Source organism: Simochromis diagramma, unplaced genomic scaffold, assembly GCF_900408965.1.
Source record: "Simochromis diagramma unplaced genomic scaffold, fSimDia1.1 OVJJ01000361.1, whole genome shotgun sequence".
NCBI lineage: Eukaryota > Metazoa > Chordata > Actinopteri > Cichliformes > Cichlidae > Simochromis > Simochromis diagramma.
In genome coordinates, this window is record NW_024386860.1 from 11,385,182 (window position 1) to 11,451,056 (window position 65,875).

The window sequence follows — 65,875 nt, forward strand, 5'->3', positions numbered from 1 at the left end:
AGATGGGAAATTTTCAACTTCAAGTTAAATGCAAAGGGCAACATGTCAAAAGTGGCAAAAGCTGGAGATCTTTTATCGAAAAACTGAGGCTACTTCCAAAAGGGAGTCAGTCATCACAAACTCCAACTTTAAAGCATCCTACTTTACAGCATTAAAAGAGATATTTACAGTGTGACATACACACAACAAAGAGTTTGGGTCTCTATGGGTAGTCTCCTTTCTCTTAACAGCTCTGAGTGGGGTGATTTTTAAAATTGGATTTACAACTCATCCACCTGGATACCTGGGTTGGGTTTCCATGGCTGAGCATCTGCATCCAATCTTTAAAACCCCAAGCACAATGCAAAGTGTCGTGGACTTGAGGACTGGAGAAAAGTTCTCTTGAGTGACGACTCTTCTCCATCTGGCAATGCAATGGGTGAGTCTGGGTTTGGCAGCTGCCAGGAGAACTGTTCTGTTTGACTGTATTGTGCCAAGAGTAAAGTTTGGTGGAGGGGAGATTATGGTGTGGGGTTGTTTTTTAGGACTCTTGATTCTTCAGCATTCGCTGATACGCTTTCACAAACATATGAACTTGAGGGTCATCTCAGGTCAGGAGAGCAAATGATGCTTCAAAAAGATTGAGGGTATAGCATCTGTTTGGTACTTGAACTTAACCATTTTGGGACAGAGTATCTGGAAAAAATCTGTTAATTGGCTGCTAGCACTCGAGAGATACTTGTAATTAACAACATCTCAAATGTCATTCATCAGTTCATGATAAGATTTACTGCCTAGAAGGAGCTAAAAAGCACAGTTGAATGGATTTTGAAGTTGACCAGGAATCTGCTGGACTTAAAAGAAGGTAATTACTGGAAACTTCTATTACTTTTTCTCTGCGCTGACTGCTTAAGGTGACCGTTGCTCTGCAGGAGCATCTTAAGGGAGCAGGAACAGCCATTATTTGCTTCAGTCAGCAGAAAAGGTTTGTAAGCGAAATGAGTGCACTGACATCTGACAGGCTTGGGAAAAAAGGAGAAAAAAAAAGTTGGATCTGCATCTGATCAGAGTTGGAATAAGGCAGCAAGGACTGATAGTACTAAACATCCTATCATTATCTCTAGGGAACAGCATGTGCTCTATTTGACACTAATCAGCTGGGTTATGCATAAAGAAATCATCCTCTCTCAAAATTGTGCAGAATCTGCAGGAGCTATTAGGTTACATATATCAGCTCTGCAGGAAATAAAAATAAGATGAAACATATCAAACTCTGAAGTCTACAGATGCCAAAGATAAAAGTTAGTCAAGCAGAAAATGGCAGATTTTCCAGAAATAAAAACTCCTGAACAACGATAAAGTTTTTACTGATTTGGAGTGATGTGGTGACATGGGACAATGCTATGGTGTTATCTTTACATGCATGGAACATGGGACAGTCACTTTGCAAATAGACTAGATAAAGATTCACGAAATAGTGTTTCAGATCAGTAGTATTTAAACATTTGCAGGTGTGTGCACCACTAAAGAAAAAAAAAAAAGCCCATGTGTTAAAACTTATGAAAAAGATGTTTTGTCTTTTGGTTATAGTTTGGACTGGGAATGAAAATAGCATAACAATTCTACATGGCAGCTGATTGTTTTATATCTTATTGTGTGTCATACAAAGTAATTTCTTTTTATCTTTCCCTATGTTATTACTTACTCTAACATGGTTATCATAAAACTCAAAAATGTTGTTCGAAGACTGAGTGATTTTTTTTTCCTTTCCAGCCCATGCTGTGAAAATGTAAGAATAACCAAGTTAGGAATATCATCTGTATAAAATCTATTAAAGAAAAAAAATGTAGTTATTTTCAGTTCAGCAACTATTCAGTGGCTTTGAGAAGCAATAGTAAGGACATCAGGTAAAGTAAAGACTTGTCAGATCAAAAGAAGAAGACAATCAATTCTTTTATCCTTGAACAGAATAAAAATGAAAAAACAAATACAACAACATAGACAAGAAAAAGCCTTTAAACAGTTTGATTTGAACTAAGTAAAAGTTGATTTATGTTTACAATTCCAGACGTGTATGTTCTTTTTTCTTTGAATGATGTATTTAAGAAAGGATCACCTGAATACTGAGGAGGTCGAGACAGAAAGTGAGAAGCAATAAATGGAAAACATGTAGATATAATAAGAACAAAGTGCATGCAAATATCTGAACGTTACACTGCACTTTGTAGTCACATTAATAAGATACACCCAACAGCCACTTTGGCTGATGTGAAATAAGTTAAAGGCAAATGTCTTATCAACATTAGACAACTCGGGCATCAAGCATCAGAATGAGGAAGAAATATGATTTGAACGTGACATGAATGTTAGTGCCAGATGTGCTGGTCTAAGTATTTCAGAAACTTTGTGTCTTCTGGGATTTCCCCACACAACCATCTCTGGGATTTGCAGATAATGGTCCACAGAAGAGAAGATATCTGATGAATGGCAGTTCTTTGGGCTGAAATGAATTGTTGATGCCTGATGTCAGATGACAATGACCAGACTCAATATAACTGAGATATGCCGAAGAGCATCTCTGAGTGCACAGCACATCAAACACTAAAGCAGCAGATGACATCATTGCTCTTGTCCAGTCATCTTTCTGGTCAGCCTCTTCGAGCCAATCAGCATCCACTCTGCATATTTTAAATCACACTGTGCATCTTTTACTCTACCTTGCAGCCTCTTTCCCATCTCTGCCTCACCCAAGTCCATCCAAGCCTTCATGTCATCTCTACCAAGTAGACTCAAATTTGCAGTAACTTTGTGGCGCTAGCAAAAGGTGGTCAAACTCGGTAGTATCAAGGTCAAATTAATCATAAACTTTGAAGCAAATTTAATAAATTTATTTAAAATGATCTAGATGCATTACTTTTGGTATGGTACTAAAATCCATGCCTTCTGTAGCTTCCCTTTACTCCTGCCTCAAGGGATGAGTTCAAAAAAGTAAGTAAGTAAAATTTATTTATATAGCACATTTCACAGATAAAAATCACAAAGTGCTTTACAATAAGATCAGACATACAAGTTAAAATTAATTAAAAGCCCGTTTGTATAAAAATGTCTTCAGCTGCTTTTTAAAGGAGTCAGTAGAGTCTAGACAGCGTAAAGACAACGGCAGAGAGTTCCACAGCCTAGGTGCCAGTGCCTGAAAAGCCCGATCCCCACGTGTTTTAAACCTAGTACGTGGGACCACCAGTAGCCTCTGACTTTTTTCCAAGATCTTTGACACCAATGGTAATTTTGATATTGGCCTGTAACTGCTTGGAAGAGATGGGTCCAAATTTGGTTTCTTTAATATTGGTTCAAAAATAGCTTGTTTAAAATAGCTGGGAACTGAGCCAGTATAAAGAGAATGTTACAGTTTGTCAGGATATTTCAGTTCAAATACTAGTGATACAGCAGTACTACAGTGATATTACTGGGTTGTTTAGCTTTGGTAAGGAATAAATCTAAATTTTAATTTATTTGGTAAAATATATTGTTTGCTAAAAAATGCTAGTAGTGCATAAAATTCAGGTATAAACAGATTACAATGGTTATTGTACTGCATACTGCAATGTTGTGTTGGATGTAAGGGTGAAGCAATGGATTCTGGCTCCATCTATGTTAGCTTCCTTTTATTTAAATATCTGTAATTTTGTCTTTGCAGAGACCTCCAACAATCAACTCATGAGCAGTAATTGTAGCATCATGGCAACATGTAAACATCCAGCAACCTTTAATCTATTTATTTGTATCCATAGACCCAAAGGTCCAATATATCCACATGAACAACAGCTGCAGCACCGTCTAAGAGCAAGTTATAAATACAGAATTTGACAGGCATTTTGTGAACTAGTCATGATTCTGGATCTATTCATTGAGTAAAAATTAAAGTGCTTCCAATCTCAGCAACATTTCTCTTTTTTTCTCTTGAACAGTGCACAGCCTCCATCTGGGTGCCCACTCACTGAAAGGAACAGAGGGAAAGAGCTCTGTGCTCACTCACTGGGGGAAAGCTTGATGAAGTATAGATTTTTCAGCAGGTGCTTTAGAAAAATAGAAATTGCTAAAAGGGTAAAAAAAAAACACAAAAAAAACAAAACCCATCAACAAATAATGTCAAAGAGCCACAAAGTTTGTAAGCCAACCAAGCTCCACAAATTCCAAAATAACATAAACAGACAATCTGAAAAACCCCTTATAATGTCTGAATCTAATTATGTTTTTCAGCTTTGGATTCATGTTTTGTGATTCAGTTTTTGCTTCCTCCTCTTAGTCTTTTAATCTTTTGCTCCTTTTATCTTACCGTTATTCCATTGTTGAGCTTTAGTTTTACAATCCTATGTTTTTGTTCACATATTTGTTTTTAAAATGTATTCTTAGTAGTACTTCTAGTTCCCTCTGTGTTTCTCTGTGAGTCTTATCTTTCTGTTACAGCGTGTTCCTGTTTGTTAGTCGTACCTATTGTTGGTCTTGTCTTCGTGTTTAGAATTTTGTTATTTGGGCTACGTTCACACTGCAGGTCTTAATGCTCAATTCCAATTTTTTGATCAAATCCGATTTTTTTGTCTGCTTGTTCACACTACAAATAAATGCGACAGCAAACGCGCTCTAGTGTGAACGCTCAAAGCGGCCCGCATGCGCAAAAGAAGACGTCACACACGACGCGCTCTGTTTAGACCCAGAGCAAACAGTATTGTTTGACTGCTGGCCCTTAATATAAAGACTTTGGATTTTACGTTTCCCAATTTTTGCTTTAAGTTATTTTGTTATTTACATAATAATGTAAATTAATTAATAATGTAAATTAATAATGTAATTATTTACATAATAATGTAAATAACCTAATAATGATCCTTATTGCTGTTTTAGAGAGGAGCGGTGCTTCAAAGGATAGTTTCCGATTTCTGTCAGAATCTGCAGATTATACAATACAAATAAAATGTTCACGTTGTCTTCCCAACATACTTTCACTAACATTTACACTGGATGGCCAGGAAGTGTTCACGATGTCTTCTCGAGCGCTTCTCCGGCGCTGATAATTGGCATATCTGTCTTGTGTCTGTGACGTAAAAGACGGGTTTAATGCGACATGACCATTCAAACAGCAGTCGCTTTCTAAAACATCGGATATGTATCCGATTCAGTTCCACATACGAAAGTGACCCAGATCGGATTTGAAAATATCGGATTTGTGCCGTTCACACTGTCATACCATTATCGGATATGGGTCGCATAGGGTCCAAAAAAATCGGATTTGATGCACTTTTGCCTGCAGTGTGAACGTAGCCTTAGTTACCTGTTTATCAGTCCTGCCATAATTGTTTTCACCTGTGTTAATTATGTTCAGCTGTGTCTCATCCCCCAGCTGTCTCCAGTAGCCTGTCAGCCCTGTTTGTAAGTAGTGCCTTCCTTTGTCATTTATCAATGCATCTTTTATTATTCCCTCATTGTACTTGTAGTCTGTATTTAAGTCTTCTCCAACACTTTTACTACAGTCAGAAGTATACCTACACAGCTAACAAATAGTTAGTCAAATATTTGGTGACAGTAGCATCTTTTTTTCCCCAGGCTTTTTATGAACAAAAAGCCAACAGATAAAGTATATGACTTAAAATTGTGTTAACCTGATTTAATGAATGCTTAATTATTGGCATCCGTAGCTAACTAATCGTAAACAGTATCGGGTGTTACTGTGTTACTGTAATCAAATTACAAGATAATTACTGTTGTTATTACTTGCAATACGCAAATTCAAAAATCTGCATGGTGGGTTTAACGGAGACGGTTTTCAAAAACATTCAACATAATTTCACCAAACACGGTAAGTTTAACCGTGGTATAAGTAAAGTCCTGCAGTTTATGTAGTGCACGTATGGCCTAACATTAGCCTTACGATTTGGGCTATTAAATTTAGGTTTAAAAATCATGAAAGTTACAATAAATTATAGAGGTTATCTTGCTGTGTAAGAATCCCAAGCATTAATCCCTGACAGAGTGTGTTCTCATTTATATAAATTCTATGTAAGGGAATCAGGGCGAACTTCTGGGTTTGCATACAAAAATGCTGTGTCTGTAGTACTCTGTAATTGTAAACATTGTGAGCAGGTCAGCATATTCATTGTTCAGTTCATTGTTTTCTGTGCATGACATTTGGCAACTTTGTAGATTTTTGATTAAAGAGTTTTTATATTAATATTCAAATTGAAAATCCCTTGGCTTCATAGTGTGGTGGTTTACACATTTGAATAATAATAATGTGTCAGGAAGGCCATCTGGTGTAAAAATCTGTCAAATCAAATATGCTGAGATACCTGCTGTGGTGAACCGTTGTGAATAAGGGAGCAGCTGAAAGTAGCTTCTTTTCTGATAAAATCCAAAACACTGACCTGAAAAACCCATGGCTATCACTTGTAGGTCAATTTGTGGAGGTTAGGAGAGCCAGCAGTCTGTGGATATGCTCAAGAACAGATGGGAGACTTTTACCTTTACTTTTTGATGTTGTGCGCCATTATTTGGCATCATGTTTTCCTTGTTCGGCTCACATCAGCTACCAGGCTGATTTGTCACATCCATGCAGGGACCACAAATGGCTGAATTGTGGACACCTAACATTCAAGGTCGCACTTTTGCTTCCACCTGATGAGTCGCCACCTTCAGCCTCCCATATTACCTCTCTGCAGAGCCATACTGGTGTTTTTGTTGTTGTTGACAATGAGAGGAATGCATTAGTTAACATTAAAGGCAGTGTGGTCACTAATGACTGACACGGCTGCACAAAGAAGCAAAATGTAGCAGCATAGCAGAATGCCTAAAGCTTTTACAACAGCGGTGATGTGTCTGTAGGCAGAGCATAAAGTCTGAGAAGAGAAAAATCTGAAGACTGCCTGAGACTATCTCAGTTTGTTCAGTGGCTGCCTTTTGAATAATTCCCATCAATAAACTAAAGGGTAATGTATTTTCTTCAGTTGTTTACCAGGTCAACACATTAGCATTTAGATTTGCACCACTACATGTAAGTACATTGTCTTCTGTGTCTTTTTGGCAACTTAACAACAAGGCTTGTATTTTGTCTGTGAAACATTTTAAAAATAGTGCCATATGGAAGGATATTAAAGGGTGGCAGTAGTATGCTGTTGTACAACGCCTGTGAAATTCTTTGTGTAATGAATATGCATGTGAGAGTAACTATTTGTAAAATACATAAAATGAAGAACTTTCTTCTTAGACTGCTGCTGCTGTGATCCAGACCTGATTAAGCAGAAGAACATTGATGGTTGGATAAAAAACCATCAGAGAATCTGAAGATTGTGTGAAAGTAATTCATCCATCCATGCACTTAATGACAAACCACACTTCTGCCCAACCAAAAGTACCTTGGAAGAGGGAAGGTTTAGTGATGACGCTTATTACTGCCACTGAAATAAAAATGTCAAGCAGTGTGTTATAACTCCATGACATGATGCTGCAAGTTTCTAATTGGCGGATTAGTTGTAAAACTTATTTAAATAACTTATTTAAAAACAATGTATTCTTTCATTTCAGAAAAAGTAAAGCATACAGTTAAATACAACAAACAGGTTATTTCATAAATCATATTCAACATTATTTTTTTCTCTTTAAACAATTTCACATATTTATTTCTGAACCAATTTGTAACTTTTTATCTTCATCCTGCAGAGAATAATTCATTTTCTCTGACCTGTAGACAACATAAATACAGGTTGTTCTTGCTCTAGTGAGCGAAATATCCTAATTGTTCCTCGTACAAGATTAATGACTAGGTGGGACAGAGCCTTTCAGTCTGTGGCATCAAGACTTAAGAAGTTTTTGTTTAACCTTTTTTTGAGACTTTTTCTTTCACGGCAGATTGTTCTGCCCGAGGTTGCATTCCTGTTAAAAGGGAATTTTCCTTCCCACTGTCACCAAAGCGACTGCTCATATAGGGGGTCATCTAAATGTTTGGATTTTCTTGGTTTTCTAATTTATTATAAGGTCTTTACCTTATAATATATATCACCTTGAGACAACTTTTTTTGTAAACAAAATTTATTTGAATTGATCGACTGATTGTCTGTTAAAAGTGCTTCACATAGTTTAATAATTAAACATTCCTGACTTACCAATTCATTCTGTAAAATTATAGTGACTAAAGTGAATGTGTCAAGGTTCTGGGAAATGTAATATATCTTTCAAATAGATATTAATTTGTTTTGTTTTAATCCTTTTAGTTTTAAAATCATTCATTTCATTTAGCAAGCTGATTCAATGAGTGAGTTCTAGTAATAGTGAAATGTATAAAATGATCAATGATGGCAAAATAAATTTCTTATGTAAAAGTAAGGTTTTGCAGGCCTGTTTAGTAAACCTTGTTTTAATGCAACCTTTTTTACAATTTAAAATAAACTGTCCTGAACTTATTTCCTGATACATTAAGTGCAATTCCAGGAATAGTTGAAAAAATTCTGACAGCCCATTTTAAAACATTTGCTTCCTTCTGTCCTGTCTTTCTTTTCTTCTGTGACTTAAATGTATTATTCGTAATTGTGACAAATTAAATCTGCTTTCTGGGTATGTTATGTTCTTGTTGATAAGTAGCTTACCAAGCAGAAATTTTAATTGGACTCCTTGAAACCTTCAACAGATAGCCAAGCAAGGATTGCAGTGGGTTTAGCAAAGAGACTTTGACACAGGCATCAAAATAATTGGTTAGATAAGGCGCTGCTTTCTACATGCCTTTGATTCTGCAGCATCTCTGACACACACAATTATTTTCACATTCTTTGTATTATTCACAACATTTCCACATAAAAACCATGGTGTTCCAACAAGTGTTCATTATACATTAAGTTTAATACTGGTTTATGTGCTACATGCACTGAGTTGACAACAACAGAAGTAACAGCTGTGCAAATACGGTGTATAAAAGCACATTGACAAGAACCACAATTTACATTGTTGTTGTTTCACACATTTGTTATTTCTTATAATTTCAACTATTGTGCATTTCTCCGACCCTTAAAAGTCCGACTATATAAAAGATACCCACGATACTTTAACCATGTTTTAGTACTACATGTATATAGAGTATGTACTTGGGGAATATACTTTTTATTGTGTAAGTTGTTAAGCTGTAACCTGACTGATTACTGATGAAACCACTGATTTAAGCAAAAAATGCAGATTATGACAAGAATGTGCATGTATTAGTTCTGTGATGCAGATATAATGCAGTATAAATCTTGTTATATTTGATTCTAATCAATTTATGACTCTATGGAAAAGTAACCTTTAATGTGTCCATTTTAAAGTTTCAGTCTTTATAATTAAAGTCTTAAGAAAATATGAAAAAATTTAAAATATTTTATCATCTATCTAGTGGAAGATGCTGTGAAGGATTTGTAGATTAATGAAAAAAAAACAACCTTAAAAACAAAATATTGTTGCATTTCTGAAAACAGTAAAACACATTTATTTTTACTTCCCTTTTTCAAACACAACAAAAAGGTTATTTCAGAAAATGTTGTCTAGAAGTGCAGCATTCTCCAGGATTTTTAAAAAAAATATTTCAGATGTTTTATTCTGAACCAATTTCATGTTGTAAACGTTGTTTCATTCTGTATAGAACAATTCATTTTCTCCCAACTGTAGACCAACCAACAACAGAAAGGTGACAATTATAAAAGGAGCACAGGATTATATACATGCACACACAAAGCACTGAGCAGGGGAGGTAAATCAAACCAAAAAACACATGAGAAAAAGTAACCTTCACAGTAAAACCTGGAAATAACCAAAATATATCTATATTGTTTCTGACTCATTAAGAAAATTTAAAAGACACAAACATCCAAAACAGCACCACTGATAGTGCAGAATGATCAGATATCAAATAATAAACTTAAATTATTAACTTTAGTATTTTACTCTTATATAATTTATGTTCTTTATAGATTTTTATTAATCATTTAATGACCTTTTTTTTTTTTTTAAATCATCATCATCTGACATGTATCCAATTAGAGTAGGTGGCACTCATAGGGATCATTTTGTGCTATGACCAAAACATCCCTTTTTCATATGAGAGCAGACATAAGCTGAAGCAGAAAGGCCAACTTAACAGTGAAAGCTGATGACCACCGTTGTGATATCTGTTATCTGCAGCTGGTGTTTTAGGTTTTTTTGAGCCAGCTAATGCAAAGAAAGTCTGTGCTGTGTTGTACCACCCGATTATGGACTCCATATTTCGAAGCATGCTGTGTTAGAAGATTAGTAAGGTGAGAAAGGTGACAGATTTTTTTTGTTGTCAGTATAGTTGCCATAATTGATCCATCTTGCGAGTGTTTGATGTGATGCAGCACTAATATGAAAATAATAAAATCAGTATCATGCAAAAGTTTCTAACATGCTAAGCAAACACTTTGCAGAAGCTGCTGTTCACCCTGTCACCCCCTACTGTGTTTTAGTATGATTAAAGATTAACTAATTTTATTCAACAATTTATCTCCAGTAAGCTGCTAAAAATATTGATTCAAAAAAAGTGGATGTTAAAACAGTTGTTGAAACAGGCTTGATGCTGACTTGATAACACACAAGATATAAATCGGGATATGTTAGACAAAAACAGAATAAAACATCTCCATGATTAGATATGAAAGTAATGGAGCTACGTTTCTAAATAGAGGAGAAACACACAGCAGATTCTGAGGAGGCGATGGCACAAACTCCAACAACAAATTGGGTCTGATCTGTTGCCACGGAGACCCATCTCTCCTTTCATTTTGTCACTTTGACATCTCGACTCATTTATCTCCATTTATTTACCTGATGCATATAAAACCCTTCAGAGAGACTCATAAATTAGACTTCAACTAACACCTGCAGCCGACTTCTTAATAAAGAGAACAAAAAACTTCCAAAACAAATTAAACCAAGCACAATGAAAGCTCGGAAATGTTACATCCTGAAGCTCACTCACTCCGTGAACATCTCACGTATCTATTTTGTTTTGATTCTTAGCTGAATCTAACTTGGGAAACTGAATGACTGCATCTGCTGGTTGTCATTATGGTGCTTTTATGGTGCTTCTGGACGTGAAGAGACAAAACAGCTTGACTCAAGAAGACGGGGGTGAGACTGAACTTAATGTACCCCACCGCATTTTCAAACTACGAAGTATGAATGATTGTACTCATATCTAATTTTAAACAACCGAAAAACATGAAAATGCCATGAGTCAGAATTGTGATGTTGCCGCCACCGTCTTAAGGCGGTCCCAGCCTTGTTATTCTGACAAGGGACTGTCAGCAGGAACTGCCAGCTAATGCAGCTCAGCTGGGTCTTCTGTCTGCTTAACATCAGCCCTCTTTGGTGTTATACAAATACATGTTGTTAGGTGCTAAACATATACAGTCCTGGCCAGAAGACACAATGAGCAAATCAGAAAGACTCAGATAATGTGTTGCAACTCAGAGAAAAACAAAAAACCCCAACAAAGCATCATCAGCTCCGATACAGAAACTGATGCACAATCATCCAAAACAACACAAAGTGTGCTGCCTTCCACAAGGGAAACAACTGAGAGCATAAATCCATAAAGAAAATAAAAATAGTGTTACATTGAGTGAAGTTTCGGTAGGATAGTTTTCTCATATATGCAATCATTGGTTTGGATTTAAAAAAAAAAACCCCCCATCAAGTTCTGATATTTTCTTGCAGTTTGTATTAATCAATTCAACATCTCTGTGGTGAGAAATACTCTCTGTGGTCCTTGAAAATCTTTCAGAAGCAAATAAATATCCATAATATTAATTAGAAATAAAAGGTCATATTTTTAACTTTTCTTCAATTTAAATGTTTTCTTAATAGTAAATAAAAGCGAATACTTCATACTTTTTATTTGTCTCAAAATACTACTACTATAACTGACATTACAGCAACATTTAGTTCTGTTTCTCTGGTCTTCCCTGGTGTTAGGTCTTCATATCGGGTTTAAAATGCTTCATTAATAGTGGCAAAAAATATTTTCTCCACATTTCTCAACATTTTACGCTGAGCTGCAGGAGAAGAAACTAACCTCATGATTAACTTGACTGGGCAGACAGACTAGTGTGTTCACTGAAAATCTAATTTTGTAAAATTACGACTGGAGAAGAGGGTGTGAAATACTCCATGAGCTCCAGTCTGGCTGAGAATCCCCAGCTGAGTGGCAATCTTAAACTTATGATTTCAGAAAAAGAATATTAGGACAAAACTATGCCACATTATTTGATGGAAATGAAAAAAATCAACCCACAGCTCTGAACAGGCTAGTAGGTTTTTCCCAAATTTAATGGCAGCAACTCAAAATGGTATTGAGTGGTTTGTATGGCCCCCACATGCTTATATGCATGCCTGACAACATTCAAATCAATTTATCTATTCAGCGCCAAATCACAACAACAGCTGCCTCAAGGCGATTTATATTGCAAGGTAGACCCAACAATAATATGATCACATAAATCAGGTTCCTTTGAACTGCCTGCATCCCAATACCTAAAGACCACCACCAAATTATAGCTTCTCCAGACCCTTTTACAACTGTTGTCATCTGTGAAAACCACAGGGTGCCAGTGGTGAACCTGGTAAATGGTCTGCATTTGTATAGCGCTTTACTCAGTCCCTAAAGACCCCAAAGCGCTTTAAACTACATTCAGTCATTCACCCATTGGCAACTGGCAAACTACATTGTAGCCACAGCTGCCCTGGGGCACACTGACAGAGGCGAGGCTGCTGGACACTGGCGCCACCGGGCCCTCTGACCACCATCAGTAGGCAAACAGGGGGTTAGTATCTTGTATCTTGCTCAAGGATATTTGGCATTCAGCCAGGAGGCAGCCTGGGATCGAACCACCAACCTTCTGATTTGTGGCTGACCTGCTCTGCCACCTGAGCTACAGCCACCCCTATTCTATGGTAAATACCAATTGACCAGGTCAATGCCATAGAATACCAGTGCTGGGCAGTGAATACAGGGCCGATTAGAGGACATTGGGCCCTCAGCCATGCTCATGAAGTCTGCTTTTTATTATTTGACAGAGAAATTCACGGCAATGGCCTGCAGGAGCTCATTTTGTAGCTCTTAGCAATGCTTGTCCTGTTCCTCTGACATGCTCTTTAGAATGTGCTGGGAGACACAGCAAACCATCTGGGATCCCATCAGTGGCCTCCACATGTAAAACCATTCCTGTTTTGGGGGTTGTCTCATTGTAGACCCTCTAGTGCATGTGTTGTTAATGTCATTAACGCCAAAGAAGCTGAAAAAGCTTAAAAACCACCTCGTTTCCTTAACTGACCAGAAATTTCACTAATGTAATGCTATAGTGTGATTAGAAAGTTTTCCTTTAATTTTTTTTGAGTAATCTAATTAGAGAACTGGAGAGCCATGTCAGTTTATGTTTACTGCACTGGACAGTTTTCATTGTTCTTCAGACTGCTTCATTCTCATTATGCACCTCTTATCTTCTAGAAGCTTAATGGAGGTAGAACGTGGCTAAAGTATGATTCTTATTCTCTACCAGGAAAGAACGTTTGTGAATAAACGCCACGTAATGAATTCACAGAGCCGCCTCCTGCAAAAGTGCACCTGTTCCTTCTGGCACCGACTTTGCTTTTACATATTATCCAGACCAGGTCAAGGATTGTGTAAGAGAAAAGGAGTAAAAATTAGAATAATGAATAATTAGGTCATCATCCAAAAGAGAAGCAGCTTTGAAAATTCATCACTGAGATGCAGCTGGTGGCCCAGATGAGCTGCCGGAATCGATCCAAGAGGACAATGATTTTCTGAACATTAGAGAGCAAAGTTTCAGTCATTCTGCTTCTCAGATCACACTCCTTTTGAATATCTCTAGCTTTTAAGTGATACTGATTGCACTTTCCAACAGAGTCTTTCACAGGCTGCACGCACTCAGCCCTCACCGAATCAATGCTCTGTCTCAGATAAGGATCGCTATTGCAATGATTTTTTTTCTTCAGTGTTTCTAAGCCTCTGACGCCAGAGACTGTGACTTTAACTGTGTGGAGAAAAGCACAAAACCTTTATCCTCATATTGAACCCTGCTGAAACTGTTTAATTTGTTAATTAAATCGTTTTCAAACAGAAGGAACATTCGATGCCATATGTCGTTATTACTGAATTTTACTTTAACCTTTAGTTGCAAATGAGCTGAAGTTAAATCTGATTCAGTTTCTTGTGGAATATAATTAGGACATTTCCATCCAAGAAGTTTCACTTCTTTGCATCTAATATAATTAATTTGAATACAACTGTCAATTTAGGTGAAATCCACTTAGCACTTGACTTAGAGTGAGCGTTCAAGAACCAGCTACCTTTTAGTGGACAGAAGGAGAAAGGTTTGAACAGGAACTGTCCTCTTAGAGAAAATAGCCGCTTCAGTTGTTTCAGAAAATTTAAATGACACTTGCATCTAAAAGTCAAGGTGCTCTATAGACTGCAGGGATTTATGATTGCTCTACTGGGAGAAAAGGAAGAAAACGAGGCATTATTGCACATCATGTGTATGAATCCCAAACTGCAAATAACCCCCAAGAAAAATTGTTTCCTCTCATTTTCTTGCTAAACGAGAGCAAAGCATCACATTAACCCGGTAGGCACCGCATCCTTTGTAGCCACTTTCCAGTTTTTGGGAGCATATGCATTTTTGTGAGTGTGTAGCCATCTGAAACTGTCCATGTCTCCCTGCTTAAACAGCAGTGAATGATTTCTAGTCTAAATACCTGATGCAGGTGCTCCAGGGAAACATTCAGAGCACAGTCCAGCTGTTGGAATGGATTAATACGAAGGCGATTTAGGGCCACATTAAGAAAAAAAAAGTTTCATCTTGTTGTGTCTTGTGATACAACATACAGCCTCTTTACTGCACAACAATCATCGATATCTTTACGTCTTTTCGTTTTTTTCCCTTCTGACCGGATGCAGCTTTCTGCACCATCTTTTTACTGTCCTCATACTTATCACCACACTGTTTATGTGCTAAAAGGCAAATCATTTCCTTGTAAGTAAAAAATCTGATTCTAAATTACAATCTCACTAACTCATCTACACAAGGCATTTTGTAGAGGGTTTAGCAGCCGAGGCAGTTTCCCTTGAGACAACTGTAATCTCCACATTTAAACTTTTTCTTAAAATTCCACATTATTCTCAAAATGATCAATAATATATATTTTTTCTTAATATGCCATCCTACATTGATGAGAATATGAATGGGTTAAAAAAAAGTAAGCTGGTGATACCAGAAACAGGCAAAACCTGCTCTCTTGACTTCAGTTCTTTATATTCTCTCTCTTGCTTGCAAGTCCAACTGGGCAGAGCCTCTGATTTTGTGTTTGCCCTGCATGCCTGGCCGCCCCATACATGTCTGCGGTGTTGTGACTTTCTTTGATAAACTTCAAAAAACAGTTTATCAATGCAGCATGACAATGTATTCACATGCACACAAACAAAAATTATCCATGCCGCTGGCGCCAGCCTGCAACCTTCTCCCTCTTTATGCTCTCTGTGTGAATGAGCATCTGTAGCTAGCTTGTCCTGTGTTCATGAGGTCCCTTTGGAGGTCTGCCTGCTCACTGCCTCTCACACTAACATTTCATCATCTAATCACTCCCCTGCAGTATTTACACACCAGCTTTTTCACCCATTCCCTGCCAGATCACTACACCAGTCTGTAGCAGTAGCCAGGCTTATCTCGAGCTTTTGAGTGATTTACTTTGCTTAACTGGGGTTATCTTTGTGCCCCTCCTCAGTCTGTCAGCCACATCTCTGCTTCTCTTTTCCTAAGTGAGTAAACCCCCCCAAAACTTACATAACTGGTCACCCTTTGCTGTTCCTCACCGTCCCAATCGCATAGCAATTCTAGTTCAGCCTTCTAGTAAAGAATATTTATTTTTCCAACAACTTTTCACTTTTACTCCTTACATTTTTAAACAAATGTCTGTAATTTCTACTTCTTACATTTCCCCCAAAAAAGTTATATGTTTTAAAAAATCATGTAATTTAATTTTTTTTTTATCACAGCTATCAGGTCATTTCTATCAGCTAAACAAAGATCAGCAAGCACACAAACTGTTTGTGTGGAGTTTGTCACACACTGCGTTGCTAGCTAAAGGTCTAGCTTCTGGATTTCACAGGGAGAGAAAAGAGTGCAAAATAAGTTCACTCAGAGATGGAGAAAGATGTAAGACAGACAGAAGGGGAGAGGAAGAGGAGAGGTCCGCAAATTTAAAGATTATCTGTAATATCGTCATTTTTATTCACACGTTGGACTTTTTTATGATCTGTTGTGATAAATTATATATTTTTATATTGTGAAACATCCTGCAAAAACAAACTAGGGGTATACTTACTTTGCGTTCTTCAAACTCTGTTATTGTCAAAGTCTATAATCAGAAATCATCTTCATGAATGTAAATACAAAGTACAAATTGTTGGTTATGCTCAAAAACAGGAAGACAGGTTCTAAATGAGCCTGAAAGTCTTTGGACCGATGAAACAAAGATTAACATGTTAATCAACCACAATGATGGGAAGAGAAAACAGCTTATGCTCTGAAGCTCCTCTTCAGCTATGAAACTTTATGTGGGGGATACTGAGCCACGGGCTGTATGGCTGTCAATTGAACCAGGTCACTGGTGTAACTGATGATATGATTGCTGATAGAAGTAGCTGGATGAAATTGGAGGTGCACAGAGCTATGTTCTCTGCTCAAACTAAGCTGCACAATTGATCAGACAGCGCTTCACCCTGCAAATCAATAACGCACAGCATACCACAAAAGCGACCCACAAATTTCTCAAAGTAAAGGAATTCTTCAATGATATTTTTCAATCGTCAATTCACTTGAAGGCAAAATTATGTGATTGCATTTCCAACCAGCATGCCCTTAAGTTACTGTAGTTACCATAAAATACATTTTATATATTTTGTTGACATTCACTTATGATTCTATAAAAAAATACATTCAATATTCAGTTATTCTCTACGGGCGATCGTGGCTCAAGAGTTGGGAGTTCACCTTGTAATCGGAAGGTTGCCGGTTCGAGCTCTTGCTTGGAGAGTCAGAGGGCCCGGTGGCGCCAGTGTCCGGCAGCCTCGCCTCTGTCAGTGCGCCCCAGGGTGGCTGTGGCTACAATGTAGCTTGCCATCACCAGTGTGTGAATGGGTGGATGACTGAATGTGTAAAGCGCTTTGAGGTCCTTAGGGACTAGTAAAGCGCTATACAAATACAGGCCATTTACCATCTTCTGTTTTGCATAGGTCTGCTTATTCTTAGACTGACAGATTTTGCAAACTGTTTTAAAGGAGGGACTGTTGTGATGGATGAATTGGGGCTTGACTGTATGGGAGTTGCAAATGCCTCATAGGTCAGGTGAGTCTTCTGTAGAATGGTGATTAGGGTCCCAGTGGGGTCAGAAATAAGTCCGATCTGATTATACCTCCTGAAGAATGAAGAACTGCAGCTGTGTAGCAAACTGCTGGATACTTTCTTTTCTTGCAGGTGGTTTATCCCCACGCTTTCTGCTTTCTGTTCTCAGTGAGCTTGAGTCTAGAACATTTAGTTAGAATAATGGTTATTTTCTTTCCTTCTTGATACACAGCAAGACAACCATTAAGAGCTTCCTTCACAGCCTCTCAGATTCTATGAGCATTTTATAGAGCTAAAACACATGCAGTCAGGGACTTTTGGTGTAAACAGGGTTTATTTATAACAGACCATATTCAAGAGTGACTCATATTTGTCCTTGAGGGGCACAACTGGGTTTAAAATAATTCTTTGGATTTTCTCTTCTCAGATTTTTTGCAAAATAGCAAAGAAAAATCATTAGAGGTGCAAACAGTCTTCAGCTCCCATCACCTTATAGAGAGTATATGAACCTTTAGCCTACGATTTAGCTGTTTGCTCCACAGCATTACTGTTTTAGTTCAACTACCACTGCTATTGAGTCTCAGCACTGGTACATCTTCTCTTCAGACCCATCATCTGTCAGGGGCTGGGGCTGTGACCCAGCATTTTGAGTTTATTTTGTATTTTTGATTTCTTATGTTATATTGGAAATATGTGAAGTTCTTGTGTTGTTATTATTAGTTAGGATTTAGCTGAGTTTTAGTCTAGTTTATGTTTCACCTTTTCTCCTTTTTTATGAGTCTTTTCTGTTTGTCATGTGCTATCTCTTCATCTATGTAGGTTCCCCTTGGGTCTCTCTACTCTGTCCCTCTCTCTGTCTCTTGTGTCAAGCTTGCCTGTCCCAGTTCATGCCCCTCCATGTTTCCTGTTTTATTTTGAAAGTTTTGTTTCCATGTTGGGTGTGTTTAGTTTTGCTTCCCCTGTGGCGTCATGTTCTTTTGTGTCAGCTGTGTTTTGCCAGGTGTTTCCACTTACCTTATTCCCCTTCTGTGTATTTAAGTCATCTGTCTCCCTTTGTTCATTGTCAGGTCATCTGTTTTTCTCACCTCATGGTCCATGGATATCATGGTTCTCTCATCTCAGTTTTCTCATGTTCTGGTCATGTTTAGGTTTGTGGTGATCATTAGAGCTTTTGCTTCCCAGTTTAGGTTATTGCTTAGTTTTTCACCTTTGTTTGCCCGTGCTTTTGTTTTTGTGGTAGTTAACAGCCAAAATAAACGGCCCGCTTTTTGTTAAACTTTAGTCCTGCCCCTTTTGTGTCTGCATTTGGGTCCATACTCCTCAAACACATCGGCCATTCTGGCAGTGACAATCATCATTAACATACTTGTCATGTTTTCAGTTTTGTTTCATTCAGTCAGTCAAATAAAGGCAAAAATCAGGAATTTAGTCTTCACTGTTGTTAAAGCTATTTAATTCAAATTAAATGCTTATTAACTGGTGTGATAACGATATAACTGATGATATAATTGACGTGAGACAAAATACTTTACAATTCCACAACTTGGTGCCAAAAAACCCCCCATCAATGTATTTTCACTTAATCAAGCAGCTGTTTTTATATGCATTAAAGCCATATAAAAATTTAACAGTGCAAATGCAAATTCCTTGCTGAGTTTAACCCAGTTTAAACAAAAGACATTTCCAGTGGAAATTGGCCGACATATCCTCAGCATAACCATGTATAATATCCACAAAAGTTAAAAAGAGGTTATACACACACAATACTGTAATATTATGTTGAAGCACAGTACGTATCACTCCGCGAGGCTCCTGACTCCTGAATGCTCCGACAATCCATCAAGTTCTTTGTTGTGTATCTGACGGACGAAAGCCAAACCAGTTCCACACCACTGAAGTTGCAACATTTTTACAAACCAATTCTGGTTCATCCGTTTCATTCAACAATCCGCGCTTTCGCCCTTCTCATTTTCCGTCGCGGCCATGCTTTTTCCACCATGTGCGTATGAACACAAAGGCTCTCCGCATGCGCGTTTTACCCATATTCTATCGCGATGTTTCATTTTCGTATCATTGCCTAACATTGTACCGGTATCACCGTGAACGGTATGATATGGCCCAGCCCTACAGTGGACTTTAGTTTAAAAGTTTTGTCTTTTAGGAAAATGTCCAGCTTCAGAAGCAAACAGAGTTAGAAATTAGGTCGTATAGCAGGTGAAAAATAAGAGCCAAGTATTTTCTTCAGAAGTTGGTAGAGATTAACAAACAGATTTAAAAAAAAAAAAGTTATAGTCAGCATAGAAACAGTTGCAGATCCTCTGTTTTTCTCACAATCCTTTCTCTCTCTCCATTTGTGACTGTATATGTCTCAGGTTATGTGGAGTGCTGGAGGTTTGGTACTGCTCCAGTTCCCACCAGATCCTGACTGGCAAACACTCATTAACTAATTAACCCCCAAAGTATTTCTCTACTTTTCATCCATTCAGTATTTGTCTTATTGTTCTGTCACCAACAGTGATAAAAACATTCAGGTTCCATATTTATTTCTGTGCTTTTAGAATTGTTTGTTCATCCTATTGTCCTTATACAATAAAAATACAACCATGGCAAACTGCAGCTCTTTGTTCAGTCTGCCAGCTCCTCACTGACAACATCTGCCCGTTCTCCACTGGTACCTCCACAGAAAGTTTAGGTCCTCATTTCGACTAAAATCTCTTGAATTCTGCTGCGTTGTACAGTAGGCTTTCCTTAAATATAGCTCTTGTCAGGTCACCCAAATGAGTTAGGCGACTCGATATACAAACTCAAAGTGTGTTCATGGGCAGGCTTTATTCACAAAGTGGCACTTCAAAATGTTGAATTATAGTCCCATTTCCTTTCATTTATTTAAGATTTCATATCATTCATCAGGTTCAACTGAAATTCCTTAATGATATTTTTATGCATTTAAGAGCGTTTAGTGAATCCAGTTTTGTGTGAAAAACCCGCTGAGTGTATAAATTAGTTCATATTTGTTTTTAATAATTGCTAAATGGCTGATTTGAGTTTAAGCTTGCTCGGGCTAACTGGCTAACTGAAAATTAGGCTTTTGCAAGAAACAGCTTACATTGGCAAACCCTTTCACCAACAGCCTGGGGATTTGATTTAACACATGACTGACTTGACAAAAAAAACAGTTTCTGTGATATTTCTTAAAACAGAACATCTGGGTTGGATTGGGTATGTGTTTAAGCCAAAAAAGGGGATTGGTATTTACTGAACCTCAGACGTAAAGCTCGTCGAAGGCTGTGTTAGAGGCAGGTTGAAGCAGTTAAATCTGGTGTTAGCTGGGAATGGGCAGAGACGCGTTGGTGCAGCTCAGCACAGTGACACTAAATCCATATCGACACAAGCTGCTCTAATGCTCCTCAACAGAGCTCCCTGCTGCACTGATTACTCTGCTGCTGGGAGAGATGACACACACACACACACACACACACACACAAAACCGATGTCAAATATGTCTTAAAGTCAAAATCCTTTTTGCCACATCCGAAACTTTCAAAAATCCCTTATTTTGCCATTTCTTATTAAAGGATCATAGCGTACAGTATGGTATGAAATATGTATCTGAAATTATTCTGCACAATCATCTGTCAGTTTAACAGCCTTGGACATGATTCGAGGCATCCAACCCAGCCATTAATCTGGACACTGACACACTGGCCTCAAGCACAATCATCTGTCAGTTTAACAGCCTTGGACATGATTCGAGGCATCCAACCCAGCCATTAATCTGGACACTGACACACTGGCCTCATGTTTGAATTAGTCGCCCATTTACTTTTCTGTGAAAGTGAAAAGTAATATTGTAGTTGTAACATTTCGCTAACACTTCCAATGAAGTCTGAATGAATGCAGTCACATTGTTGGATGAACATGGAGAAGATCATGGCAAGACATTTTTAATGATAGCGAGTCTGCAAAATCACAAGCTCCCTGGTCCTCAGAATGAAAGTCATGCTTTTATGTTGCTTTTCTATACTTGTTGAGCACCCAAAGTACTTTTCAGCTAAGGCTTAAATCACTCAGAGCTTTATATCTATAAAGCACACACAAACATTTGGGGTTCACTACTCAGATTGTAGCTGGAGACTTTTCACTTTGCTTAGGTCATTCCCCGTACATGTGGAAGATGTAGTATGGAGAGATAGTCTCGATATGATAGAGAACTTCAGGTTTCTGGATTTGTTAAAGTTTTCATGCACCAAACACCAAACACGCCCCCCCATTTGCCCTTAATCCTGTTGTCTCTGAATGACAAACATAACTGAGGCTTAAATTTTTCATTGTCAGTGAGAGCTAGAGAGGAATAAGGACAAATACACATACACAAAGTTGCTTCTTGAAACTACTGATGTGCTTGTGTTTCTTTGATTAATTACCAACTTATTTTTAGTTAAAACTCTGAGATTAAAAATCACCCTGCTGCTGCAGCTGCTGTTGGCTTGAGAGGCACTTAGGTCTCAATTATAGTGACTAATTAAATTGATTGTTTGTCTAATTGGATTAATGAACAGCCTGGCACATTCCCTCCAGAGGTCTAAACCCAGACAGCGAGCAGATAGGAAACATTTTCTCGGTGATCATATTTCACATTTAATGTCAGGTATACGCTTCAGTAAGGACACCACCTTAAATTTAACATAATACCTGACTTTAAGAACTGATTAGCTACCAGGTTTTGGTAAGCAGGTTTAGGTATATGCATCATGATATAAGAAAAAAGGTTCGTCCATAGACAGCTGTGGCATAAACACAGTGTTTGTGTTTTCACAACTTTTGTTGTTCTATGTAAAGAGCAAATGCTAAAAAAAATACCAAAGATCTCAGCTTCACACACCACCAGACAAACAATTTCTGGCAACAGCATGCAGACCGTCAATCATCTGTTATAATCCAAAAAAAAGAAAAAGAAAACTAAAGCCTGAAAGAGAATGTCTGACCTTTTCCAGTATTTCTGAGCAAAACATGCAACCTGCACTTAAATTCCTAGACATCGTAAATAAGCTTCTTTTTTTTCATCACTTACCTCTAAGTGCAGCTCAATTTGGAACCAGACACCCTCTCATTGCTGCTAACATTATCAGGAAAAGCAAAGGAAGAGAGCAAATGAGTTCTTCTTCTTGTTAAAAACACACAAACAAAAAAACCCCACCAGCAACAGAACGTACTTAAACCGATCCTGAAGCAGAAAGAAGTGGTGGACAAACTAGGGATGTTTTTCAGAATTTATCAGTCACACTCCAGTTCCTACGAAATGGATATGTACATATAATAGGTTTTTCACCATTTTTTGCCCATTACCCATCTTGCTGACACCCAAATAATGAAGTTTGTCTCTCTTTAACTCCTTCCTATTAAGTTTTATGTCGCAGAGTTGACTCCAGTTTGGTTTGCTCTGTGTGTTCAGGGTCTGTTCAACATGCACAACATACACATTTGTGCAATTTCCTGCTGTCTTAATGGGGTTGGGACCATCAGTTGTGTTGTCCAGAAGTCAGGTTGGTACACAGCCCTATTTGACAACTGTTAGAATTAATATTATGCAAGAACCAATCAGCTAAGTAAAGAGAAATGACAGTCCATCATTACTTTAAGAACTGAAGATCAGTCAATTTAGAAAAACTGCAAAAACTTCGAATGTGTCCCGAATAGGGGTGGGTACCGGTATCCGGTGCCATTATGGCACCGGTTCTGACATAAACGGTAGTAACCAGACCGAAAAGCAGCGCACATTTCGGTGCTTTTTTTTCCCTGAGATGTCATACACTTTGGATTCTAGCCAATCATTTTACCTTTCCGAGGATAGTAGGGGGGGCCAGGTACATACGCTACAGATTAAAAATGCCCAAGGCTAAGCGGTCAAAAGTCTGGCTGTACTTCACAGCAAAAGATGCAAACTCAGCAGCCTGCAACAAGTGCTTTAAGGTGATACTGTGATACTGTGCAAAGGAGGTAACTCCTCAAATCTGATGAAACACCTGGCGACGCATAGCGTTTTTTTAAAAGCCGAGAAATGCACTGTATTTGATAGCTTGCTGCAAGACCTCACGCCGAGCACATCTACTGCGGGTGTGGTGCCTGTTATCGGACCCGGAGTTCACAACATATCCCAAGAACCCGAAGAGGAGAGTCTTGACCCCTAGCCCTGTCATTGTAGCAGAAATGATGACAGATGATGATGGCAGCAGCAGCCGTTCTTCTCTGGGTGAGTAGGTTAATGTTGTTCGTGTGTAATTTAAGTTGAGTAGACAAACCACGTTATTAAATTAATGCATGTAAGGTGAACTAGCAATCATCGTCGTAGTTACATGCGGCTGTCTTCTTGTTTGATGGCAGATACTCCCTTCACCCTGGCCAAAAAGGCTGAAATGACCAAAGAAAAAGTGGAAAACAGTTAAACATGAGAGGTTTTTGGACAAAGTTTGTGTTTTTTCCATTGTTTAAGCACTGCTTCCAGCCAAGAGTGATACCATATATGCCCTATAGCTGCAGAAAAGGCTAAATTCTTATCTTTTTACAAAAAAACAGCTAAACGTGAGGTTTTAGGACAAAGTTTGTGTTCTCCATTCTTTAAGCACCGGTTCGAGCACTGTTTAAGCACCGGCACCATTTCAAAAGTACCGCTTTGGCACCGGTATCCGATAAAGCCTAAATGATACCCATCCCTAGTCCCCAAGTGCAGTTGCAAAAAACATCGAGCACTACAATGAGACTACCTCACATGAGGACCGTTGCAGGAAAGGAAGACCAAGAGTTACCTCTGCTGCTGAGGATAAATTCCTCTGAGTTACCAGCCTCAGAAACAACAAGTTAACAGCACCTCAGATTAGAGCCTAGATAAATGCCACACAGAGCTCCAGTAGTAGACACATCTCTACATCAACTATTCTGAGGAGACTGAGCGAATCAGGCCTTTATGGTCAAATAGCTGCTAAGAAACCACTACTAAGGAAAAGCAACAAGCAGAAGAGATTTGTTTGGGCCAGGAAACACGGAATGAACACTGGACCAGTGGAAATCTGTGCTTTGGTCTGAGGAGTCCAAACTTGAGATCTTTGGTTCGACCTGCCGAATCTTTGTGCGATGCAGAACAGATGGTCTCTACATGCATGGTTTCTACCATGAAGCATTTGATGTCTTCAGTGAAAATCTACAATGTAAATAGCCATGAAAATAAAGAAAAAACATCAAGAAGGTGTTAAAATTTTTTTCTAACAAAACTCAATAAAAATGTTCATAAGAAAATTCAATCTGAAGTAAAAACCTAGAACATTTCTAGGAGGCGTCTTCTACATTACATCGGTTTCTTGTGCTCTTGGGGTAACAGGGCTTTAAACCACAAAAAGATAAGAGTTCATCCAGATCAACAGTTCCAAGAATAAAGAGTATATTTCCAATCCTATCATTTGGCCCAAGCAGAGATACCGGCTCCCGAGTGGCTCGGTTCATAAAGGGCTGTTGCACAGGTGGGAGCCTTTACTCATAACGTGATGGAGAAGAAAGGGAGGTGGTGCAAGCTGCTCTTCCCCACGGCACAAGAAATTTATGTAATGTCAAGGAAGCGCCCTGTATATTTCTTTAATGAGGAAAGTGACAAAGAGGAATTTCTCCGCTTCCTCATCTCCCCTGACGATCAGCTCTTCCTGACTGAAAATACAGACACTGAGGAGGAAGAGGAGTGCAACCGATGACACAATGAAAGGTTACTTTTCTATATGATAAAAAAAGCTTCTAATTTTACTGCGTTTGTCTTCCACTTAGTACCAAAGACAAAAGTGTACCCGTTAGTACAACAACATAGATGTAGCAAAAGTGAAGATATTGCTGCTTTTCAAAATGTGTGATTATATGAGATTGTTTTTTCCTACATATAAGAACCCAATGATTGCACAGCTACTGAAATAAAAGCAATAACAATAGATATTTATTTATTTAGTTTTAGTTTTGAGACACCAGCTAAGCCTTAGTTACATGTAAGCTTTAAGATTTAATAATTTGTTAAATAATTTTATATCTTTTTGTAGATGCAACAGCTGTAGTAGAGTTGAATTAAATTGATCTACTGTATACAGATCAAATCTGGGAAATACTCACAGTATACTGGACTCAACTCATATACTAAAAAACAATATTTGGAGTATTTACTGACTGTTGGAGAGAAAAGGTTTCTCTGTGTTTTGGGGCTGTTTCTAACCAACTAGGCTGCAGGCCAACTCTGCACCACTCGAGTTACCACAGCTTTCCAGTGTCTCTCTCAGACATCTCATGGAGAGCCTGTGTTGCTCACAGCACCCATCTACCTGCCTCTTATCGTGACTGCCACCATTTCCTGTCAGCCTAAGCCCACTTATGATTCAGTTTCAAACTTGTTATAAAAAAAAAAACAAAAACCCTGCTCTCTTCTGCACTGACATCTGAACCAGTGCTCTGCTTTTGGGTCCTCAGACTGACATGGCCTGATGCAAAAAGTCAGAGCTCCTGCTGACAGGAGAGGCACTCGGGTCTCAATTAGACAAACTCGTTTGATTGACTGGTAGTATAATTAGATTATTGAGCAGTCGTGCTCATTCCCCTCCAAAGAAAGAAACCCTCCAGACATGCAGCAAGCAGATGGAAATGTGGAGCGAATTGATTGGAAATAATCTTCATTTTATATTTAGAATAGAATAGAATAGAATAGAATTCAACTTTATTGTCATTGCACATGCACAGGTACAGGGCAACGAAATGCAGTTTGCATCCATCCAGAAGTGCTTTAGTGATATAGATATATTACAATATATATTAGCAATAATATAGATATGTGAGTATATTACAGAAATGGGTCTATTATGGTATGTTATAATGTACACAGTATGAAGTATGTTGTGAATATTCTATAACTATAAGTATGTACAGACTGTAGTGAGTACAAGCTATGTACAGGCTATGAACAGGATATAAATATGAAAAACTATACAGAATATGAAATAAATAACTTTACAGAATCTGGGATATACAGCTATACAGAAATGGGAACTATGCAAGTTGTAAACAGTTGTAGGATTAAAGATTATCGAATGTACAGAATGATTATTTACACAGAGCTATACAGTAGTGCAGTTAAGATAAGTGAGGGTGTAGATAGTTTCTACAGAGGCTATATAAAGTGCTAGTGGTTGTGAGTGGTGGTTCAGTCCATGCTATTATTGTGTGTTTGAGGGTACAGTTGTCCATTGTGGGTGTGTGTATGTTCAGTCCATGAGTTTAATGTGGGTCAGATGTCAGGAGGCAGAGTTCAGGAGTCTGACAGCTGTGGGGAAGAAGCTGTTCCGGTACCTGGTGGTCTTAGTCCGGAGGCTCCTGTAGCGCCTCCCAGAGGGCAGGAGGGTGAAGAGTCCATGCAATGGGTGACTGGGGTCTTTGATGATTTTCCCAGCCCTTTTCAGACACCGCTTCCTGTAGATGTCTTTTATGGCAGGAAGTGGTGCTCCGGCGATGCGCTGGGCAGTTTTCACGACCCTCTGCAACGCCTTCCGGTCCGAGGCAGAGCAGTTCCCGTACCAGACTGTTATACAGTTGGTCAGGATGCTCTCGATGGTGCAGCGATAGAAGTTCACCAGGATGTCTGAGGACAGGTGGTTCTTCCTCAGAGTCCTCAGGAAGAAGATACTTTATTTTTTAATACATATATATATTTATTAAATATATATATTTAATACAATATATTTAATACAAACCATGACCTGCCAGCTCAAATCAAACATCACACAGGACTTTTTGAAATCAGTACATATCAAAGTTATGATAAGCAAGTCTTAATGCACATTTTATCTCCCAATACATTTTTATTAATGACTTCAACTACTCTGTTCAGGCTGTTCACACTACCATGAAAATATTCTGTTTCGTCAGAGTTGTAGGGATGTTTCAGGCATGCACTGTGTCACAGGTGGTGTGGGTGAAAAGTGAAGTAAAAAAGGCAGAGACAGTTAAGCTTACCAGTGAGTGGAAGTAAAGAAAAACCAATTGCAAAACTGAAAGGTACAAATGGAAAACAAACCATAGTTTCCTGCCTGATAAACCTGCCACTTAAACTCTAATAAAGCTGTGACTAGTGCCATGCCTCCAAATGACACTTCAAGAAAAATGGAGTTTTGCAGTGGAGGGGAACTAAAGGAGAGAATGGCTTTGTTATCATGGCTGCAGTGTAAGTGTGCTGCAGGCGGGGTTGTGGACCCAAAAATGCAGGACTGTGCAACACAGAACTGAACTAAAAATCGCAGCTTTAATCCCAGAAAAAGCATCAGCAAAAGATCCAGATCAACCAGAGACATAAAATAAACTGACTCACTGACAGCAAGGCAAAAAGTGAGACAGAACCACAGAACTTAGCTACAATGAGGGGATCGGAGACGATATATACACACAGTGGATGGTGGTGGGAACACAGAGGCAGGGGAAGCAAAAACGAACATAACACACAAGTTGCAGACTATCAAAGTAAAACAGGAACTACCACCGAGACACGGGACTAAGATACATGAACTTGACAAGACCAGAAAATACAAATGGTAAACAAACAACAACAACCACAGAAACCTGGAACACAAACCATACTTAGAATATTAAATAAACCAGAATCAAAAAAGTCCAAATGCATAAACACTGGGTCACAGGCACAGAACCGTGACATTTGTCATCAGCATCATTCCTCTTGGAGCCAAACACTGGAAGCAGGAGAATCCCAATCCTGATGGTGACACACATTCAATCTTTCTTTTAGTGTTTACATGTGATCAATGAACTGACAAGTATAAAGAGACTTAACAGACACCGCCACAGAGATTCGACTGAAGAAACTACAGCTCTGGGTTCAAGATACACTCACCTTCATCATCACTCTGGGTTCTTAGCTTTGTGTTAGCTTGATGTTTGTCAAGATTCTAGCAAAAAGCTAAAATTGCGATAGCAGCACAATGCGGATGTTTCTGTCTTGGATGCCGTTTCCACTTCACCATTGTGCTCTTGTTCGTGCAATAAAAATAAAAGTGATGTCCATGTCTCCACTGATCCAAAGCTGTAGACCACACCACCGTTCCCCCCTCCCCATGAACTAAAATCAACTGACTGTAGTGGAAGTTTGCTGGAAGTAGCAGCCCAATTGTAACTCTAATGTAACTACAGAATTTTGTACAGTAACATGTTACATTAGTTACATTATGATATTACTTAATAATGTATTGTGTCTACAGTAATGCTTCTTAATGTATTACACCCAACACTGCTCATGGACAATGGTAAAATGGTAATCAGAATATTTTATTAATCCCTAAGGAAACTATGTGGCTTACAGTTGCTCCAAGACAGTAACAGTAACAGACTAAACTAATTAAATAATGCAATATGTTAGCGAATTGACAAATTGCTCAATTATAAATATCAAGAATATTACAGGGGTGATTATAAATGTCAAGAATATTGACAATATGATTGACATTTGACTCTTACCTGTGAATTTTGTCATTTGCTATTTTACTGTAGAGGGTATGCAAAAATGGTGTAACTGTTGCATTGTTTACAGTGTACTAGACGGAGGAGTTGTACAGGGAGATGGCGACGGGCAGGAATGATTTCCTGTGTCGTTCAGTGCTGCTTTTTGGTAATCTCAGTCTCTCACTGAACGTGTTCCTGTGTGTAGCCAGCACCTCATGGAGTGGGTGGGAGGTATTACCCAGCACTGTCCTCAGCTTGGACAACAACTGCCTCTCCGACACCACTCTAAGGGAGTCCACCTCCGTCCCCACAACATTACTAGTCTTGTGGATCAGTTTGTTTACTCTGTTGGCATCTGTGACCCTCAACCTGCTGCCCCAGCATGCAACAGCATAGAAGACAGCACTGGCCACAACAGACTCATAGAAAATCCTGAGCATTGTCCGACAGATGTTGAAGGACCTCAGCTGCCTCAGAAAATAGAGACGACTCTGGCCCTTCCTGTAGAGTGCAGTGGTGTTTTTAACCCAGTCCAGTTTATTGTCTATGTGTACTCCAAGGTATTTATAGTCCTCCACAATGTCCACATTGTGGAGGACCCCTGTATTGAAACAGGGGTCAAGGTTTTCCTGATCCTCCTAAAGTCCACAATTAATTCCTTGGTCTTTGCCGCATTGACCAAAACAATAGCTTATTTCTACCCCTTTAAAGCAGAATGATTTTTTCAGAGTGACGCACAAATCGATCCCCCCTCCTCCTTTTCTTTCATTCAAACAACTAAACATTCGAATAAAACAAAACAAAAAAAAAATTGTTGTTCACAAAGGTGACTTTCTTACTATTTAACTGCGATACTTTAGAGGGAACAGAGTTAAATGGAAGAGTTAAAAATATTTGTCGAAAACAACAACAAGCATATTCACATAAGATGTCATTAAACGCTGCATGAGATTCATAGAAGTGTTTGTTCTCCCCTTCCATCTCGGTTGCAGAAAAATAGCCTTTTTTTCCATCCTTGTCTTCCTTCAGGGTGAAAAACGTGTGCTTCCCACCCCTCCTCTCGCTCCAAGGGGAATGAAAAACAAAGCCCCGCTGATGAAACATGGTAATAAATCTACTTTAAGCAAAGTGTGGAGGTCTGTGTGAGTGTAACCCTGCTGTAACAGAAACCTCAAAAGAGTCTTGAATCGCTGAGAATGACACAGAGAACGAACTGAGCTTAACCAAACTAATTAACAGTCAATCACAGAATTCAATGAAGTAATACAAGTCATTGTACAGGGGCACAAAGCACGCCACAGGGCTCTAAATAACACTTGTTCAATACTTATAGAGCTAGTAATTCTCTTGTGAAATTGCCCAAGACTAAGAAACCAATCCCACACAGCGATACCACAACATTAAATCCCCCTGTCTAATATTTTGTAACCCTCCCTCGTGCCACTAAAAGAGCTGTTATATGTCAGAGCATGTATAGATCTTCTCTGGGGTAGTCCTGTGGTGTATACATGTGGCATTAGCATCTAATTCTTTGGGGTTTTGTTTATTGCAGGGTGGTACCTTTGTGAACTGTGCCTTTTCCTACATATTCGATTAGATTGGGAGTCATCACTGGCAGGGGACCAAATAGGCCTCGTCTGTGTGTTAGGGGGTCTGGTGGCTCGCAAATTAGCCTGTGTTCAACTCAAGCTCTGCACACAATTACTCTTGCTTTTAAGCTGCATAATATTGTCACAGTGGCAGTGGAAAATAACCCATCTACATCAATATTACCTTTTCGAGTATGCAGTGACTGATATTAACTGTCATTACACATGCATAAAAATAAGAGTGGCATTAATGCATCCTAACTTTACAGCAGTCAGGCAGCAGGTGGACTGTAGCTCTGCTCGACTTTTCCACTTTCGGATACATTTTTAATTACTGAAAAGGGGAGAGAGAGTTCAGGGTTTGCCACTGAGTATACTCACTCGTGGCACATCGGCATGGGTTGATACTGGTATATAAAACCTCTTGCAAAAATTCAGTGTTGTAATATTTTTGGCAATAGCCTGTGGTAGCACAGCAAAATATCATATTTGTAATTTTGTATCAAAATATTTAAATATACATTATGATTAAACCCATGGATCCGGGGAGTCTGGATGCTGAATGATTGTAACGGCTGCGTGTTTTTTCTGTTAAATGTTGACGTGGATTGTACAAGTTAAAGTAACAGCCAAGACCCAAGGTCTCCCAGCTAGCAGGATATTATAATGAAATTATGAAGGTTAACACTTCATCTGTCATTGCTTCATGGATTAACGATGCCTCTGACATGAAAACTGACTGACCTTTCAGTTTTAAATTTTTTCTACATGTAATTTCACATCAAGTACACGTTCAACTGCTTGTTAATGCAAATATCTGACCAGCCAATTACCTCACAGCACATAATGTAGACATGGTCAAGACGGAATGGGGAAAAAATGTCATTTTGAATGTGGCACGGTTGTTGGTGTTAGACGAACAGGTCGGATTATTTCAGAAACAGCTAATCTACTGGGATTTTCCCATTCAAACATCTCTTGGGTTTACAGAGAATAGTCTGAAAAAGATCACATATCCAGTGAGTGGCAGTTCTCTGGACATAAATGCCTTGTTGGGGTCAAAGAAGAATAGTTACACTGTTTCAAACTGATAGGAAAGTGACACTACCTCAAATATCCACTTGTTACAACCAAGGTATGCAGAACAGAATGCACAGCACCTCAAAACTTGAAGCAGGTGGGCTATAGCACATCTGGGTGCTACTTTTGTCAACTAAAAACAGAAAACTGAGGCTACAATTCATCAGAACTGGACATGAACGTTTCCCGGTCTGATGACTCTCAATTTCTGCTTATTCAGATGATACAGATGATAGTAGCAGAATTAGATTTAAACAACAAAAAAGCAGCAACCCTTCGTGCCTTGTATCAGTGGCTCAGGCTGCTGTTAGTGGGGTAATGGTGTGGGAGGGCTTCACCTAACATACTTTAAGCCCCTTAATACCAGTACCACTATGACACAATATCCATCCCTTTATAACCACAGTGGGCCCATCATCTGATTATTGTTTCCAGCAGGATAACGCAGAATGTCCCTAAACTCAAATAATCTCAAACCGGCTTCTTGAACATAACAATGAGCTGACTGTACTCGACATAGACCTCCACAGAAACCAGATCTCAAATCCCACAGGCCACCTTTGGGATGTGACAGAATGGGAGATTCACATCATGGATGTTCAACCAACAAATGAGCAGCAACTGTGTGTCAACTGCATGCCAATTTCCCCAGCACCTTGTTGAATCTCTGTCATGAAGGATTAAGGCAGTATTGGCTGTATTATGTTTCAATATGCCTCATTGTTTATTGATTAAGTCCTCACCAGTGTCTTACAACCTATTTTTAAACCTGCAAACTGGGAAAGTCTAGCTTCTGTCAAACATTATTCTTCTGCTAATTATTCATCTTGTGGCTGTAAAAATTTCTTACTGTAGATTTTTGAGACTGATAATAAAGGTGTGAACTGTAATGTGTTGCAGCATATGAGAGCTCTGTAGGATTTAAAGATTTATCGGATCTTTGAAAGCCAAAATTATTTGTGAAGGTTGGAGCATTATATTTCTTTTTTGTGAAACGGGTCCAAAGTGACGATTACTGAACTGGTCTTTAGCAGCCATCTCCATCATCATCAGCAGTCTGTTCAATAAAACACAAAGAGCCCCTGCTGCACAGTTATTGCTCTCTGCATGGGGTCTTTCTCAGAAACCTTTGTAGCCTCAGCATGATGTACTTTTCTTAGAGAAAGCTCCCATCCGCTCACATTTTTGATAGCCTACATTGCTGTGCCAAGAAAGTTAAATTTAAATCTAAAGTCCAGGAGGAGTTACAGTTGACAGTCCAGGCAGCAACCACCACATCTCTTTGTGAGCAAAAACAATCAAGTATTTGCATGTTTATAATAAATAGATATGTCTGTGAAGGTTCTCAGTTCTCAATAATTATATATGTGTGCACACTAAGTTGGGCTTGGTCTATAATACCCACATGTCATAATTAGCACGAAGAGATCAAAGTAAATAAAATAATGTGCAAAAGTCTTGAGCTTCCTCTCATTTCTTCATATTTGGCTTCCAAGGAACCAGACTTGGCCAGACATGTCAAAGGAATGTATTTAGTTTGTTAAGCTATTTAAGACTGACCTACGAGTCATTCAAGCATTAAAAACTGAAGGAGTAAATGAGTGGTGTCTTCCTATAACTGACAACTTAGCAAAGCACTTTAAATTGTATCTCAAGGTACATTGTTAATAGCAGCCTGTAGCAAAAACTCAAAAACTGAGAGCTGTATCTGGCTTCAGTTCATCCGCCTACTTTGCACTGAAGCCTCATTAGAAATGGTTTCAGTGGAAGGGTGGGTGTCAAGAAGCCATTCTTAAGGAAGGGAAATAGGGAGAAATGGCTGATGTATGCCGAATTACTCAAGAACTGGACTGAAACTCATTAGCAACAAGTTTTATTAATCCAAATTGTAGATGTTTGATTGAATGCAGAAAAGTGCCATCAGATTTTGATCCACCATGCAATCCAGTTTAGAAAGGAACTGATTGGCAACACCTTTATTTTTTAGCCTGCCAGTGAAGTAAAAGCATACCTGTATACAAAAAACACACAATTAAACACAATCAGTCAAGGATTGGTCTTCCCAGAGTCCAGAGTTTAACATTACTGAAGCAATGTGGGATAATCTTGAGAGAGAAAAAAGCAAAAGGCAAAGAAAAGCTTTGAATGTCCTTCAAGAATCCTGGAGAAATATTCCTGAAGACTACTTAAAGAACTTAAAGAAAGCTGACTAAGAGCATTCAAGCAATTTTAATAGCAAAATATAAAGAAATGATAGATGACTTTTGCATAGTACTATATACTATATGTTATTAAGCCATTCAAGAAAAACATCAGTGAGTCACACTGGCTGTAGCCTTGTATTCTGACAGAAAAGCTCCGACAAAGGCACTCCTGCTGTTTTCTTCTGCAAACGCTGGGAAATCTGCATCTGCAGGAATGGAGTTTGAACCAAACATAAGTTATCTACACATTTACTTTCTGAATGACTGACAGTACAGTATGAAAACATTTAAGATGTAAATCAAGTTTCTAAGCATTTTCTGATTAATTCTAGGTGGGAAACTCTCAGAAAGTAACACCAAGACTGGCGCAATTTTTATTTTTATCTAAGTCAAGTGAAGCGACTTCCAGTCAGACTTTGGAAGTGGTGGGTGGTTTTTGAGATGGCTGACATTTGATTTTGCCACTAGAGAAACATAAAAGTGCTATGACAGAAATAAGAACAATAATTAAATGTGTAATTATATTGTGTTAAAAATGACTAAGGAGAAAGAAGATGGAAAATACATGCATATTATCTCTGAAGTCAGGAGCAAGGACGAGAAAGGGTTCCACTTGCAGGAGTGGTTGGTAATGTTTACATGCAGCCTTGGATGCTCCTGTGATACTCGTTTCATAACGCATCGAGATTCATGATGCCTGGCAGCATTTTTTCCACTTTTCATTCATCAAAATGTTCACACAGGAGTTACATGTTGATGTTCACAAAAAGTATTATCCACTACCAGCATCTTTATTTACTCTAAAAGTTTCTTCCAGAGTATTTGATGCTCCAGCTTATTTTGTTTTGCATTTTCCATCAAATCTATACACCTCATCAAAATACCATATTTTCATTGGTTTCAGTTCATTTTCAGATGCTCAGATCAGTCTGGTATCTTATCAATAATTTTTTTTTTGTGTATGAATGAGATACCGGTTCCTGCCTAAATTCAGGTGAAACTGAAAAACAAGACTGCCCACGTCGAGGTGATAACAGTCTGGTGTGTTGAAGAAAAGTATATTCTACTTGTCATGAAAGTTTCTCCCCTGTGATTTGGCTCATTTATCCCTCACCCACCTGCGGTCCCAGGTGTTTCCAACCTCTGGAGATGATTTGCAGTGAGCGCCCGCTGTCAGCATGATCCACAGGAGCTAACTGACTCAGAGTCAAAATCTCACACAAAACATTTTTTCAGTTTTGCTTCTGATTTATTCCATTATTTATTCAATTTAGCCTCGCATGCAGGTATCTTATATAAGATGAAATTCATTGACACAAAATACACCATGTCAGAGATTGTCCCGTGTGAGACGTGGAGCCTGATGTGCCAGAAGGGTTTGTTAGTCTTTTTTCTCTCAGGTAAAAATAATTGGATTCTGTCAGTTAGTCTGGAGGTTTTCCAGACTAACTTGGGTTTTGTAATTGAAGAGAGAGGTCACAGAAAACAGTGTCTTGTATTGGGTCGATGTGGTGCTTGGCACTGAGGGTTGTGTTTAATCTTTAGGAGAAGGACCTACTTTTCATTCCTATCTCAAGCTCACAGCAGACCTAGCCGCTTCTTCCTGTGTGACCTTTTAGATTGGAGACCTTATCTTGGGACAGGTACTTTAAAGGCACTTGGTAAAGTAGGAGGGATCTATTATGCACTTTTTAGATGTCCAGGTTAGACTGCTGCTTTGCCTGCATGTATCCCAGGCTGATAGGCTACTGCACACATGCTGCTCAGTGTACACAATTTTAAATAGTTTTAATTTGTCTTCTATTACAAGCTAAAAAATGTATTGTTTCTTTTAGTAATCATACAAAGCACTTATGTTAAGTATATTTCGCACTGTACATATGAACTGTATGTTTTAAAATGGCCTAACCTTGGTTTTCCTTTTTCCCCTTTTGGTGTTAGACAGTGGAAATGCTGCAGGAAGTTCTGTGGTTTCCTGACTGCAACGTGGTGGGCCTGAACCGTAGTGGTTTGTTTATTTTAAGCTCCTCACACTAAGTAGCATGACTGTTTAATTTAGTTTAGGCTGCTCACTGTTGTCTGGCAAGAGCTGTGTGTGTGTTGTAAGCTTAGATTATTTATTATTTTTATTAGTAAATCCGGCTCTGCCTAAACCTAAAACTTGTTTGTGTCAAGATAAAGTCAAGTAGACATCTTTTGTGTACTGGACCCACAAACATAGTGTGTTGGGTGACAGCAAAACACAAATGCAAAGATCAAATAAAGTCATTAGTCATAACATCCACCTGTAATTAATGTGTGCTGAGCGACGTTGTGTACAGCACAATGTATACCTTCATACAGACGTAAATGCCGCACTCTGAAAGCTCTTTAATCTTTTTTTCTTTTTCTAATTAAATGAAAGCCCGAGCTGGTAGCTGTTTGTGGACTGAGGGGAATAGTGAGAGTGTGACACATCAAAGGGTCTAACTGACAGTAAAGGCCATAGAAAAAAAATCAGGGAGATAACTGATTGCTTTGTTGCAGGGGCAAACGTGCAGGTGGTATGTCGAGAGCTACGTGTTTAATCACAGCCCGCCTTTCCCACAAAAACCTAATCTTTCCTCACATGTGGGTAGGAATATGAAAATGCACAGTGAGTTACATTTTGCAAAAAAAATAATAGCATCATCAAAGTGATGATGAGAGATGATAAAACAGCACAACAGTGTTGACAAGGAGTAAATGAGACCATAAAGAAATGCCTACTCTACTCAGGTTTGTCCAAAAATATGACAAAAATTGTTTTTGTTTTTGGCCCCCCTGAGACTGAGTCTGAAGGAACAGGCCAACAGTGACATGTTTCTGGAGTGCTGTGCTGACCTGATGATCAGTGACGGCTTTCTTTCTTTTGCCTCAGCTTTCTTCCTCCCCCTCTTTTTCTTTCCAAAACCACTTCAGCGCCAGTCAATGAGCCTTATTAATGTTAGTCAAGGACAGTGATGCCAACGTCTCTTTTCTTTATTCTCTCTCTTTTTTTATTGTGACCTTCTTTTTACTTTTGTTTTTTTTTATTCCTCCACACTGTGACTCAGCGGTTTCTGTTGCTGGAAATGATAACTTCCACAGTAATTGTTTTCTTTCATGTTTCAATTTCACCTTCTGTGCAATAGAGGCCGTTTAGAGGTAAAAGCTTTTAAAGTAAGCACACATCACAGAGTCAAAGAATATCTGTTTGAATCAAACTATTTAAAAGAAAAGCTTGACTTTCGATTTTAGTAGTTGATGATTCTGAATGAACATTTGTGTTAACCAGATTTTTAATGCAGCTGTTCCTAAATATGCATAAATAAGCAAAAACGTGTTTCTCGTTTTCATTCCTCTGCTTATGTCTGCAGTTTTAGAACCAGAACAACTAGAAACAATGCTTAGTTTCACCAGAGGGGAAAACGATATAATATGTTACCTCGTTACCTCGCTCTCATTCCTTTTCTCTCTCCGACACTATCTATTAAATGCAAATGGTGCACCTTTAGGCCTTTTCATTTCTTTTCTTTTTTAAACTTGCTTCACTGGCTGATTTCAGCCACCCCATCCCTTTTTTTATATTTAAATTTTTGGTCCAGTTCCCAGAGAATTAAAAGTTTATGATTACGTCTTGTTGGGTTGTGGTCCAGCAAAACTGCTTGAATAACAAATAAAAGGAGGAAATGTGTGTGTGTGTGTGTGTGTGTGTGTGTGTGTGTGTGTGTGTGTGTGTGTGTGTGTGTGTGTGTGTGTGTGTGTGTGTGTGTGTGTGTGTGTGAGAGAGAGAAACATATATATTTTTTCCCCAAAGACCACATGGTTGCACACAGTCCAAAGGCTGCTATTAAACTACTACAGCTTAGTCCAGTTTTGACCTCAGGGTTTCTTCATTAAAATAATGACAGCATGGAGTTTAGCCGTGTGGCATTCTGGGATCTGAGCCTCCATCTATGAAGCAGTCCCTGCTTTATATGGAAACCTATTTCTGCCACTGAAAAAACAAAGAAACAGTGCTATTCATAAATCTAAATTCTGGACCATTATATTAAATTTTCACCTTACTGCTAAGTTTAAGTTAGGAAGTGTACATTTTGACGTCTGGTTGGCTAAAATGTTTTCACTGGTGGAAACAAGCTTGTGTAGCTTTAATAATACTCACCTCTGGAAAGGTCATAGAACGTCTTGTAACCTCTTAGACACCATTAAGAGACTCGGTATGGTAATGTATCTTACCTTATATTGATGGTGGCTTATAGCATATTCTTATTTTTTGTGAAAGTTTAGTATCTGTTTTGAATCATGTTTTGTATCCAGCCTCTATTTCATTTGAGATATTTAATGTTGTAGCAGTCCAAGGGGAGGAGCCACTAACCCAAAGACTGGTGGGACTGTTCATGCTGGCATTCATGTGTTAACTTGCAAGGTTATAACAGCTATTCCAGTTATGTTGTGTTGATCTGTTGTTGTTATTGTTAATTTATAACCTCATTGCTGTTTGTTCTGTATTGAGTGTGGCTAGCATGGCCACCATGACTGAGACTGCTGTACCAGTTAATGACCTCTGATCACTGTGCTGCTTGGGGTGTGATGCTAATAAAGCTGCATCCCTGTAGTTGAGCAGCGTATGGAAAACAGGAAAAAACAGAGATCTCTGTCTCTTCCTTTCACTTAAGCTCATTTTACATTTAATAAAATGTCGCCAACACATTTGGAGCCAAACTCTGCACTGTGATATGAACTCGCCAAACTAAACAGGCACATCTGCACAATAGCTTCACATAATTCAGAATACAAAAAAAAAAAAAAACTAACACTGATGCAGAAGGCAGACAGCCTTATTTGAGGTGAACCACTGAGTAGTCCATGTTTTTGCCAAATGTAAAAGTGTTTGGTATCCTTTTGCCATGGCAACAATTTCTGTTTTCTAGAAGAGCATTTTCTTTGTTACTTTGATGTTTCAATCCACACACCGGATAATATAGAGAGCCATACACAGGGAAGAGGCTGTGGCCTTTTTTAAGTTGCTGAAGTAAAAAGAGGCATGAAATTATAGCAGAGTACTCTCAGAGCAACAGTGCTGCAGAAGCAGTCGGTTTCATAGCAGAAGGCTCAGCTCCATCTCACATGATCAAAGGTCTTCTTTGTTGACCAAATGTCATATAGGCTAAAAAAGTTAGGAAGGGCTATATGATCTATTTATTTTTGATTATAGTAAAGCATGTCAACAAACTAAATACTGCATGTCTGGCTTTTGATGTGATTCTCAGTGGGGCCTTTGGAGGAACTAAATTGGGATCCCTGCTGTATACTCTCAGTCTTGATCACTTAATGTTGAAGTATCTCACTGGGAATCAACATCATCAATCTTACTAACAACTCTGATGCTGTGGTATCCAAAGATAACATCCACAAACTGTTTTGGTTTTCATCGGGTTTTAATTAATTACACTCAAGCAAACAATCATTCCAATAACTGAAACAGGCTTCAGTTTTTAAATGTTTCACAAAACAAGACAAATACCCACAGAGAGAAACAGTTGTGATCTGAAAAAGCTCCATGCTTTTTATCGATGTAAAAATAAACTGTAATTTCACAACAGCAATGCACAAGACATGCAGGTATGTCTCTTAAGAGGCTCACAATGTGTTTGAACAAAGAGTTTGTGCAAAAAACAACCATCTAAATGACGCGGCCCTCCTCGTGTATGAGTAGTCTTTGGTCCTGGTCGATTTTAAGTTTTGGTGGTGTTTTTTCTATGAAACGGCATCAGCAGTTTCTGTGCCCGCAGCCTGAACTTCTGATCCCTCACGCTGTAAATAATGACATTCCAGCAACTGTTGGTAGCCAAAATCCAGAAGGCGAAAAAGGAAAAGTTGCACCATTTATTCCCCAAAACGTTCCCGACCACAAAGACAGCGATTGGAGTGAACGATACAGTGAAAGCCACAGTTAGAGTCCCGATGGTTTTGGCTGCTTTAATGTCTGAGAATGTGGGTTTGGTCGTGCTTTGGCTTTCACTCTCAGCCAAGTGTTTCCTGCGTCTTGAGTGCTGCCTGATGCTGGAAAGAGAGATGATATTAATGACCACTGTGCCACCAAGGAGGGTGAAGTCAAACGCGGGGAAGAGGAGGAGGATGTTCCAGGCCTGGCTTGGGAACTTGCCGATTGTACCCAGAGCGTAGTTACACATCCGACTGCAGGAGTTATACTCCAAAGCAATTTCACTGCTGAAAACTATCGGACACACAGCCAAGAAGAAACTTCCCACCCAGGAGAGGACAATTAGGATCGTGGTCCTTTTACGAGTAATCACCGAGTCCTTGTGCAAAGGCCTGAGCACGGCAATGCTTCGCTCGATCGTCAGAAAGAAAATAGTCGTAATGGAGACCAAAGTGCACCCAGCAAAGATGGGGCCAATGATGTTGCATGGGTGAAAACTCACCATTTGTGAGTTGTACGAGGTCCACTCCGGTGCCGAGTCAGTGACCATGAGATAAACCTCAGCGTAAACGGAAAGCGGGACCACAAATATTCCCACTGCCAGATCAGCCACGGCGAGGGATGCCTTCAGGTATCCCTGCGGTGTGTGGAAGTGTTTGGTTCCCAGAACCACAGCAAGAGTCACCAGATTTCCAAAGAGGGTGGCAAAGATCAGCAGCACCATGAAGAGCACCATGAGGATTTTGTTGGCCAGAGTGCAGCAGCACACAGTGCAGTGTGCCTGTTCAGTTCTGTCCAACATGGTCGGCTTGCTGGACTCAATCATTGGATAAAACGATGCTGGGCATTCACATCATGACCTAGAATGAACACATAACAAAAATAGTGTTAGGTGTGAGCTGCTTGTGCTGAAATCAGGGAAGAAAAAAGACACAAATCTGGAGACTAAATATCAACTCAGCATGGCTCTAAAGTGTGTCCACAGTATCTGTTTGTTGGTAAGTAGTTATATTTACAGACCAAATGATTCAAATAACTAAACAGCAGGAAGTAGAAAGCTGAAACCTGTTCAGCCAAGCCCTTATAAAAGAGTAACAACAGTAACAACAGTGGAGCAGCCTAATAAAACCAGGAATGGCATTCAGCAACACTTTGGACATAGTAGTACAGAAACTGTATTTAAATCAACACAACTGCAGCTTATTTGTGGGGCAGTGTTGTGCTTTAACTTCTTGGAATTAACCACTGTCCCACATCTTCAAAAGTAAGGAAATGTAAACATATTCACTTCTTGAAGAAGACATCATGATTGCTCCATTCAGTCTACTTTTTCATATCAAAGTTTCACTACATCTGGCAAATATATGATGTAACTCCCTGAAACTTGGGCCGTGCACTGAAAATTAGCCTCATATGTGTTATATTTTTCATGACCAGTACACCACAGTGTCACACTTACTGTGTTAGCACTGAACCTTTCCAGAGGACATTAATTGTGTGAAGTAGAATTAGCCAATGTAGACGTAATTTGTACAAAGAACTTGCCTGGATTATGAGTGTATTGTTTCATTTATTTGCAGAATATCTGATTTGCATGTCTACTTGGCTTGTTCCCCATGACTAAATGAACCTTGGAGGAGGATTATGGGTCTTGTAGTATTTAGAGCATCAGCCACACATTGTCCCACATGGCCTAAAGCTGTACTCCTCCCTCCATCACCTGACTCCTGCTCATCATAGTGGTGCCGTGGCTTAGCTGGTTAAAGCGCCTGTCTAGTAAACAGGAGATCCTGGGTTCAAATCCCAGCAGCGCCTTTAGTGCTATTCTCTTCTAAAAGAACTTTTAAAAAAACTCAATATAAATACCAGTCCAATAAATATTGCTTTACCCCACCCCAAAAAGAATAAGCCCTTGCTCAATCACTGCCTAGTCCTCAAGCTGAAATCACTGGCATTTGTTCCTATGGGAGGGACTACCACAATGATTCTCTCATGGTTTACCGTTGCAACCCACTGATTCTTTCCCCCATGGAGTGACACAAAAGCTATAAACAGCGAACTATTTCTGATTCTGTCTAAAATATTGGCTGATTTTCAAAAGACATGAAGATTAGACTAGTTCTGCACATGCAAGGGCTAGTGGTATCCATGGCACCCCATAGTGCATGCTACATGATCACAGTGTCCACAATTTGATTCATTGTCAGGAGACCTTTGGTGCATGTTACACCCCCCTCCTCTCTCCCCCATTCGTTTTGTCAGTCGGTGGCAAAATGTCCCCAAAAGAAATATACATTTTTTTCTTTTATGCCTTTGTGATTTTCAACCTCCACTTGATCCTTTATCTGCCCGCCAACCTGTTCCTCTCACCTGCCCCTGCTCCTGTAGAGCTACCTCTCAGCTCAAACAAAGACCTTTAAAGTGGACTTAAGAGCTCAATACACTATAACATAAGAAATAAACACCACATGAACAGAACAGGGCAGACTAATTATCAATTGCAAAGTAAGAAAACGCAGCCGAATACACCAAAGGACCGGCAATATACATGTGATTTGACTTAAAACAAGGCCATGTGCATTTAAAATACACACACATACACACACAGATACGATCCAGGTATCCCTAATAAAGATTTTAAAGAAATATTTGGTGAAGTGTGATTTAATTAAAGAAAAGAAAAAAAAAAGAAAAAGAAAAAGAAAAAAGCTCACACAAAATAAAAGATTTTTTTTAATGATAACAAACAATTATTTTCTCTCTTTGTCGAACAGTTTTCCTTCAGGTATCCCTGTGGTGTGTGGTCTTATGCAATAAACAGATGTGGGCTGCACAATTGGCGCATGCGCCCTGCTCTTCTCTGCTCTGCGCCCTCGCGTGCGGGCCATCTGGATGGGTTGGAGGGAGGGAGGTTAGGCTGTAAGGAAGGATGGATGGATAGATAGAAGGAGGGATGGCCTACAACTAACTCCAGCACGAGGTTAGATGACGTAATAATCTGTCCGGACAACAACTGTAGTAGTAAACAAAACCCAGCTGACGCTCACAGCCTGTTTTAATCTACAGTCTGGCAGGTTCCTGGACAGCCTTCCCGTGGAGCACCAACATTTTACATTGGAATAAACTAAACAGATGCATTACTGGGATTTCGTTTTGTGTAAAAAAGTAGAAATCAATTAGGCGATTAAATGTAAATGTAAACAACGAGACAGTTTTCTTCTTTTTAAGGCCACCGAGTCGCTTTTCAGAGACGCACCAGCTGAAACCTCCATCCCTGCATGGAAATCCATACATGGTTATCATGGGAGCCCAATGCGCACGGAGAGCACAGTTAAGAAATTGAAAAAAAAACAAACAAACAAAAAAAAAAAACGCCGTGGAGACATAATGTATCCAGAGTTAGATCAAAGTTGAATGAAAAATTAAAAGCGTTTCTAATCTTCCGCGCTGTTTTCTTGGACATTCAACTTCAGAAACAGAACCAATGCGCAGCTACAGGCGTCCCTGTCTTCATGTTGCCTTTCAGTGTAAGATGCGTTACCCAGAAGGGTTTTGTTTCCCTCTGTGGCCATCATCTTCTGAGCGCAGGCATGCAGACAGCTCACGAATATCCTGCCGATAATTGTTTAGGTAAAATCATTTTTAAAAAATCGAAAGGAGGAGAAAATAACAAAATTATAAATAAATAAGTTTGTTCCAGCACGCACAGATTAGCGCTGCCCTGCATGAGTATGTGCTCCTTGCAAGATTCCACTTCAACGAATGAAATGCTCTTATTACTTACATGTAATATGCGGAAGATGGATGGTTGGATGGACTTACATGAAAGTTTTTAACTCAGTTACTTTGTATTTAAGAAGAATGAACAAACCTGTTCTGCTGCTGTTTTTTTTTAGCGCACTTCTAAAATCACAGTGCAGACGTCTAAGACCCGTTTCTACATATTACCACACATAATAGTGTCAGTTCTTATAAACGAGCTAATCAAGGTTTGTAAATATTACAGTTCAAGTCAAGTCTACTCACTTTCAGCTTTACATTCATCTCAAGACGCAGTGGGAAGCAGTCCGTAAAAAAGGCATCTCCCAGCTGATTATCCTCACAGCTGACTGCTGTTTAAAACATCCCACAGCCCTTTCCATGAAAATTATGAGGGGAAAGAGTCCACGAGGAGAATCACAAAACTCACTTTCTGTAGTTCAGATGTTGTGCGAGAGTACGTGTGCGGGAAGTTGGATTTGTGGTGCCGGGCGCTGCGCTCTGGTTCGCACTGCTCCGGAGACACTGTTTAAGTGTGTCCTCCACTGGTTTCTCCATTGGCTGGGGATGATGATGATGATGATGATGATGATGATGGCAGAGTCCACCTCCTATAATATGACGCTGGCTGCACATGAACGCGTGTGTGCTGAGGATGAGGAGGGTGGTGAATCCTGTTGCTGTATCCAAGTGGTTCATTTATCGGGACTGAGTTCTTGTCTATTTTTTATTACTTACAGAGAACCCTTCAGTTTCACAAAGCATTCTTCTTCTATAATTATTATTGTTCTGCACCTGTTTAATAAAACCAACCTCACCACTTTGCCAAGGCTTTATCTGTGAATTAATGCAGCAGTATGAAAATCAGGTCTCATCTGACTCTTCCAGCAGGTTTAAAATTATGAAAATCATATTCATGATATTTTTTAACCTTTTATCTGACAGCTCACAGTTGCATGGCTGAATTACCAGTCAAGCAATATAGGGTACTTTCCACAACAGTGCAAGGTCCCGGGAAATTGAACATTTGGGAACATAAATACATAGCCTCTGATAGCATGGCAAAGGGACATCCTCCTTTACCACCTTATCCTGCAGCCATACCTGAGGAACGGTTCTTTCATTAGAATCTAATTTCAGGGTCTTTTATGTGTTAAAAGTGACAGTACAGCTCAGATAATCTGGGGTTGAATTTCTAGTATAGATGAGATGTTTCCAGATTTTTTTTTTTTTAAAGCTGAGCCTCACAGGCAAACTGAACCAGTACAGAGGGTCCCATAGAAATCCTATTTAAAATATACTAGAACAGTTTCTCAGAAACGGAATACTAAAAACTCCAAGCACACTGCAGGGTAAGCCCTCTGCAGAATTCACATTCATTGATACACTGAGATTATCACCACAGCCTGTGGCTGTCTCTCTGCATAACTCCTAAATCTAAAGTACAAGTCCACATTGCAATAGTTACAGACCCTTACTATTTGCACATTGTCTACAGAGAAAATAACAACGGTAATATGACAAGAGGGGCACCTCAATTTCAACTTTATCTATATTCAATTCCGTGTAATATACTGGGATGTTTGTATAGTAGAGCTAATTTGTAATAAATTGTTTGATCTAAATGGTACTTTAACTACTTTAATTATTGTTACTGTCTTGGAGCAACTGTGGCTACATAATTTCCTCAGGGATTAATAAAGTTTTATAAATCCGATGATTCCGGTTGCTACTGTTGTAATATATTCATCACCTTCTACACACACCAACAAGCCAGTATTGTTGCCTGCGGGCTCAGATCCGGTCTTGAGGATTTGGCCAAATCTCTCTCAGAAGAGTTGTTTGCTTTCTAATTGCTTTTTGGCTTTGTAGCACCACGATAGCATTAGCATTCCCCTCCCAACTGTTGTCTGTGGAAAAGCTGACGCCAGAAGATGGCAGCTTTTGCAACAGTGCATGCAAAGAACCGATACTGCAAATTAATTCATTGATTGCCTGAAGCCATACCAGTGTACCCATTGGGAACCACTGAATTACGAGATGTTGATGTCCCATAACAATAAGGCAGCGGCTTTGAAGCACAAGATTCAACCTGCGAGGTAACAGGATTCAGTCTGGTTTGAATAAAAAATGTATTATGTTTTTTATGTGTGTGATATATATAGAGAACACAAACAAGCAAAGAATGGTAGGCAGTGGATTAAAGCACCATGAGGCACATAAGGTATGGAAGCATTTAAAAAAAAAAATCAGGATAGACTGTTTTTCAATAGGAGTGTAACAATTCTCCAAAACCGAGGATTGGTCCATTCTACATTTTTTTAATGGGGATGAATAAGGAAAAAAGTAGCGAAAAGACTAAATCACATGATTAAAATCAGATCATGAACAATAAACTCCATTATTCGGATGCATTTACAGTTCAATCATTACCTAAATGTGATGTTTTCAGCACATTAGCATGATTTAACTAGGTATTAACAACTAGAAGATGGAAATATTTCACTGTGGACTTTTCTCTCATGATTTTAATCTCATTTTGTTACACGGTGAAAGAGAGGTGGAGGTATGCGCTGGAGAAAAGAGAAACGAAAAGCAGTACAAGAAAGACAATGCATGTGTGTGAATGAGAGGGAGGCAGGTGGAAGGGTGAAGATGCAAGGAGCAGAAGTAGTGAAGGCAGATGAGTTTAACCATCCAAAGCTGGAACTGGAGGTGGCAGAGTCGAAGATATTGAGATTTTGGTGGGGAATTTGCAGCAGGGACAGGATTAGATATGAGCAGAGCAGCGGGACATCTCGGGTTGAGCCGTTTGGAGACAAAGTTACGAAGGCAAGGCTGAGATGGTTTGGACATGATTTTGAAGATGGACCTGCCAGGCAGGAGGAAAAGAAGAAGATCACAAAGAAGATTCATGCATGTAATGAAGGAGGACATGCAGAGGGTTGGTGTGAAAAAGGAGGTTATCAGGCTTAGGGTGAGATGGAGGCAGATGATTCGCTGTGGTGACCCCTGAGCTGTTGCACACAACTGTCCCAAAAATCGGATAAGTGTAGTAAAACCCTGTCACTCAAACTAGACAGCACTTTTTTATTTCTTTAATTCTTCAAAGCACTCATTTTAGGAGGCTTTATAAACACTATGACTCCTCTGAAGTGCATAAAATTCTTCCTGTGTGTTGTGAAAGTATCATTTATCTGCAGGCTGGGCTCCAGTTCTGCGGTGGGCAAAACAAGACAAAAACATAATCCCGTGTTTGTCTGTGTGGGTTGGGTAATCCTTAATCCACAGCAGGCGACTTCAGTCTGATGCTTCAGCTGCCTCACAGTTTGGAGCATTTGTTTCTGCAGCCGGGCAGTAAAATGAAATATATGCGTTATACATATTTTAATATGACACATAAGAAATGACCTGCACTTAATGAAAATGTGCAGCGATAACAGTTCAAAGTGAAGAATTAACAGATGATAACAAAACAAAATTACAGTGGAGAAGCAGCGGTAAAATCAAATAAACCTTTTTTCCTTTGTTGTCCCCGATTTGTAGTTTCAGAAATTAATCACACAGCGGACAGGACAAGAGTACTTTAAGTATTTGATTTCTTTTTTAAGGCACAGAATCAGGTGCCCAATAATTTATACTGTTATACATTCATAGGTTTAAAATTGTTTCGCACTTTTCTGATCTCACTGACCACTCAAGGTTTTATACATAACATATCAGCACCTGCAGCCAACTTAGAATCACAAATTAACCTCACACTCATGCCGGTGGTAGGAAACCCACTAAGACTAGTGAGAACAAAGGCCCCAGGAAGCCTTCAAGCTACGGTCTTCTTGCTGTGAGCCTGCAGAGCTAACAACTACACCACTGTGCTGCCAAGACACAAGACAAGATACAGAGTAAAAAAAGGTTTTCATTAAACTTAAATAAAGCAGTCGTATATTTGAAAGTATTACAATAAAATCAGTGTTTGATCTGAACACAGACTTTCTAGTGACACAAATGTTTAACTAAGTACTGTTTACTGCTTGGGAATGTATATATACAGTGCCCAACAAGTTCATTAGACCTGCCATAAAGGAAAGTTTTTCAGATATACATGTGATTTTTTTCAAACTTTGCTTTGATGGCCAGGACAATAACATATATAAATGCACAAAAATACTTTCTCAACCTTTGATGGATTCTCCTCCCCTTACCCAGCATTAAAAACCTAAGATTGTTTCACAGCTCCTTTTACCTCAAGACCCTGAAACCCGATAAAGGTTGGCTATCATCAAGTTTGTTCAAGTTCCTTAAAAAGCATTTCAGAGGAGTTTAAAGTTCTTTCTAACAGCTCCACCTGTTGTGTGTGTCTGATTAGTCACGTGGACACTCACCAGCCACTTATTTAGGCACACCTGTTCAATGGCTTATTCACTCAAATCTCTAATTATCCAACTGCCTCCACAGTCTTTGAGATTCATATCATGGATGTGCACCTGACAAATCTGCAGCTACTGTGTGATCCTATCATGTCAGTATGGACCATAATCTTTCAGCAATTATTTCCTTCTTGAATCTGCGCCACAAAGAATTAAGGTTGTTCTGGAGGGGAAAGGGGCTCCAACCTGGTACGACCGAGGTGTACTTAGCAAAGTGACTAAATTGTCTGTCACATTTATCCCAGAGTTGTGGGATAGCCTCCAACCTGTCTGCATCCCTAAATTGAAGAAGTGAAAGAAGACGGATGGATAGTTTTCATGCGGTTTGTATTATAGTGTGATTTCTGTGAAAGTAACAAATTGTTGCAGACTAAAGTTAAATACATGTCCTACATGTTTTTATTTTAGTTTCTTTTCATGTTTTGTCTAAAGTCTAATTTTTATTACGTTTTTTTTTTTTTAACAGTAATTAGTCTGACTTCAGCATTTCTTCTCCATCTATTTTGTCACCACACTGCATATAGAACCGATTTTGATGTGTTGGCCAAAACATCCCATGTTTTCTTAAATTCTACATGAAAGCTATTATCTGTAGAGCAGCAGCCATTTTTACATCTCAGCGGAAACACAGATTCAAGGAAAACGGTACACGTGCAATCAAACCAGCCGGAGCTCAGCAATCAAAGATAACATTAAAACCTTAATAGTTTCATTCCCCTTGAAAGACGAGAACAGCACAATTTGACAAAAACATGCCCTGTTTGTTTTCCAGTCGCTGCCTCTTTCTTAATACTGAATCTGATGCATCCCGTGATCGTTTCTCTCCGAGGATTTCTGTCAAATTCACAGCAGATAAAATCTGTGCATATCCACTCTGTCTCATCAAACCCAGAGCTGAAACGCTGCTCTGTCAGGTTATTAGACGCTTAATTTAAAAGTCAAGTAGGCACACTAAAATAACAGCAGTTTTATTAATACTGGTGTTGGACTGAAATGTCAGTTTGAATTTCATTACTGCGGCTTCCAAATGGAGAGCTTATTAGGTCTAAGTGGAAAGTGCCAACATTTTTAGCTTTGCTAAGGGGTTTTACAGTAAAGAATTCAATTTGTAGGCACAAAAATTATTGTTATGCTAATTTGCTCTCAGCAGCTTCACTTTACATACCGACTTATTTATTTCAGGATAAACACAGAGAGCATGGGGCAGCTGTGAGGCTAAAAAATGGAGCCAACAGAAACTGCAGTTCCTCTAATGGCCACTTGAGGCTGCCTTGGTGGCTAAGTCCCAATTGCTCAGTCCATAAAGAGTCGCATGTTAAAGTGTTCAAGCTTAGAAGAGAAATAAACAGACAGCAGTTAAAGCTTGGTTACAAGAAAATACTTTAGATTTGTAAAGTTGATATTCAGATTTTACACACTTTATCTTAACACTATGATTGAAGATAATTCAAAATTTAAAATGCAGTACAGAATTTCACTTCTGTAAGCTTTGAGCATGCTCAGCAGACAACAAGAAAATAATAACTGAACTGGAAGAGCTCAAGATTCCTAGGCTTTTGACACTTACCATTCAAAAACATTGGGTCTTTCATTTTCTGTGATACAACTCAGCAGCATCTTATCATTACACACACCCTGCCTGGTAACGCTCCACAGTCGGCTGATAACACAGGGTTTTGGATTTAAATTTCAAAGCTTAAGCAATAGTAACCCTGATACCACAAGGCTATTTTCCGAGACTTCCCTAATAAACTCATTTCAGAGAAAAAGATGGTGTTCACAGCCTGAACTTTTCCTGTGACCAGCAAATAGACCCTCGTTGCATTAAATTAGCGGTGCTTCCCTTTAATTTAGGTGGTTAAATTGAAGGAAGCTGAAGAGACAAATTGCTAAATTAAGGTAAATTAAACTGAAAGTGACAGATTCCAAGGAATGATTTATGAAGCCCATTTCACTCCACCATGGTGCCCGCTGCTCAAGCTGTCATGTGTATAATCTTTCCGCTGGCTCAGAAGGATTCACATGTGTGAAAGTAAACTAGCAATGATGACTTCTTCTTCTTGAGTCTTTATTTCTGCTGCTTCATTTAGATGAAAATGTAGATCCATCACCCCTTTATCAAGGTCAAGGGTATATTGGGGATATTTTCTTGGACCCTGTACCCACCTTTCTCCAGCAAGATAACACACCATGTCACAATCAACTCAAAGTTGTTTCTTGAACATTAACACGTCTCCAAAACTCAGAAAAATTATGTATGCCAAATATGATACATCAGGCGTTAAGCGGTTAGCAGAGATGTAAAGGCAAGCGGTGATCCAACCTGGTACTTCGTAAGGTATACCTATTGAATTGGCCAGTGCGTGTATGTCATAAATTATATCATTATATAACAGCTGTCTTTTCTGAATTCTTTCATGTGTTTTGTGTTTCAGTGTGGTTGGACACATTAGGTCACAGTCTATGTTTATAAGTTGTTTGATGCTGAACATCAAACAAAACCATAAAAATTGATTTTTAAGGCTTTGCTTCTCTATCTACCGGCGTGCTGCCCCCAAGCAAATGCAGAAATCTCTTTTGAATTCACCGACGTTGTTACAACTTTATACTAACTGTGAGAAGTTAGGTGTTTTCAGTGTTTCGTAGCACAGCTTTACCCCTAAAGCAATGAAAATATCCCAAGAGCAGATCTTGTGGTGCAAGCACAAGCTTCAAACCTTCCTTCATTGCTATGATGATATCTTCTTCAGTGATTTGAGTGTTACAAAAGTTTTTCAAAGTTAGAAAATGAGAAAGATGGTATATTATGTAATATGAAAAGTAAGAGGTTGGGAATCATTCAACAAATGTAAGACAAACTTGTACTATAATAGAAAATTATAAGCAAATAAAACAGTACGTTTGAATAAATTGTAAAATCCATTAGAAGACACAGGAAGGAGTCTAAAATAAGAATGCTATAAGCTAACTTCCTCCCTTGGATAATCAGCAGGAGAGACGAAAACACTTTTAAGAAGAAAACAAGCAATTATGGGCGTCAATATTTTCTCGCCAAGCTTCATTTTGCAAGTTGAAAAGAAAGAAGTAATTATGACACTACCCCCTACGAAGTGGGTGAAAAAAGCTGAGAAATGACGAGCCTTCGCCAATGTCCCTCAGTGAATAGATCGCACTGAATAGCAGCAGAGCAGGAACACAACAACCAAAGATAGAGGGCTTATACAAGCTTTATGTAGCCAGTCTGGATGACTAAGAGCAAACTGTATATTTACGGTAACACCCTGAAGGTGCAGGTCTCCAGGCAAACTGGTGTGATGTTTTGTATTGTCTCCTGAAAGAAAACTGGACTGCAAGCTCCAACTGTGAAGCAATAATGCAACATAATTTTGCCTGTTTTTCCAAAAATGCACTGCATGTTTTCCTTTGTGAGGCCAAGGAATCAATGCAACACCAGTTTTATTGCTGTGACCTTACCACTTACTCAAACTTATCACATTTTAAAACCATTTTTTATCTGAAAAACAGGCATAAAATAACACTGGATGGGATGAATTTCTCCTTTATATTGAATTTCTCAGTGACACTTAAATAAGTGCCATTTCATTTCAATGCCGCATTTTTATTTCTATATCTATGGTCATTAATTTCTAAGTGATCGCATAGATTGTTTGTGAAAGCTGATTCATTGTTAGTCATGGTTCTGGTTTTGTGTTTTATTTGATCATTTCTAAGGTTTCTGTTACTGTGCCTCCCCAAATTCCAAGTTTCATGTCTAGTCTTGCCCATGTCTGTGTCTCCTGTGTCTTCCCCAGTCCTAGCGTCAAGCCCACATCTTCAGTGTGCGATCATGTTTCCTGTTTTCCGAAAACGTAGGCTGCGTCCTTTGGAGGCCGCATTTGAAGGCCGATTACGTCACAGCCAGGCGACGAAGGCTGTCCCAATTTGTTGACTCCTTCAAATGTGGCCGACAAATGCGTCCTTAATTTCTCCGAATTTGAAGGATGGGTCAGGTGTGTCCTTCGTGGCCCACCATATCCCAGAATTCATAGTGCGGCCCAGCCAATTCCAGTTTCCAACAATGGCGGCCACTACTAAGTTTTAATATTACTCGTTTTAATCTTTCTAAGTCACAAAATAAACTTTTAACATATTTTCAGGCGAGAAAGTAGCTGTTACCCATCCGCTCGATAGCTAGCCGGAGGTTTCAATGGTCACTCGAGCCGGCGAGAGCAGCGGACTCCCTGCTTCATCGTTTTCAGACTCGATGTCTTTCGCTACTCAAGTTAAACATGATATATAAGTCACTCGGATAACTTAAAAATGTTATTGTTTGGCTTTTTTCTGTCTTTTATTTGTTCCAGAGTAAATCGTTTTGGCTGAGATCAAAGTTTTTAGATTAGATTAAATAAAAATGTATTAATCCATCAGGTGGGTTCCTCTGGGATTTTCACATAGCTGAATAAACGTCAAACAGAAAACTGATTAAACAGAAGTGTGAGGTGGTTGAGAATTTATGCCAGTGTCCTCTTATATTTTAGATAGCAAGGAGCAGACAGCTGACTTTATTAAATTCCACCGAGACAGCGGTGATGCAAATCTGAAGGCTAGACTGTCCCATTTCACAGCCTCGCACTTCCGGCCTTCTCGGTCTTCGAAGGACCCGGCCCACGTAGACCGCGAAGGCCGGGTCCTCCGAAGGATGCGGTCTACGTTTTGGGACACAGCTTTAGTGTGTTCAGATTTTTTTTCCTTCCTTCTCATTATGTTCGATCTCTCCCAGCTGTGTTCCCCGTGTGTTTCTATTTCCCTCATTACCCCTCTGCGTATTTAAGCCCTTTGTTGCCCTCTGCTTGTTGTTGCTTCGTCCTTTGTAGTGTTGTGGTTTTTCCCCGTCATTCCTGTTTTCAAGTCTTCCAGTTTCGATTTTGTTTTCTTGTTTGTAGTGTTCTAGTGTTTACAGCCAAATAAAGCTGCTCCTTTTTTCAATCCCTTTATGTTTGAGTTCTGCATTTGGGTCCAACGCCTGCCCGCCACACAGCTCACCTTGATGACCTTGACCACTTTCTGTGGAACTTCAAAAACGGCCAAAACAAGACTTGAACTCTTGTCTGTTTGAAAAATGTTTGTTGTCGTCCTGATCTGTACTCTGAAATGTTGGCTCAATGTGCTCACATGTTACTTCTGATGGTAAAAGAAAACAAAAAATATCATTTACATGTGGAACATCAAGCACTCTCAAGAAAAACGGGCACAGCAAAAGTGCATTACTGTCTCTACAGGCGCAGGGTACAAGGATGTACTATATGTTTCTCTTTGAGTCACTTTATTAGTTATGGTTACATAAGTTGCTGTTGCTTTGTGTTTGCTGGAAGCAAAGGCTATTCTCCTCTGACCCCTGCAGCTCCCTGGATATGTTCTCTTTATCAGACCACGATAAAAAGTCCAAAATAGCGCGCAGGATATAATAACAGGTGTTTCTAAACTGGCTTTAACTGGTGCAGATGTGATATCGATAGAGTTCTCAGTGGCCAGCAAGACTAGAAATATGCTCTACAAATGCCAGCTACCTTTAAGGGATGGTTAATAAAAAGATATAGGTATGTGCATTTAGTGTCAAATAGATCCATTTTTGTCTACAAAACTGTCAGCAGAGGTTCAGACTGGTAGCAATTAATTGGTTATGAATAAATGCAGCAGTGCCTTTGAGGGTATCACCCCAGTAACAAGAGTGCCAACACAGCAGAACTAAATGGATCACAACTGTAATTTAAACACAAGTGTCCTGAGAGGATTATGATCATTATATTTCAGAGCACCTCTTCAATAACTCTTAGTGTTGTGTATTGGCTTCATATTATTTGTAAGCTTGTATTGCTGGTGTCCAATTTTTCCCTAGACAGATCAATAAAAACACAGTTCCTCTCATCATTTCTGTCTGTATACTGGCTCCACTCCCCACCTTTTTTGTCTCAGGTGGGGTTTGACTAAGAAATCTTACAAACAAATGAAAATCATTCTGCATTCTGTGAGCTGCACGGAGCAGAGGATTCAGCCTTGGGCTAAGTGAAAGAAGAGGTCATGCAGGGTAAAGTATTTATGTCTATAAACAACAGTACCAGATGTTATATAAAAATAACATTTGTCACTTTGATCAGAAAAAAGTCTTTCTTTACATTTGCATATATTCAAATACACAGATACAGTGCACTAAAAGTCATTTCAGTCAGCTTCCTTTGTCTCATTTTCTAATCTTTTAATTTCATGCAAGAAAAAATGCACTGAAATATAATTTAATCAAAAAAGCAGTACATTTCTGTGTCAGATTTATGGGTCACAGCACCTCTTTCAAGTATTATCTCGTCTGTTTGCCACACATTTGGATAAATTCCTTTTTTGAATCTTTTATGAAAATAGGCAGAAAGATGTTAGACTTTGATGACTTTGATAAATCCCAGATGTTTCTCAGAGACAGTTTGATTCAGCTTTGGAAGCAAGTTCTGCACAATATAATACCCCTAAATAAAAAAAGAGCACGGAAAGGGGAGCTTACTTTTTTCTGCTCATCTCAACTCAAACTGTGAAGCAGGCAAATAGAAGAAGTCATTTTTACAGTAATGAACTCTCCAAGGCTGAAGTGATGCCCTCTCACTTTGGATGTCATACTGGGATTTTGTCCTTGGAGCAGCACATTCTCTTCTCACTCTGTGTATCTCAGTGTTTCAGGACAAAGAGACACCGCAGGTATCAGTTAAAAAAAAAAAAAAAAAAAAAGAGGACAAAACCAAACCAAGGTTAATTTGTTTTCACTGATGCAGTTCCAGAGCAAAACAAAGCATAAAGGGTGAAGCCACAATGCACCTGACTCAGAATTAACAGCCATTTTAGCCAAGCTGGCAGAGCAGCTGTTAGTGTTTATTAAACTGTTGTCCTCCACCTGGTTCCAGTTACAAATTCCTAAAAAATGTTTTCAGGTTTTGTCTTCTTCAGGTTGACTAATAAGAGTTTAATGTGTGGCATCATGAGGTCTTGGCTTTAATTTCAACAACATCGTTTGTGACTAAATTAGTGCTGTCAGCATGAATCTAGTTCAACTTACTTAACACCACAATTGCATTAATGCGGCAAATCTCCGTTAGCGAGTTAACCCGGTGTTCTGGGAATCCATCCTACCTGGCAAACCATCCTACCCGTTGTTTCTGCGCATGCACACAACATGAAATTCAGTGGCAAATTGTCCTACCTTTGTTAATAACAGCTACACACATACTCTGACGGGTAAAATTAAGTGTTAAACCATGCTACCTTTGTGAATGTTACCTACAAGCATACTTTAACGGGTAAAATGAAGTGGCAAACCATCCTGGCTGTATGCATATGAGCTACAAGTATACTCTGATGGGCAAAGTTAAGTGGCAAACCGTCATACCTACTTAAATTGGTGCTGGAATTACTCTGTGACAGCAGAAATGTGCATAAACTACTTACAGTAGGACGTTTTGCCAAAGTAGGATGGTTTGTCAGAACACCGGATCGCCCGTGCTAGGGGCTGCACGGTGCTAACGTATTAACGAGCTGACAGTGCTGAGGCGTTGACGTCGTGCAGCTCCATGCACGGGACGATCTGCGTTAACTCGCTAACGGAGATTTGCCGCGTTAATGCGGTTATGGTGTTAACGTAATTTTAACGAGATTAACGCTGACAGCACTAGACTAAATACATGCAAAAGTTTTTCTATTTCCCTCATTGTGTCTAGTTCTAATTAACATTGTCTTTATGCGCATTTTAACTGGTGTTTTGTGTTTTTCTCTGTTTAGTACACAGTCCAGACTGAATAGAGTGACAGCGAAATATATAAAATTGGCACAGCTGGATGGATATTCAGTATCAGAGAACAACCTAAGTATTGCTTCTATTCAACAGCTCAAAAATAACAACAATAACAATAATAGGAAAAGACAACTTTTTCAGATTTGTTTGTTCATTCAGTTTATATGGTTTTGTCTGGAATGGGAATAAAACATATTTTCCTATAGTTGGCTGACAAATTTGTGTAATTTCAGCTCAAATGCCATCCTATTGTAATGAAGATGAATGAATGAATGAAGTCAGGCCAAACTATGTATGTCACTTGTGACAAAAGTGCTGAGAGAGTCTAGCAGGGGACAGAGGGAAGCATTGCTGTGTGTGTACTGGGTGAGTCATTTGCTGATGGGATACAGGTGTGACAGAAAGTTGGAAAGGAAACTAGCATCATGGAGTTGTTAAATAAAATTCTAGGACATGATTGTAAAGAGTCCATGGCAGTTACATTGTTTCTCAAAGGCATTTCAGAGGTGTGTACAAGGTGTCCTTGGAGTGCACTGGGTATCCTTAATAGTCATGTTTCAGCACTCAACTTATGCTTATGCTATACAGGGCCACAGTTGCACTCAGACTCTTCATTTTCACTGAATCTAACCTGAATTTTGGTGCCTAACAAAGAAGTTACTGAAAGCAAAAGGTAAGCAACATCTAAAAAATCAAACCAGTCTGCCTTCGATTTTTTAGGCAGTGAGTTCTGTAGCAGATGTCACCCCTCTTTGCATGCAGATTTTTTTCTGGTTTACAGAGAGAACCTTTTGCTCACTGAGTACAATTTGTCTGTAACTGATGCTTCAAGGACACCTTGTACATACATCTGCAAAGCCAGAGGCCGTCATGTTTTAGCAGCTGTCACCCTCTGGGGGAGGGATTATGGGATTTTGTACCACTCAGAAATAAAGGCCACTCAGCAGAGGGGAATCCCTTTGTCCTCAAACATAGTCGTTTAATTCTTTTTTTGTCTTTTATATATAGCAAATGGGAATGTTGAAAATTTGACAAATAAAATCGAATATATTAGTTTCACATTTGGGTGAAATTTGAGTTATCTGGATGAAAGGATTAGGTATTCTAACTACAGTCAAAGAGGATTCATTCTTGAGGCCTGACAGTGGAAAGTTTGATGTAGGATTTTAGATCAGTGTGTCATATGCTGTCAAATTGTGCAATATATTTATTATTTATCTAAAGCCACGTCATTCACTGTCAGACAGACAGAGAGACACTCACAGGGCCTGCTCCACTCCAAATAAGTTTTAAAGCACATTTCTGGAACTAAGCTTGACAGTTTAATCTTAATGTGCAAAATCTGGCAAAATAAAATCTGATACTGCAGGTTCCATTCACTGCCCTCATGTAAATATACTCCAGTGGTGGAGGAGTGGGGGATCTGGTGAAGAAATCTTGTGTGCTGTGAAGTATGACCATCATACCTGCAGCGCTTTGATTTTGTTTCTAATTTAAGGAACGTCAAACAGTGATTGGTGTATTGTTGGTTAGTCAAGTCTCTGAGAAGAGCAAAGTGGGAGGTCGAGTGACTTGGACATGGAAAGCCAGACAATGAAATGTTAAATGGACATTTATAACACGGGCAGCATGTTATAAATGTCCTTTTTTTTTGTTTAATCCACCATCTGGCCAGGAGTGTGGAGTTTGCGTGTTTTCCCTGTATCTGTGTGGGTTCTCTCCAGGTACTCCAGCTTCCTCCCACAGTCCAAAGACATGCAGTTAGCAGGGTTAGGTTAATCAGTGAGGCTAAATTGCTCATACATGTGAGTGTGACTGGTGGAGAGAAACATGACTCCACTCATTCCTGTTGCAAGTGGCATACATGAGTCTGTTTAAACAGACCTAATGACAATAACGAGTACACAGTGAAAATAAAGAGGTGCTTTGGCTGCTCCCTTATTCAAAAGGGGTCCTCACAGCAGGTAGCCCCACATGGATACCCTTCCTAACACAGCCTGAAAGGCACTAAAACTTCATACCGAAAGTCAGCTTGATCTTTAGCATTGTTACCAAAATTAGCACAATATCTTGTAATGTTGCTATTTTATAGGACTGTTATTGTTGTTGTTGTTGGTGGTGTCACATTATTTATCATATAATAGTAATACGTTGCAGGGACCACTGTGAATTTTTGCCTAAAATGATAAAATTTCCAGATTCTATAAATCTTTTTATGTTTTTTAGCCCATGCTTTCTGTGCTAGCAATTACTACATAGAGCTTTATATAACGGAGAACTATGTTTGTATATTTTAATACAATATTGCAAATACACATTTTTATTTTATTCTCATTTTTTATTATATTTTCTCGGTGACTCTGGACCCAACTGCCTTCAGATCGTTAACGAGCTCCTGTTGTCACCAACCTTCTTGATTATGATCTTGTAGCCCATTCCTTTCACGTGCACATCTAAAGCTTTGTCTCTGATGTCCTTTGACAGCTTTTTGGTGGTGAAAAGGTGGAGAGGTGTGTTTTATAGGTTCACGGTACCACACCCAATGATTTGGATGTGAAAGAGTGGGACTGAAGGCCTCCACATGTACTACATTACTGTCACTGAAGTGAAATGGGAAGGTGTGAGATGATGTATTAAGCAGAAGCTACTCAAGCACCTCCAGGCTTTGCTTTTTCCCCACTTTTGGTTTATTTGGAAGACACTGTTACTTTTTTTATGTCTCACCAACGAAACATTAAACTGTCTGAGCTGCGGAACCACAACTCAAAACTGATGGATTGCATGAGCTGGCCCAAACCTCCGGAGTGAAAACTGGTCGAGGGGAAGCTGGACATTCATGAGTTCACAGTAAGAGTTGTTTGCCAAATAAGACAGGAGTAAGCCCACACTTCTTTGCATGGCTAATATTTTGTACCCGGTATGGCACAGCACTCTGATTGTTTCTAGATTGATGTGAGATGAACGGTTTAAGCACTTTGTGGCAGAGTGGTCTGGTGACTGTGACAATAACATGTAATTCTGGCTGGGTTGTATGAGATCAAATGCACATATTCCCCACTATATGTGATGTACATATGCTAACCATCCTCCTATATAAAGGTAAGTTTTTCCAACTGGGAAGTTAATTTTTTTTGTTAGGGTAAAGGTTGTATACTTAGCATTAAAGCATTAAAACCAGTGAGTTCACTTAGGTTTCTGATTCATTAACTGCATTTCTCTGTTGTCACATGAGTTCAAATAGCTGGAGTCACAGCGGCAGAACAACAGCAGAAGAGAGCAAGCCAGGAGGGGAATTATACAGTATAAAGAGAGATGGAGATCATTGCTGTGGAGTTGTGGAGTTGGGGAGGGGCAGGGTGACACAGCAGCTAACAAGACAAGGGCGTCCAATCCCACGGCTGCAGCCGGCAGCCTGCACGCCACCACCAAGGGTTGGATTAATTCACTGTGACGCGCTCTCTTGTCTGTGGGGAAAGATGAGCACCCCCTCTCTCCCTTCCCTCTCCCTTTATATCATGGCTCCCCTTACTCAGGGCTCGGCCTTCCCTCCCCACTCCTGCTGGGTCAATCTCTGGAGCACTGATGAAGCTCGGCTGGGGGCTGATGCCGTGGATTTGAGGTGACAGATGGGAGAGTTTGAAGGCAGCTGAGCTTCGTGGCCCGCTGGCTTGGCCGGCCAATCTGAGTCATGCATGTGCGTGCTGTGATGTTTGGACTCGCATGTCAAAGTGAATTGAAGGAGGTGGAGTAAAGGAGCGAGTTTTGAGAGAAACCTCCTCAGCTGCTGCTAAAGCATCTTTTCAGCAGACACAGCTGAGTCTCAACATACTCGGGTCTGAATTTTTGCAGCGATGTGATGTTTTATGACAAAGAAAAGACTTTATATTGATAGATGCAATGACAGCAACCTTAAGCAGAGTCCATCAGAATATTGTGTTTATATAAGAGATGGTTCTTCATATCGGGAAGTACATATGGATCCGAAATCTTAAAGATCTTAGTTTTTTTTTTTTTTGCATATTTGTCAGACTGTAATGGTTCAGATCATCAAACATATTTTAATATTTGACAAAGATAACCCAAGTAAATACAACATTATGATTTTATTATGGGGAAAAAAGTTTGAAAATACCTGTCCCTGTGTGAGGAGTTGATTGAATGAGTCTTTCTCTTTGCTGTGGAGGAGTTTTGGCCCACTCTTTATAAAATTGTTTTAATTCAGACAGACTGGATTGTGTTTGAGCATGAATGACCTGTTTAAGGTCCTGCCAAAACATTTTTATCTGATTTAAGGTCACTCCAAACTTAATTTTGACTGAGGCAGGTGAGGCCTGCTGTTCTTTAGATGTTGTAGTTCTTTTGTGACCTCCTGGGTAAGTTGTTGATGTGCTCTTGGGGTGATTCTGTTAGGCTGGCCACTTTTGGGAAGGTTTATCACTGTTCCAAGTTTTCTTTGCCTAACAGGTTGTGTTTAAGCAATTTCTCAATTCAGCAGGTCTGGCAGGAATCAGGTCTGGGTGTAGCTAGTGAAACATAACTCCATCTTCCCCTGTCCTTCATCTCATCATCTACATCATTCCCTAGCTCTGTTTTAACAGTTTTGTATTCCTAGCGTTTTTCTGTATTTTCCCATGCTTCACTCATGGTTATTCTCTGGAGTTCGTACATTTCTTATCTCTGGACTTCAGCATTAAATGCTTGCTTTATTTTATTTCTCCCTCTTGCATCTTGAATGTGAGTCTGCAGCTTTCTGCATGAACAGAGACTGAGATCATAAAATAATTAAAGTGTTTACTGAGACCATAAAACAAGGAAGCCACAAGGTACTTTTGCTTCCTTGTTTCCATGTGTACTCCTTTTTTCAGCCAGACGATTCACTTCCTATTCACTATTAGACTGAATGCATATTTAAGGCTCTTTAGCTTTAGGAAACTATGACCCCTTTTTATATGCAGTACATAAACGATGGCCGCTGTAGTAAGCTATGTGCCAGGAGCCAACAAAAGGAAAAAAAAAACATTGAAATACAAAGATAAAATACAGCATATATAAAGAATATGTCCACCTGAAGATTAAAGTACAACTTCTAGAAATTCTACTTACAGAATGCTCCTTTAAAGTATGTTAAATCTTGATCTATTACATCCAAGAGGGAAACATTTTGGATTTATTTATCTGCTGAATATAAATAATAGTTACTTTGATTCTGCACATAAAACATATTATCGGCTCATAAAAATGATGCATAATTGTAGATTAAAGGTCCCACACACCCACAACCACACTGTGTGGTTGATTAGACTTGCTGAAACTGGAGTAAAGCTGCACACTATGGAATTTCCATAATATCACCAATCAGAGAAGTGAAGTTGACTCTGCGCTCCTCCTCCGGCACCACCGCACCTTCTTTCCCCCCTTGGATCAGTTCATGGACTTTTGAATTTAACAATAATTTAAAGATTAGGTTTCTCGTTTCTGGTTTAGTCTCATAGTTCACAGTTCATAGTTGATACCTTAAAAAGTATGCTTATGCCTGTGCATGCCTGTTTGTGTCTATGCAACAGGCCGGGTCTTAGACTCTCCCTCTGTCTTAGAACATTTCAGGCTCCTTCCTGCTGTGGGGCCTATTTCCCCCCACCCACCACACTCCTTGCTTGTTGCTGGTACCCCAACTGCCAGTGCAGTGGTGGTTTTCAGTGTCCGGGGCTGGTGCTCGGGTGTGTACTGGCTCGCTCCTGTTGGCCCTTTGGTGGTCCTCCTGGGGCTCCCATGCTCTGGGGGGAGTTGGATGTCTGGGGCCCAGGTCTCCTCCATGCCTGCTTCAGGTCCTGGAGGTCTGGGGCTGTGGCTCCCCACGCCCACTATTAGACACTTGCATGGAGAAACTTTATGAACACCAGCGCCCGTGCACACAGAGTGTTCACAGAGATGTGCACACAGATACTCACAGACACACACTGTCATGGGCTGCTGCTGCCTCTAAAATATGTATTATTTTTAGAGGCATTATTTTTAGACATGTTATTATTACTGTGTGATGTTCAGTAACATTGTCATTGTTATTTATGCATATGTTGGTTGTTGCTGTGGTTCCACCGGTGGTTTATTTTATCTCTCTCTCTCTCTCCCTCTCCTCTATTTTCTCTGCCTCTCTTCACTTTCTTTCTTTTTTTCTTTTCTGTCCCCCAGTCTTGTCTATATGTCTAATAAAGTTTTAATAAAATTTGAATATCAGTTGGACAATTATATTGAAGGCTGTAATGCTCCACTTGTGAAAGTAAATCTGTTTGGCATTTTTTGACCTTCAGACAAGAATTCTGATTGCTACACTGCCAGACAGGACATGGAGGGGAAAAGAGCAGAATACTGGTTTTGAATTAGCAATCTCTTACAATGGAATACAATAGAATATACCTTTATTGTCATTATACATGTGCAAAAAAAAATTGGGGTGCTCCACGCGAACTGTGCACGACGAAAATATACGTAAGACAGCAGGAATAATAATAATAATAATAATAATAATACATTTTATTTATAGGGGTCCTAAAGAACCTCAAGGTCACCTTGCAATAGTACAACAAAATAAAAAAATAAGGTAAACAAATAAAAGCACAACTATAAAACTAATATAGGTAACAATAGACTAGGACCAAGTTATAATGAAGGGCATGCAGTTCTGAACAGATGGGTTTTGATGGGAGTGCATTCCAAAGTCTCAGAACAAGTAAAGGCTCCGAGTCCCATGGTAGTCATGTGAGCAGATGGAACAGACAAAAGGGAAGCGGGGTGTACGAGAGAGTGAGTATGTATGGAAAAGATCAGATAAATACTGAGGAGCAAGTTTATGAAGAGCTTTGAAAGTGAGAAGCAGGACTTTCAATTGTTACGTGTTATACGTTCAGTGTATATGATTCTGGATATAACATCAGCAGCTTCCTGCAGTTTATGGAGAAATTTATGAGGTAAACCATAGAGAGGAGAATTAAAATAATCTAAATGAGATGTGACAAGAGCAAAGGCGCTGCTTTTTGGTCCAGGTTATTCTTCCTCAGGACACGCAGGAAGTGCAGCCACTGCTGCACCTTGTTTTCCAGGGTGTTGGTGTTGTGGGTCCAAGTGAGATTGGTGGAGATGTGGGTGCCAGGAAAACCTGAAGGTGGAGACAGAAGCTGTAACTGAGCGCATTTCTGGATGTTATTCAGAATCAGAATCAGAATACTTTATTACTCCCTAGGGAAATTATGTGGGTTACGGTTGCTCCGGTACAGTAACATTAAGTGAAACAAAAACAAAAACAGACTAGACTATTAGCAACACAATATGTTAAGATATAAGGAATAACACAATATATACAAATCACCAAATAATCAATATCCAGGGTTGACAGATGTGGTTATAAAAAAAAAAAAAACAATAAAGAAAATAGACAGCAACCTTAATGAGTAAGAAAAGAGTGTGTGCAAAAGGATGCAACTATCGCAGTGTTTACAGTGTATTAGATGGAGGAGTTGTACAGGGAGATGGCCACTGGCAGGAATGATTTCCTGTGTCGTTCAGCACCACCTCTCCAACACCACCCTAAGAGAGTCCAGCTCCATACCCACAAAATTACTGGCCTAGTCTATTGAGTCTGTTGGCCTCAGCAACCCTCAACCTGCTGATCCAGCATGCAACAGCATAGAGGACAGCAGTGGCCACAACAGACTCATAGAAAATCCTGAGCATTGTCCGACAGATGTTGAAGGATTATGTTGGGCTTTCTTGTTTACTTACTTTAGGGTCATTAATTTAGTTTCCCTTCATCTTGTCTCTGTGTTTTGTTCTTTAGTGTTCTCTTCTAGTTTTCTAACACTCACCTTTATGTTTTGTCCTTGGCATCTTCCATGTTAGGTCTGTCCTGTTTCCATGTTTTTTTTACTTTCTGTGTCTCTCGCCCTTTCTGCCTCTCTCTCTCTCTGTGTTCCTCGCTCTCCCTCTCACAGTGTCTCTCACCCTCTCTCTCACCCCAGTCATGTCTCGGTGTTCTGTCGCCACCATCCTGGTGTGAAGCTTGCGTGTCCTTGTCTGAGTCTTGGTGTGCGTGATGCTTCCTTTTCTTTTCTTTTTTTTTGTCAGTCCCTCGTCTCATGTGCATTGTGTTCAGTTTTGCTTCCCCTGTCGCTATGTGCAAATTTGTTCCTGCTGTGTTTCCACTTGAGTGTATTTATTGTCTTAGTTTTCCTCAATCCCTAGAGCATCTATTTACTCATCCCTATGTTACAGGTTTCCCAGTGGTTTTTCTACTGTTTAGTTCCCCAGTTTAGGTTTCTTTTTTACTTACTAATTTGTTTTTCTCACATTTGTATTATATTTATCTATCTAAACAGCTCACCTTCAGTTAGCCCTTGTGTCCACACGTCCGCATTTGGTTCATCTCCTTTGCTCCGCATGGTCTCCAGCCGCCGATCCTGACATGTGGTGTCATGTTCTGCCTCCTCCTTGGCATCGGCTTTCTTATATTTTTAAATGTTGTGTGCTTGATTATAGGGCGAGAGACAGTTTGCGAATGGAGCCCAACCACGCGGTCACTCCTACACTCAGATCAAATACTTGACTCTGTCTCCTCTCCTCCTAGTTTAATTAGTGTTTATCTTTTCCTACAGTTTCCACAGGCAATTTAACCTTGGTCGTTGAACCTTCCATCTCACCTGGTTCCTCTGCAGCTTCTGCTCAGATACCTGCCTCTTTGATCCTGACTTGGTCATTATAAAGGTTAAACACCAGAAATACTGAGTGAAAATGACGAGGACTTAGGGAACCTCCTGACAGAGCCAAATCTTTTTCCATACGTTTATATCAAGCTTAGCGTCTTCTTCCACATCATTTTTCCTTCATGAGGTTGAAAGTTTTTCTCTACCGAAAGTATTTGGAGAGCGGTTTTTACATTTTTTTATGCTGATGATGTGAAATTGATTTCCTGCTGGGTGATAGATTCTGGTAATATTGCCGTTATTAGATTTCAGTGCTTGGAAACTGCTAAAAATCACTTTGGTGAGCTTGAGTGCCATTGAGCCAACCACTTTGTCATGTTTATTCTATGTTGTAGATATAACTGATTCACCTGGCCTTCAGAAAATTGCACAAACCGTCCATTTTTGATAATTTTCACTCTTCACATATGCAGCCGGTGCTCTATGAGATGTTCCTTTCAGCCAAATTTAATCCAATATATTTCAAATGTAATAATGAGATGTAGTGGCATGTTTTGTTTTGTTTTTTTCTTGTGAGGAATCACATTCGGCAAAATTCAGCTGCCACATAAACAGCCAGAGATGCCCGTTTTCCTCCGTCAGCAATACACATGGCCTTCCGCCCATCACTCAAACAAGAGTGAGTGACAGCTGCACTGATGCATGGTGGATCTGTTGGTACTGAGTCAGCTCTAATCTCCGGTGACAGAGAAAAAAGCAGAGCACAAAGAGGAGGAGCTGCCGTTGGCCTGTCCAGCAGTTTACTGTAAGATAAAGAGAGCAAAGGTAAAGGGTCATACAGTCCTTAAACTCAAGATTTAACTCAAGTTTCAGATACTTGCCATCTGAAAATCTCTGACTATAACTGGTGTAATTTTTAATTTGTTTAAAGCTTAAAGCTGCATCTGTTTTTCTGACTGGTTGCAGAATGCCACATCACATTTGTCAAATTCTCACATTTCTTTCAGCTGAGATTCAGGCTTCACCAATTTCCAAGATAAGCTTTTTATGTTCCTCTTTATTTACTAACAGTAAAGTGCATCCAGAAAGTATTCACAGCGCTTCACTTGTTCCACATTTTACCATGTTACATGTTTCACCTCAGAATTCTGCACACAGTCCTATAAATCCCGTCTCAGAGGTCTACAGACAATACCTCTGATTTCTTGGCTTGGTTTGTGGTCTGACTGTCAACTGTGGGACCTTATAATTATGTACCTGCTATATTTCTGTTTCTTGTTTTTAATCAATATGCGATAATTCCAAGCAAACTTTACTTTTCCATTGTGGAGTATTGTGTGTAGAATTTTGAGGCGAAAAAATTGAATCTAGGAATGAAGCTGTAACATGAGAAAATGTG

General features: G+C 39.3%; 1 protein-coding gene, 1 long non-coding RNA gene and 1 other non-coding gene across 3 annotated transcripts; 2 read left to right on the forward strand and 1 right to left on the reverse strand.

The window, feature by feature from the left end:
* The first annotated feature begins 19,396 nt into the window (after positions 1-19,396).
* On the forward strand, positions 19,397-39,827 carry LOC120732741. The gene is made up of 3 exons (XR_005695666.1): positions 19,397-19,558; positions 28,998-29,000; positions 39,817-39,827. It is a non-coding gene; the product is annotated as an uncharacterized LOC120732741 (long non-coding RNA).
* On the reverse strand, positions 39,229-44,017 carry LOC120732740 (trace amine-associated receptor 8b). Its single transcript, XM_040030541.1, has 2 exons — positions 43,796-44,017; positions 39,229-40,629 (listed from the first exon to the last, which is right to left on the reverse strand). The coding sequence occupies exon 2, from the start codon at positions 40,593-40,595 to the stop codon at positions 39,561-39,563; it is 1,035 nt and encodes a 344-aa protein (XP_039886475.1). The 5' UTR covers positions 40,596-40,629; positions 43,796-44,017; the 3' UTR covers positions 39,229-39,560.
* trnat-agu lies at positions 41,511-41,584 on the forward strand. The gene has a single exon. It is a non-coding gene; the product is annotated as a tRNA-Thr (tRNA).
* Positions 44,018-65,875: the final 21,858 nt, after the last annotated feature.

Bases quoted from the DNA above. Each gene is read 5' to 3' on its own strand.
- LOC120732740 (XM_040030541.1), bottom strand. From the start codon at position 40,595: ATGATTGAGTCCAGCAAGCCGACCATGTTGGACAGAACTGAACAGGCA.